At 38.1% G+C, this 72,089-nt stretch overlaps 2 protein-coding genes and 1 pseudogene across 3 annotated transcripts; 2 read left to right on the top strand and 1 right to left on the bottom strand.

Annotated features, from left to right (window-relative positions):
- Positions 1-6,113: 6,113 nt before the first annotated feature.
- On the top strand, positions 6,114-8,859 carry LOC142628859 (uncharacterized). Its single transcript, XM_075802895.1, has 5 exons — positions 6,114-7,065; positions 7,294-7,723; positions 7,814-8,005; positions 8,159-8,381; positions 8,821-8,859. The coding sequence occupies exons 1-5, from the start codon at positions 6,114-6,116 to the stop codon at positions 8,857-8,859; spliced, it is 1,836 nt and encodes a 611-aa protein (XP_075659010.1).
- A 17,709-nt stretch (positions 8,860-26,568) lies between these two features.
- LOC142627359 (ENHANCER OF AG-4 protein 2) lies at positions 26,569-45,730 on the bottom strand. Of its 2 annotated transcripts, XR_012842815.1 has the most exons (13): positions 45,230-45,730; positions 44,873-44,949; positions 39,401-41,452; positions 38,787-39,309; positions 36,794-36,902; positions 36,575-36,687; positions 36,309-36,496; positions 34,694-35,408; positions 34,095-34,602; positions 28,866-28,961; positions 28,195-28,406; positions 27,572-27,663; positions 26,569-26,919 (listed from the first exon to the last, which is right to left on the bottom strand). XR_012842815.1 is itself a non-coding variant. In XM_075801204.1 (12 exons), the coding sequence occupies exons 1-11, from the start codon at positions 45,344-45,346 to the stop codon at positions 27,593-27,595; spliced, it is 4,569 nt and encodes a 1,522-aa protein (XP_075657319.1). In that variant the 5' UTR covers positions 45,347-45,724; the 3' UTR covers positions 26,569-26,919; positions 27,572-27,592. The 2 variants fall into 2 exon arrangements, 1 of the variants encoding a protein (XP_075657319.1); XM_075801204.1 differs by lacking the exon at positions 28,195-28,406 and having other exon boundaries at positions 45,230-45,724.
- Positions 45,731-52,325: 6,595 nt separating this feature from the next.
- LOC142628857 (zinc finger BED domain-containing protein RICESLEEPER 1-like) lies at positions 52,326-57,641 on the top strand (annotated as a pseudogene).
- The last annotated feature ends 14,448 nt before the right edge of the window (positions 57,642-72,089 follow it).

Raw genomic sequence — 72,089 nt, 5'->3', positions numbered from 1 at the left:
CAAAACCTCTCCATCATCTCATCCCATGTCTTGATGGACCCAAGCCTCAGAGTGGTGTACCATGTATATGCTCTATCCACCAGGGACTTAGCAAACTCTCTTAGACACAACTCCTTGTCTCCTGTGTAGGGGCCCATGGTATGAATGAACCTACTCACGTGCTCCATAGCACTTCCGTTTCTTTCATCAAAAGGATGGAACTTAGGGGTTCATATCCCTTGGGAAAAGGCTTTCCAAGGAGTTCTAGCGGGAATGGGAGATCCCGAGAAAATTGCTTGGGGATCCTCGAAAGCTTTTCCCTTTCTTATTCCAAAAGGGCATTGACATCTGCTAGCGTGAGATACTAGGGGTTAGCTCCCAATCCTACTACTAACCCTTCCTTTGGTTGGGCTCTCTCTTGGTTGACAACAAGGGGGCACTATCCCTGATTTCTTGGGTCCTTCCTTCTTTGAGGAGGCGGATATCCTATTGCAAATCTTTCAGCAATTCTGCCATTCTCACGGGGTTTAGCTCATGCCCCGCACGCCTCTGTCCTGAGACGACCTCCTGCTCCACCAGAGGTACTTCGTTCCTCTGTCTGGAAGCTACTTCATTTTCTCCTACGAGCTCAGATGCCGCAGGTGGCACATTGGTACCTTTATTGTTCCTTAGTCTTGGAGCCATGCTCTGCGAAGGGGCTACTTCTTCCCTCTCCTTTACCCAATTCCCAATGGAGCCACCAAATTGTGTGGGTGCTTTTTTTCTAGGACACAGGTCCAAGTATGAACAAGGATCCTGGGTCCAATGCTTATTATTTTAAGGGACTGGGCTTGGTTCACAATAGCTAAATTGGACTGATTTCGAACTAGGTGGTGCATAGAGCACGAATCCTACAACACATTGTGAGGGTCCTTTCTTGGACAGTACCCAAGCCCAAGTAGAAACAAGGATCTTGGGCCCTTTACTTGTTGTTTGGTGGACTGGGTTTGGTTCACCACAGCTAAATGGGAGCTGATTACGAACCAAGTTGTGTGCAAGTCATATAAATCTCCTCAAGGAAAAAAATACGATTCCTCCTAAGCAATAAAATACAATTATAAGTGTTTTAGTGTCATAAAATGACCTTTTACTCTTACGAAATAAGTAAAATAAGTATTCATAATATTTACAATGAGAAGGCTTATCTTTGAGGCTTATCTTTTATCTTTGAGGCTTATCTTTTATAATATTTAAAATAAGTATTCATAAGTATTTTAGGCTTATCTTTTATTGTGTGAACATTTAAAAGAATTCCTTCACTTGGTACCCCGAGCGTAATATCGTGGTACCCCGGATGTGATGTTGTGGTTCCCAAGAGTACTAGGCCTGTAAGAACCCAGAATGCTAATTCTTTGAACTATACGATCTTTCTCTATGCTTATTATGCAATAGAGTTTTGTCATTTCCCTTTACCTCTATAGGTCCTGCATAAGAACACATTATACAATACACATATCTTCAAATAATTGTTAGTTTCTTAGATTAGGATATACATTTTAATACATATACATATATGTAAATGAATTTCATGAGAATGATTCAGCCATGAGGATCCTAGCCCCAATTCTCATAGACTTAGTGATTTTGCACAAGACTTGTGGGATTTGGAACTCAATCCAAGTGGCTTTGCTTGCTTGGACATTGCCTTCCAAGATAGTTAGGTGAGGAGGATTTTTGTGGGAGACAGTGATATCTGATGTGTGCATGTTTTTGGCATATATTTCTTTGGAGGCTAAGTGATATTTTGAATGATCTCAAGGATATGGGACAAATTCCTCCACCTTGGCTCTCTTATTTTGTTTCTTTCTTTCTCTTCCTTGTTGGGCTATTAAAGCTCTAAGAATATATCTTTTGAACCTCTAAACTATCTCTCTGAATCCACATTTTCCTCCCCCCCTGTCTGCTATGCCTTAGTGTTCATTCTATAATGGACATGACCTGGTACCCTGGGCGAGGACGTCCCTAGTCTGCTGGGTAAAACCATGTCCTCTGGAACCTGAAAAGGTGCATTGGGTAGAGATTTAGCTTATTTCGGCAATTATAACTCAAAATGGGCATTTGGCTTAAGATATAAATGAAAGATTCCTTCTTGGAAAGTCAAATGAATGGGTGGGCTGCTCAATGTACTTGATGACAGTTTTAGTTGAAAATGACAATTGAGACGAAATTGTGGGGAGGTGTCATGCACATGGGGGAATTGAGTTTTCCATTGGTTCATGCATTCCAAGCAAATATATGAACCAAGGAAAAGTTTCGGGATCCTCCTTTCACCAAAAATCACTCCCCTACTAACCAAACCACTTCTCCCTTACTATTCACTCGGGATCCCACGGGCTTGGACCATGGGTTACAAAGAAAATGCCTATTTTGCTGGATTTTTAATAGCTTTTGTTGGAAATATGAACATACATCTTGGCTTTCCCATGTGTTAGCCAAGGTTCTCTTCTCAAGGCTTCAAAAGGACACATTAAGGTCCTAGGGCCTTGATGTTGATTCTTTTTGTTGCATGTCCTCTGGCTTGAGTGAGATGCCTCTTCTTTCTGCATATCCTCTGGTTTGACCAGGATCCTTCTTCTTGCTGCATATCCTCTGGCCCAACCAAGATCCTTCCTCTAGCCTGACCAAGATCCTCTTCTTTTTTCTTTATTATTATTATTATTATTATTATTATTATTATTATTATTATTATTATTCCTTTCTTTTTCCTTCTTTTTGGGACTTTGGGCCTTCATGGTCCTTCTTAGCTTCATGAATTGGGCCTTCTTTTGTTAAGGCTCATGGTCTTTCCTTACTTCTCATGGAATGTGCTTTCTTGTGAAATTTTGGTCCTCAACACACATACATGCTAACATACGAGAAATATATGCATTGAACAACAAGAAAACAGCAATGTTAGGAACTGAGTTGGGGTAGGAAATTTAGGGTAGGTCACTTCAAGGGGACTTGGGCCTCCATAGGAGAAGCGTAAAGAAGAAGAGGAAAATAGAGGAGAAGAGCAGAGAGAGAGAAAGTGTGTTTAGTCATAGTATTATTCATTAATGGCTAATACAATTCAATAATTCCTCTTATACCATCCAGACCCTAACTACCCTCACTAACCCCCTGGTTATTATCTAACTAACTAACTGTTTCCCACTAACAGGGCAGTAACTAATAATACAGTAATTTTTATATCACAATATTAGTCTACAGCCCACATACAAGTACCATATACAGATTCCTAACATTACGCTCCCCATTAAAAAAAGCACCTTGCCCACAAGGTGAGGAAAAATATGTTGAAGACTATACAAAGACCCTAGGTTGCATCTTCAGGAGGATAGCCAAACCACTACACCAGAACCTCAATAATCACACGAGATCTCAAAGTTCTAGTCCTTGATTGCAAAATAGCTATAGGCTCAATAGTGACCTGCCCTTCCTCATCCACAGGTGGCAAGGTTGGTATAGGAGCGACCTGTTGACCAAGCTTCAACTTTAAGCAAGAGACATGGAAGACAAGATGGACCTTAGACGCAGGAGGTAAATCCAACTTGTAAGACACAGTTCCAACCTTTTGCAGCATCTGAAAAGGCCCAAAATATCTTGGCGAAAGCTTCCACTTCCCTTTATAAGCCAAAGTCCTCTGCCTATAAGGTTGTAGTCTTAAGTATACCCACTCACCAATAGCAAATGATCTATCCAACCTATGCTTATCAGACTAAGATTTCATCTTTGCTTGAGCAACAACAAGATGACTTCTAAACATGCCTATTATTGCCTCCTTTTGACTCAAAAGAGAATCCAAGGCATCCACTCAAGTAGTTCCAGGAACATAAGACTGCAGTAGGAGGGTAGCCATACAAAGCTTCAAAAGGTGTCAACTTCAGGCTAGTAAGAAAATTAGAATTGAACCAAAACTCAGCCAAACAAAGCCACTCTGCCCATTTGTTTGGCTTATCACTAGTGAGGCTCTCAGGTATTGTTCCAAGCTTCTATTAACAACCTCAGTTTTGGCCATCAAACTGAGGATGATAAGCAGTGGACATGGCCAACTTGGTTCCTTGCAATCTAAAGAGCTCAGACCAGAACAAGGAAGTGAATACAACATCTCTATCACTCACAATAGAAGCAGGCATGCCATGGAGTTTTAAAATGTAATGTATATACAAGGAAGCAACTTTAGCAGCGATATAAGGGTGAGAGAGAGGAATAAAATGAAAATACTTTGTTAGTCTACCCACCACAACTAAAATCACCTCAAAGCCTTGAGACTTAGGAAGACCTTCAATAAAATCCAAGCTCACATCAATCCAAGGAGTAGTGGGAATTTGCAAGGGATGAAGTAAAACAGCTGGGACAGAAGTTTCAGACTTGATTCGTTGGCACACATCACATTCCTTAACAAATTTCTTAATGTCAGCTTTCATGCCATGCCAAAAGAACTCCCTTTTTTGCTCTATGGTATGAACCAGAATGGCCAGCAATAAGGTTGCTGTGAACTAAATGGAGTACTTGTGACTTTAAGGGATAGTGAGGACCCAAAAAGAACCTACCCTTGTAAAAAACCAAGTCATTCTGCCAAGTAAAACCTTTGGTAGAAGTACCAGCTTGAATTGATTGAATGAGGTGTTGCATAAATTGGTCTTGAGTGTAACTGTCCTTAAGAATTGTCAATTAAGTAGGATTAGGAACCGAGAGGAGAAATAAGCAACTAGTCTTTTGTGACACTTGTGGCTGAGACAACTAAAGGTGTTGAGACAACTTAATGTGATAAGACATTGCAGGTAAGAGGTCAGATCTCCTAGATAAAGCATCAGCTACTTTATTTTCAACACCCTTCTTGTATTCCACTACAAAAGCATACCCCAATAGCTTGGCAAGCCATTTCTACTGAGTAGGTGTAGCAATCCTCTGTTCTAATAAAAACTTAAGGCTCTAGTGATCAGTCCTCACAATGAAAGGCCTACCAAGCAAGTAAGGCCTCCATTTCTTAACAGTAGTAGCCAAAGCTAGAAGTCCAGTTTCACAGGTAGACAAGTTAAGATGTTTACCTCTCAAGACTTGGCTGTGGAAAGCCATGGGTTGTCTTGCATTAGGATAGCTCCTAACCCAAATCCAGAGGCATCACATTCTATGATGAACTCTGAAGCACGGGTGCGGCGTTTGGGCCACCGCACCCGCGTCGGACGCGGCGACGCCGCTGCCTGCGCGTTCGGGCCGCGTCCGGTAATAAAAAATTAATTTTTTCGGCGCAATTCGCGCCGATATGGCGCCGATTCAGGCCAACGCACGCGAAATCGGGCCAACGCGCGCCGATTCGGCCTGAATCGGTCCGTATCGGGAGAAACACCGAAACCGGCCGATACGGCCGAAATTCAAAAAAAAAAAAAAAAAAAAAGAAACAGGTGCGCAACGCACCGTTTTACTTAGCCGGAAAAAAAAAAAAAAAAAAAAAAAAAACGCTGCGTTTTAGGAAAAAAAACTTTGAAACCCTTATATGCTTAGCTTCACAGATCACTCGTCCCACAGCCAAAAACACTCTTCATTTTTTTTCAGTCTGGTTCTGTCTCAGCCGCCCTAGCCCCTGCCTCTTCAAGCTAGTGCTCTCAAGTCTCTCCCACTCTCTGCCTTCACTCTTCAGCTAGCTCTCTCCCATTCTCTGCCTTCACTCGTCAGCACATCTCATTTTTCAGCACTCCACTTCGTCTCCCTTGCTCTCTGTCTCCCCTCACTGTCAGGTATCATAGCTGATAGCTCTCACTCTCACACTCTTAGTTTATTGTTAATAGATGATTTTTTAGTTAGTTAATAGCTAAATTTGCAATTATTAGTTATTATGATTTGTGATTGTGTTGTGGACTGTGATGAGCTGATTTTTTTCTATTTTTTATTTTAATTTTTGTGAGTCTTGTGACGTTTAATTTTTTATTTAGTTAACACTTAATAGTTATTATTACTCAGATTTGTGATTGTGTTGTGAATCTGTGATGATCTGATTTTTTTTTTTTTTTTTTGTGAGTCTTGTGACAGTGGGGCTTGATTTTTTATTTAATTAATAGTTTTTATATATTTGGAAATTATTTGTAGGTTAGATTGAATCTGTTGAATTTGTAATGGATGAAGCTACTAGCACAAAAAGTTCACCTTCATCTAATGAAGGAGTGCCAAATGATGAAGCTCCTCTTTGGCAGTATGTGACTAAAATAGAAAAACCATCTGGTTCTACTGTTAAATCAGGTGGAAACACACACTTTAAGTGCAACTATTGTGGTAATATTTATTTGGGATCCTATTCTAGGGTTAAGGCTCATTTATTAAGAATTGTTAATAAATGTATTAAAGTATGCCCTAGTGTGACACCGAGCCATAGGTTGGAAATGCAACAAATGCATGATCAGGTTGAGAATGATAAGTTAGAAAGAGAACGGAGAAAACAAATTCCCTTACCCCCACCTCTCCTAAGCCGTGGGCCTATTGGGAGTATTCCCCCACTTCGGACACAAGAAGATAGTGATAGTACAAATCCCTTTGATGGTAATAAGAGGAGGAAGGTTGTGAATCCTACGGTGGAGAAATTATTCCAAAATAATGCTAGACATGAATTGGATAGTCAAATCGCTAGGATGTTTTACACCAGTGGGATTTCATTTAACTTTGCAAGGAACCCATATTATCGTAGTTCCTATTCATATGCCGCTACTCATAGCATTCCAGGTTATGTTCCTCCTGGATACAATGCCTTGAGAAAAACACTTTTGCAAAGAGAAAAAGCTCATGTTGATAGACTTTTGAAACCAATTAAGGACGTTTGGGTTGAAAATGGTGTAAGTATAGTTTCTGATGGATGGTCAGATCCACAAAGGAGGCCTCTTATTAATATTATGGCTGTATCAGATGGGGGTCCAGTATTTATTAAGGCAATTGATGGGTCAGGTGAGTTCAAAGAAAAACATTATATTGCTGGGGTGTTGAGGGATGCTATAAAAGAGATTGGACATGAGAAAGTTGTCCAAGTAATCACTGATAATGCTAATGTGATGAAGTTTGCTGGAGCTCTTATTGAGGGTGAGTATCCTAAAATATTTTGGACACCCTGTGTTGTCCACACTCTCAATCTAGCTTTGAAAAATATTTGTGCAGCAAAAAACACTGAAAAGAATGAAGTTACATATGAGGAATGTAGTTGGATTACACGTATTGCTGATGATGCATCCTTCATACGTGTTTTTATCATGAACTATTCAATGAGGTTGGCAATGTTTAATGAATTTTGTCCATTAAAATTGCTCCAAGTTGCTGATACTAGATTTGCTTCGGTTGTTATAATGCTAAAAAGGTTGAAGTTGATAAAAAGATGCCTTCAAGCCATGGCTACTAGTGAGCAATGGGCTTCTTATAGGGAGGATGATGTTGGAAAAGCTCAAAAGGTGAAAGAGATGATTCTATGTGATCTTTGGTGGGATAAGATTGATTATATCCTTGAATTCACAGCACCTATTTATGATATGATACGAGTAGCTGACACAGATAAGCCTTGTCTTCATCTTGTATATGAGATGTGGGATTCAATGATAGAGAAGGTAAAGGTAGCAATATATCGGCATGAAGGCTTGGAAGATGATGAGTATAGCTCATTTTGGAGTGTGGTGTATGATATACTTATTGATCATTGGACTAAAAATTGTACTCCACTACACTGCTTCGCTCATTCCTTAAATCCTAGGTAAGTACATTTATTTTCTATTTTCTTTAGTTCCTCCTTCTAGTAAAACACATGTTTCATTTATATTTGTTTTTTAATCTTTAACTCTAGGTATTACTCCACTGAATGGCTTTTGGAGAATTCAAAACGCATCCCTCCACATCGAGATCATGAAATTTCTATGGAAAGGAGCAAGTGTTTGGATCGATTCTTTGAAGATGTGAATGAATTAAATGTGGTGAAGTCTGCGTTTGCTGCATTTTCAGGAGGGAGGTTTCCTTCACCAGCTGTCTTGACACATAGGTGGGTCTTACAACCTTTGGTTTGGTGGCAATACCATGGCTCCGCATTTCCAATTCTTCAAACCCTTGCCCTTAAACTTCTTGGACAACCTTGTTCATCCTCATGTGCTGAGAGGAATTGGAGCACATACAAATTTATTCATTCCTTAAAAAGAAACAAAATGGCTCCTGCACGTGCTGAGGATTTGGTATACGTGCATTCTAATCTTCGACTCTTGTCAAGGCGCAATGCAGAGTACATAAATAGAGATACAAAGATGTGGGATATTGCAGGAGACTCTTGGAATGAGAGTGATATACATGGAGGAGCTGGAATTCTTGAGAATGCAGCTGTTACACTTGATGAGCCAGAGTTGGAGGCCATGGTTATTGGGAATGTTAGCACTAGTGTTACTACTAGTGAAAGTGAAGTTCGAAGTGAAGCTATTGATCTTGATGATGATGAAGTTGGTGTTTGATTGTCTTGTTGATTGTCTTGTTGATGTATCTTTTATTTTGTTTTAGTTTCAAACTTGTGAGTTGTATTTTAATTTTCGAACATCATGGAATGTTTATATAATGGAGTTGTATTCTAGTTATTATTTACTATTGTTCTTAAATTTGGTATGTGTTTATATAATGTGAAAAAAATATGTTTAGCAATATATTAAGAATATAAATAAAAATATTTTTAATAATTTTTTAATCACCGCACCCCGCCGCACCCGCACCCGCACCCTACTTTTTCAGAAATTGCCGAGTCCCGCACCCGCTCCCGCACCCGAATCCCGAAACACACCAATGCTTCATAGATGATGAAGGGCTTTGAAAAATTAGGAAGAGCCAAAACTGGGGGTTGAGCTACTGCATCCATAAGTTTATTGAAAGCAACTACCTCAACACAACCAAATACACATTTGGACTTCTTAGCATATAACTAATGGGATAACAGAACCTCCAAAACAGTTCTTAAGTGAGAAAGATGATCAGATAGACAAGAACTAAAGACCAAAATATCATCAAAAATGACCAAGACAAACTTTCTCAAATAAGGCTTAAAGATTGCATTCATAAGAGCTTGAAATGTATAAGGGGCATTGGTCAAACCAAAGAGCATCACAAGGAACTCATAGTGACCTTCATGTGTCCTAAATGCAGTTTTAGGAACATCCACAGAGTTCATACGAATTTGGTGGTAACCTGACCTTAAATCCAACTTAGAAAAGATGGTAGATCTAGCAAGTTCATCCAGCAACTCATCCACCACAGGAATTGGAAACTTATCTTTAATGGTGGCCTTATTTAAGGCCTTATAGTCAATGCACATCCTCCAACTACCATCAGCCTTTCTAACTAGTAAGACAAGTGAAGAAAAAGGACTCTGACTAGGCTGAATGGATCCAAGTTCAAGTAATTCATGGACAATTTTTTCAATTTCAGATTTCTAAAAATAAGGATACTTGTAAGGCTTTTCATAAACTGGTGGAGTGCCCTCTTTAAGTGTAATTTTGTTACAAACTCATGGGTAGAACTCACCCTTGAAAACCGGTTTGCAAAGGGAGGGTGCCCAAGAGCTTATAAATACATGGTTAAGTTTACACTTAACCAATGTGGGACACTAGGATCATAACATACGACCACGCTCTGCAGCTGACAGCCACGATGGCTCACTCTAGCGACACTGACCCGTTTGTAGCCCTTTCTCTTTTTGGTGGCTCCACTCAACTATCAATAATTTTAATCCAGGCTCTAGGTCGCCCCTTCTGGGATCCGACCACAAAGCTGCAACTCATTTGATCCCATACTCAATGAGCTACACCCAATTAATCGGGGTTATGGTTGGCTCTAATACCAAATGTTACAAACCTATGGATAGAACTCACCTTTGAAAACTGGCTTGCAAGGGGAGGGTGCCAAAAAGCTTATAAACACATGGTTAAGCTTACACTTAACCAATGTGAGACACTAGGATCATAACAAATTTGATACTCATGCCCACAAATTGGGGGTAAACCACTAGGTAGTTCAAACACTTTAGAGAACTATGCCAGCAAGTCAAACAATGTAGCAGGTAACAAGGGTTGTTCTGTAGAGTTGTTGTTGGCAGCTTCAATTTGAAGGACTAGTCCCTTCTTTGCTGAACCATGAAAGAGACTGTCAGCATCTAGAAAAGTGGACCCTGTGAGGTGTAGACCCTGTAGCAAGACCCTTTTACCCAGATAAAAGAAGTTCATGGTTAATAAATTGAAGTCCTAAATAATCTCTCCAAGAGTAACCAACCATTGAGTTCCAAGAACTACTGCACACCCTCCTAAATGTAAGACATTTAAGTCCACTACAAATTTTTATCCTTGCACAGAAATAGTAACTCCATAACACACACCCAAAGTCTTGATCATACTAACATTAACTACCTTCACCTCTAAAATCTGAGAAGTATCCAATTGTAATTGTAAGGCAGGCAATTCTGCAGCATCTAAGAAGTTGTGTGTACTCCCAGAATCTATGAGAAACACTACTTATTGATTCTTAATCCTCCCTTTAACCCTCATGGTCTGAGATGAAGGATTTCCTACTAAGGCAGACAAAGTGATTTCAGCAGGAGAAACCACAGCCTCATGTCCTTCACAACATCTGAATGTCCCATCACCACCCCATCATCCTCCAATTCAACCAATTGCAAACCAAACTTGGGATCAGTTTTGTGATTAGCTTCCAAATCCCAACCATCAAGCAAGAACAACTTTGCTCCCTTGCACTTATGCCCCATTTGCCATTTTTCATCATAATTATAACATAAACCTTGCTTCCTTCTTTCCTTCATTTGGGTACTATTTAACCTCTGTAATGGAAGTCTAACCCTTGAATCACCCTTTCCTTCAAATTTAGGTAAACCCAAAATTGAAGGTTTACCACTATCAATCACAGTCCTACAACTCAATAGGTACTCTTCCTAGATTTTAGCTAAACCAAAAGCTTCATTAAGAAATTTAGGTATTAAAGTTCTTACTGGCAACCTAATCTCATCCCTAAGCTCACTCAAAAAACAACTCAGTTTATAAGACTCAGACAATCCAACAATTCTATTTGACAAAATCTCAAAGTTACCTTTATAAGCAACCACAGTAGAAGTTTGTTTAAGTCTAGTGAGTGCCTCCATTGGGTCATCATATGTTGTGACACCAAAATGAATTTGAAGGGCTTTAACAAAGATTTCCCAGCTAGCAAATCCCCTAGCTTGTTCAACACCCTAGAACCAAATCAAAGCTTCCCCATCAAGATGGTATGAAGCCATGACTACCTTCTAATGTTCTGGAGTACTATGATAAGAGAAGAATTGGTTTGTTCTATACACCTAGCAAGTTGGATCTTCTCCATGGAAACGAGGAAACTCCAATTTCATATTCTTGATGGAATGAACAGCTAAAGAATCAAGATTGTTGGCATTGCTAGTGAGAGCTTGTGATCCAGAATATGGGAATTGTTGTCTTTTCTCATTGTTCTCAGCCATCCTCTACATGAACACACATTAATGGCTTGTAGTTTTTTATGAATCTCTTGTAATGCATGCTCATGGGTCTCTGAAATCTTGGTCAAAGTTGCGATTTTTTTCAAAGTTTTGTGAACTTATGCGTGTTTCAGTCATGGTGGTGATTTGGGATCAAACTGCTCTGATACTAATGTTAGGAACTGAGTTGGGGTAGGAAATTTCGGGTAGGTCACTTCAGGGGGACCTAGGCCTCCATAGCAGAAATGTAGAGAAGAAGAGGAAAATAGAGGAGAAGAGCAGAGAGAGAGAAAGTGTGTTTAGTCACAGTATTATTCATCAATGGCTAATACAATTCAGTAATTCCTCTTATACCATTCAGACCCTAACTACCCTCACTAACCCCCTAATTATTATCTAACTAACTAACTGTTTCCCACTAACAGGGCAGTAACTAACAATACAGTAATTGTTATATCACAATATTAGTCTACAGCCCACATACAAGTACCATATACAAATGCCTAACAAGAAAAGGAACAAAATGATAAAGAAATGCACAAAATAAAACTACAAGGATTCTTGAAATAATGTAAGATACTTTGTTACTTTCTTGATTATATGATACACTACGCTCACTAGGATGTGTTACAAGGTCCATATAAGTTCAAAAATCACAGACTTAGATGGCTTTTCTGGCCTTTAAGACTTGCAAAGTTTGAATCCCTTTGAATCCAAGTATGTTCTCTAGTGGCTGCTTGAGGATACCGGATGGTATTTCCCTCTCTTTTCTCTCTTTTTTAAATTCTCACAGAGATTTTTCTCAAAAATTTCACTCTAATGGACTGTTGCTGAATGTCTTTCGCTGGTGGCTGCTTCCCCTTTTATAGTGCCATTCTAGGGTTTTCGAGGTACCACTGATTCCCACCATTTGCTCCCTAGGTACTAGAACCAATGTTGTGCCAGCAACGTTGGTGGCTGGTCCCTTCCTCATTCCTCATTATTTTCTTCTTTTGGGGTTTCTTCCTCAAAAGCCTCTTGCTAACATTTCGTTCTGGGGTATCCTACAGGGCTGACCTTTGGTCTTTCTTCTTTCAAGGCTTCTACATCCCACCTTTTCAGATTCAACTTTTGGCTGCCTTTCCTTTTGTCATTTTTCCTAAGTGAGCTGATTCCTTCCTGCCAGGTTAAAAGTTTCCCAGCCACCTTTCTTCATGGTTCTTCTTTTTGGGTTCCCTGAGGTACCAGTTCTTTGTACATGAGTTGTTGGTTCCCAAGCCTTCTGATTCCTTTTCTGCATCATTGGGTGGTTGATAAGGAGACATCTGCTCTTGTTCTTTATGCTTCTTGGCATACCCCCCTGACCTATCTTAATCCAAACCTGGTCTTGCTACTCGTCCCGAGGATCCTAGGCTCCTGGGAGTTCCCAGGTATCCTAGCCCGGTTATTCTCCCGGGCTCCCCGGTGATTTTTCTAACATTTAATGACTAGGTTGGGCTTTTTTCCTTCCTTTATTTCATGGGGGTCAAAAGTTGCCCATTCATGGACTCGAGCCTTTCTTGATGGACCCTTAATGGGTTTGGACCTCTACCCCTTTTTATATTGGGAGCCCAAATGCTTTATTATTTTCTCAGGCTTCAATCATTTGCGTTGTTTTAGGTCTTGGTACATCATTGTTATTTTTTGGACCTCAACAGCAGTTGAAAACGAGATATTGGCATTAGCTTTCATAGGTTTAACGGGATTGGGCTTTGAGGTTTGGATTCGAAAAGGGTGTGGTCTCAATCGATGCTTCCCTAGCGTGTTTGGAATCGTTGCCAAATTTCCACGGCGAAATCCGACAAAATTTCGCCTTATTTTCGTGGCGAAAATTTGCTTCAGGTGCATCATAGCACTCAAAACACTATTCTCACCAAGCTTCGTCGTGAGAATATGGCAATGGGGATGCCCCATTTTCACAACGAAAATCCGATAGAGTTTCGCGTTTGGTGCACTATGGCACACCAGCAGGGTTTCATGCCTGTGTATATGGCACATGTCAACATGCTCATGCTAGGACGAGCTGAAGCCCCTCAAAGCATTAAGCACATTGATACATGTCGAATATATGGGGAAACCGATGTCACTTGGTGCCATAGATCGGGACAGTCACACTGCAGTGACTGTGCACATAGTATGACAAGAATATTCACCTGCAGCAAATGCCTTGAGCATATACTCATGCCACAAGATCAAGAGCACTCATGGCTAGAGAGGGTCACTCAGTAGCCCATCTTCTTCTTCCTTTTCTTCCTCCTTCGTTTCATCCCTTTGTTGGCTACTCCTTTAGTTCTCTTTTTTCCCCTTGATGAGAATCAACAAGCATTCAAGGATCCATTGCATGTTCCAGTTGGGCCTATTACAAGAGCAAGATCCAAGAAGATCAAAGAAGCACTTAATGGGCTGATTCAAGAGATTTGGGCTAATTTTAAGGCAGGACATTCCAAGCCTGGCCCAAAGGAAGATGAAAGCGTAATAAATTTAATTCAAGCTATTTAGGGCTGATCTGGCTTAATTGTGAGTGATTTATGGTGTGAATTAATGGCTGATTGACTTTCCAGCTCTATATCAGTAATGGAGATTTTTTCCCTATTTTGGATCTGCTAATTTCAGATCAAATCAACTTTTATTTAGGGTTTTATTATTTAGTACGTTTTTTTTTAATTTATTTCCTTGTTTTTAGGAGCATTTAATACTTTTAAGTCAAATTAGATTCCTGACAGGGTTAGGTATCAATTAGAAGTTATTTTAGAATATATTTTCTTGTTTGCCAAGTCTTATGGAGCCCTTAAATAGACTCTTAAGTCTGTAAACGTTTTTCATAATATTATTGAATAAAAATCAAAAAATGTGAGGCTTTGCTCTTCTTTTGGTTCTTCAAGAACTATGAACTTATCAGGGATTCTTCCTTGTGGCGTTCAAACTTTATACCTTTGGTTCGTAATTCTTTATAATCATTGGGTCAAGGTCAACTTATACCTTTGGTTTGCATTTCGATTATAAACGTTGGGTCAGGGTTTCTATTAAAAATCTGAATTTTAGCTTTCTTGGGCAAATATTCCAATATTTTTGTTGGGTCTCAAAACGTGTTGATTGAGGTTCGCATCATTTGGTATTAAATATTCCAATATTTTTGTTGGGTCTTAAAGCGTGTCGATTGAGGTTCGCATCACCCCTTGTTGTATGTGTGTTTTTGAATTGTTCTCTTATAATTTATTTTATTTTCTTTTTCTATGTTGCTTTTTTTTAGAGATAATTTTAACATATAGCATTCACTCCTAATGTTGCTCTTTATCATTAGACTACGACACTAATATTATTTTGGTGTAGGCAGGGGATGAAACTCAAATCTCTTATTCGACAACAAGAAATTTTACTAATTGAACTATCTAAAACCCACTTGTATTGCCTTTTTCAGATTTGAATGGGACTTAAAAGTTAGACACTTTATTTCTTTGAAGTCTTTGAGCCCCACACGTGAAATAAATTACCAGAGAATAAAAGTATACCCGCATTTTTTTTTTGTCCACTTGTGCTTTTTTTTTTCAATTTTATTTTGATTTTTATTATCTAGGTGTGTGTGTGTGTGTATATATATAATTAATGTTTTAGTGCCCTGAATTTTTTTTTTTAAAAAGGCAAATTAGAACTTACCCGCTTCTAGTTTGACCGAAATTTAAGTTGCCAACCTATGGTTTGATATTTGACATTTTATCCACCTGATGTTAGCTCAGTTAGAATTTTGTAACCTATCTCTATTAAAATAGGGTTAAATATGTAATTTCGAGCCACTTTTTTGTCTCTCCTCTAAAAAACATAAAAATACAACATCAAATAAGATCAAAAAGAATCCAGCGAAACACTTGCATCATGGGATTTCAAACCATAGGCAAGCAACTTAAATTTCAGTCAAACCTCAGATTGGTAAAGTATCAAATTTCAAACCACAAGTAAGCAACTTAAATTTTAGTCAAGCTGCAGGTGGGTAAATTGTAATTTGCTCCAAAAAAAATGTACGCCATTTGTTAACTTCTATTATTGTTAGGAAAAATATGGATTTTTAATTTTAAGATTTTTGATAAATTTTATATATTTTGAAATATATATATATATATATATATATATATATATATATATATATATAATGGTTACCCTAAAATAGTATGCCAAAATAGATTGGTATTTTGGTAATTTTAGATTTTTTGACTATTTAAAATTATTTTTAAAAAAGTTAGTTTTGGTTATTTAAAGGTTTTATTTTGGTCAATTCAATGGTTTTAAGGGTATTTTTGGTCATCTAAAGGTTTTGTGGGTGTCTTGGTGATTTTGGGGTACATTTAGAGGTTTTGAATTATTTTGGTCATTTATAGGTTTTGGAATATTTTGGTCATTTTGGGATATTTTTTTAAGTTTTAGGAGTAATTTTGTCAGTTTCGATCTTCCAAAGATATTTAGTTGTTTAGGGGCAATTCAGAAATTTTTAGGTGTTTAATTTATATTTTCAATCAATTTTTTATTATAATAATTTAATTGTTCAACATTACTTGAGAGTGTGTTGTGTGTAATATAACTTGCCTCTACCCTTCCTTATCAGTTACCATGACTTTTGAGTGAAGTTGTGGTGTGTCTTTGTATTAGAACCCCTTTCCCTCTCCTTTTGTACGAGTGTGTGTTTGTTTCTCAAAAAAAAAAAAAAGGTAATTGTCCCTCATTGTTTAAGAAAGTGTGTTGTGTGTAATATAACTTGTCTCACCCTCTCTTAAAAGTTACCATAGCTTTTGAATGGAGTTGTGATGTGTCTTCATGTTAAAACTCATTTCCCTCTCCTCTGTGTGTGTGTGTGTGTGTGTGTGTGTGTGTGTGTGTGTTTTTCTCAACAAAAAAAAAAGGGCAATTGTTCTACATTGCTTAAGAGTGTGTTGTATGTAATATAACTTATCTCACCCTCCCTTAAAAGTTACCGTGTCTTTTGAGTGGAGTTATGATGTACATTTATGTTAGAACTTCTTTCCCTCTCCCTTGTATGTGTGGGTGTGTGTGTGTGTGTGTGTTTCTCAAAAAAAAAAAAAAAGCTAATTGTCCAACTTTATTTAAGAGAGTATGTTGTATGTAGTATAATTTGCACCACCTTCCCTTAAAAAAATTACCATGGCTTTGAATCAAGTTGTGGTGTACCTTTATATTAGAGCCATTTTTCCTCTCCCGTGTGTGTGTTTGTGTGTTTGTGTGTTTGTTTCTCAAAAAAAATAATAATAAAATAAAAATAAAAAGAATGAATAATTGTCCAACATTACTTAAGAGAGTATGTTATGTGTAATATAATTTGTCCCACCTTCTTTTAAAAGTTACTATGGCGTTTGAGTAAAATTGTGGTATATCTTTGTGTTAAAACATCTTTCCCTCTCCCTTGTATGTGTGTGTATTTGTTTCTAAAAAAAAAAAGGTAATTGTCTCACTTTACTTAAAAGAGTGTGTTGTGTGTAGTAAAACTTGTCTCACCTTCCTGTAAAATTACCATAACTTTTTAGTGGAGTTATGTGTCTTTGTGTTAGAACAATTTTCACTCTCCCTTGTATGTGTGTTTGTTTCTATATATATATAGAAATGTTACAATTTTTTTTATTATGATGGGAATGTAATTAATGAACTAAACACCATAATCTATTACAAAAATTTATTGCAATGTATGTAACATTAAGCAAACCAACCGACCCAACCACATGGAAAATCATTAAGACTACACGCCGAACTGTAAAAAAGCAAGTATATATCCAGTCGCCATTTGTCACTACAACCACGTCGTCTCAGCATGTGTAAGAGGAAATTCCAAAATGAAATGATCATAAACCTTCTCCAAATCCAACTTACACAACAAAACTTCATTTCGCTACTAGGCACTCATTTGCTATTAACACCGAGTCCAGAATCTGACGCCCATAAACAAATACAACAGAAGCATTCTGAGATGTAGATGGCACTTTCTCTAGAACCATTTTCAATCGGCTGGACAAAACTTTGGCAACGAGTTTGTGTAATAAAGCTCTAATGGGACAGAAATCCTTGACCTCAAGAGCCCTTGATTTTTTTGGAATTAAAGCAACAAAAGTAACATTGAAACTCCTCTCAAATAGTATATGGAAATGATGGAAAACTTGAAACACATCTATCTTCCTTTTATCTACCTCCAATTTTTATAAAATGCCATTGAGAAACTATCAAGACCCAAGGATAATTCTACACTACTTCTATATCATTTCAATTCAATTATAATATTATACCCTTGAAGTTTGGAGTGATTTTAATTTTTTTCCTTTTAAGTTCCAAATTTAGGATCCATAAAATTACGTAATTTTGAGTGAGTTGAGATGAAACTTAACAATGCAAGGACAAGTCTAAAACCTAAATGATATGTAACATTAAGTGTACAAATCTAATTTAAACTTTAAGGGGTGATATCAAAATTACCCACCTTTAAGTTTGTACATTGCAATTTAGTCTTCTTTTTTAAGTAAAACTGGTACCACTTGAAGACATTGCTGCTAGGCGAGGTGGGGGAAAAAAAAAAGGATGCAAATTCAAGATTTACTGTTCTTCGGAATTATAGAGAGGATTAAAAAGTAAAACTAGAATCTAGAATCGGCACTTTCTAATAAAATGCAACCTTGTAACTAAGTACATATTACACTTTCGACGGTAAAATATCTCAATTACAGTAAAAAAAAAAAAAAAAATTGCTCAAAAAAAAATACATACATACATATATATATATATATAACAAATGATCGACCCCCAATTTTAAAAATAACTAAAACCTAACCCCATATCGAATATTTTGCTATTAATTGACGGAATTTAGTTTTGAAAAAACAATTTACCCCATCAATTTGTTTTAAAGATGAATAAATTGATCTTTCAATGCTAAATTCCATCCGACATAACACCAAAAGATATGGTAGAGAAGACATTAAAACAAAGTTATAATCCTGCATCTTCAATGCAATGGTTCAGGGATTAAGTGTGACAGTTTAGGGTAGAGGGGTGATTTGCCCCCATAAATAACCCCAATCATTTTGCTTCCTCTCACACAAACGCTTTTTATTTTCCCTCCTCTATTCCTCCGTTCCTAGTCTCCCTTTCCCCTAACAAGAATTAGAAATCTTGGAAAGAAGACAAAGAAAACTAATAACACAAAACACCAATATCCCTTTAAAAGAAGACTATATTGTAAAGAAATGAATAATGAGTAATGAACAACCAATTGCTCGGTGTAACAGTCTGTGTGACTATGCAGCATGTACGAGTATCATACTCCACTCATCAGGAGAAAATGCTTGGAAGTTTTTCACATAGAAGCAAATTACATACAATAAAATCAAAAGCTATTGGACCAAAAAAAAAAAAAAAGCATCAGCAGTTCTGAAGCATAAGATAACTATAGTTACAACGGTACAATTACCCTTATGAAAACTGTACTCGATTAACAAATATATGAGCATTATCCTGCCAAGAACCTCAAATATTTACCTCTTTAACATTTTGCAGTAGTAATTTCTGCCATGAAGTATGTGTATTTACCTCAACATTATGCGTGACCAAATTGGAAATCGCCAAAATGATGAGCGTTTCATTTTTTAGTGGTTTTCCATAACCTGTAATAATAGGATGTGTATTTACAATGTTATTCTGAACTGAATTCTACTTCAGCAAGAGACAAAAGACAAGCAAATAACACAGTATCCATCAAATTATACACTTCAAGTGAACCACATTTCAGGGTTCAGGCAGTGCACATAAAATACTGTTGGTGATATATAGACAAAACTTCCCCACTTCCATGACCTATCTAAAAATAAAAACTTTCAAGTGGAACATTCTGCTATACTAACACCAGGATAACTTTACATGCTTTTTTACTCTTACAAGGAACAAGAACATTCAAAGAGAGAACTTTCTGGAACACCAACTGTCCCACACAGCTTAAATAAGACAAGAAAATAGTGTAAGGAATTTGGAAGTTGTAGGTAAACAGGATGCCAGTTTCATATTAAAATCGAAGATAAAGGTCAGATATGAAAGACAGGTAATATCAAAGATGCACAAATATCATTGTTGTATCTAAGTAGCCTCAAAATCATTATCAGTGGAGAGGAGGGAGGAAGAATTGAAACTGATCAACTATACAAACCAAGGAGGAGACATCAACAACTGTCAAACTCAAATTTATAATACCAGTAAATTGAAGAAAGGACACAAGTCTAACCTTCTATTTAACTCTTGAGTTACTACTTTTAAGGTCCCTTCAAGATCCTCATCCAAATCAGAACTGCAGCCAAGAACTATCAGGCCAACAATATAATACAAGTAAACAGAACCAAAGAGAGCCTTAAGCTTCTATTTAAATAGAATTACTACTTTCCAATCACCCCCTTCAAGATCCTCATTCAATTTATAACCATGCTGTAAATATAAAAAGCAAAACACAAGGAAAAGCAAAGGAATGACTTCAAACTTCTCTTTACTTCTTAAACCACAACTCCTATCCATCTCAAGATCCTCATCCAGATTATATTTGCAGTTGTAAATGCAGAAGTACTTAGAACATGTTTTGGTAAATATATAGAGACATTCAAAACAATTTCAACCAAGAAGCTATCCAACATATCACATAAATCGAGGACCATAACCAAGCCAAACATATATTAGTTGTTTGGGCTTGTCTTGGACATGAGTGAGACAAGTCAAAGTAGGCTCAAACTCAAGCCAAGTTTCACTTACCCGGTTCGATCTTGACAAGCATGTTTGGCAAAACCTCAAGTGTAGCTCAGCTTTCTATCCCAACACCAAAAGTCGACAATAGGAATTATGGATACATTTGCCATACCAACACTAATTATGGAAAAACTCATATTCAAGCTAGAGAATTAGAAAGACTCCTCTAGGTTGACTTACTATAACCAGTTAGAGAAATTTCTTATAACTTACATATTGAGGGAATTAAAGAAGGTGCTAGTAAATTGATAATTAATCCCAATCTCAAATGAGAGGGCTCCCAAATGAGCAAATTCAGTAATGCATAACTAAACACAAGGAAAAAAAACAAAAATAAAATAAAAGGTAATGAAAGACAAGGAAGAATTTATTACATGCTGCTCAATTAGAGAAAAATATTGGGTACCAAATTAGACAAGTAAATGGAAGAGGTGGCGAACATAATCTGGTTATGAAAAGCTTATAATCATCTTCTTCATTTGCACAACCGTGTGCCCCAAAATATGGTGGTGACCTTCATAGTGTTTATCTTTCTTTGCATGCTGCTAATTAAGGAATTTTAAAATTAATACTAGTGCGACAAGCTTAAGCTGATATAAATGGTTGATTACACTCTCCCTCACGTTTGTGCCCAAACTCTCCCTTAATAATTGAAGCCCAACATGTGGGAGAGGAGATAAGGTTCAAACTCAAAACCACATGCTCTAATACCATGATAAACTAGTCTCAAAGCCTAAACTATTAAGAAAAACTGAATTCAATCATTTAACCATTATTCCAACAAGGGAAATTGACCCAAGGAAAGTTGATAACTAAATCCAACAAATTATAGCAAGAGAACATTTTAAGAGAAACTCAAGTAAGCAAAAATTGATGACAGATCCGATGTGGGTTAGGATTTGATTTTTGTTGGATTTTAGGAAGATTTTAGAGGGATTAATGGTGCCCAAAATCTGCTGAGCAAGAGAGGGAAATAAATGGCTGAAACACTAAGAAATTGATAAGAGATGATAAATAATGGATTGCTGAGGTTTCTTTATACCACCCTTTGCCAGACTCTTTTCTTAGGAATAAGGGAAAATATAAGACATTTTGTGGATTCTTTCAAACCCATATCAAGCCTAAGCTCGGATTGTATGTTCATTAGTTTTTACAAAAAAGTAATTTATTTGAGAAGTGCATTTACAAAACAAGGCCTAAAAGATAAGGATTGAGCTAGGCTAGTTTCTAGATAAACAAGCTTTTAATTGAGCCAAGCCCAAGAGCGCATTTGAGGGCATAAAAGAGCCAAAATGGTGACTAGTTTAGCTTATTAGCTAAAATGCTTAGAATTTTTTTACAATTGCCGAAGGTTGTAGGTCCATCTCCTCAAAATCTCTCAAATCCTAATAAATTTAATTTACTTTACTAGTTTTATCAAAGGATACAACAGCAATTATCGAATTACATAACATGTCTAGATAACATCATATACTAAAATCTTCTGCTATACAATATATGTTTTTCTGTGGCATTACAAAATACTCCCCAACCAAAGGTTATGACAAAAATCAACCACTTGGTGTTACATGATACACACAAAAATCAAACATCAAAAGGCACCAAAATAAGTAAAAGTTGCAAATCTAATGGCAATACAATCCAAAAGTATATAATACTCAATCTTATCAATAAAAAATAAAGAGAGAGAGAGAGAGAGATTACGGACAAAATAACCATGAGCAGCAAAATATTATTAGTTTCCTCCTCATGACCAAGTCTGTAACAAACCTGGAGCTTCACTAGAAAGCACACGCTTACTGCACTTTAACTGCAATTCAACTGTGCTTTACTAAACGGCACTTCCCTTGGCACTAAGAGTTATAAGAGCACCAAGTTCCACTACTAACAATACTTTGCGAGGGCTAAACTTCCAAAATGTGTGACTACTTGATGCAGCCCATATCACCAACCAAAGAGAGAAAATTTAAACCCAAGGGCAAGTTTCTCTGGGATCTTTCATAAATCTAGGTTAAATCCTTTTGCTTACTTCTAATTTTCTTAAGCTCTTACCCTTGACGTGAACCCAAAAAAAAAAAGTTCCAGCAATTATCTTGCAAAATCTTTACATTATGGGCCCTAAAATTTGATGTGATAAGTAATTTGGTGGTTAAATTGGGGAATTTTAATTTTTGAGGTGTCTCAACAATCAAAGGAAAAGATTTATGGATTTGGGATCAACTGATTGCAAAAAAAAGGTGATGAATCTTGCAAGTTGTGTCCAGAAAAGTAAATATCAAAGTGAACAGGAAAAAAAAAAAAAAAGATCGAAAAAAATTACACAAGGGCATGCAAGCCTACAATAACCACAGTACTCAAGGTCATTTCATCAACTCTATTTTCTTCTGTTTACTATGACATATAGATTAGATTCACTCTTTTTACTCTAAACTTGTCCCAACAATAAGATTGACTCCATAACCTGCCCTCGCAGGCAGGATGGTACCTCCCCATATTAATATATAATATTTCCGTTCATTTCAAAAAAGAAAGGAATTGACTACTAAACTATGCAAAAAGCACATACAAAGGCCCATAAACTAAACAAGACTCACATATATAGTAAAATAAGATCTGTGACACAACCATAATTAAGTTTACTTGTGCAACATCAACTACTCTTGTTTTTCCCTTTTTTTTTTCTTTTCTTTCTTTTCTTTTCTTTTTTGGATAAATTAACCCAACAGCAACAATAACAAAACAGAAAGCAACATAGTCCCTACCCAGGTAAATGGTACACCTAAAAGGTCCTACTTATTTAACAAAGTCTATATTTAATTTTTCTTCATGAAAAAAATAATATTTAATTTTGTAACTGCAAGAATACACTACAAAATTTCAAAATGCAATTAAACAGCCCGTACAAGAATAACAATAAAAATTCATGAACAAAATTATCAGAATCAAATCGTTTTCAATTTTTTTGTCATAATTTTTAGTAAAACATGCTAAGATTTGATGTTCTATGCTTTATGATGCTGATAACTTAGTTCATGAATGTTTTACAGTTATCCTTGCATGGGCTGTTTAATTGCATCACGAAAATTTTAGTGTTTTTGGACAACCAACCAGACAATAGACCATTGGTTTACTATTGAAATTTTTTTTTATGACAAGGAACCGCCTCAAGGTATGGGCCAATGGGACCACCCTTGAGGGTTAACCACAAATGCCTATACACCCCCATTGAGTGTGCATCAGGTAAATCACAAAATGCCTCAACCTATGAGTCAAACCAGAGACTTCTGGGTTTACAGTTAGCCCAGGCACTCTCCCATACTTCTGGTTTTCAACTGAAATTGCCCCAATGGTCTGATATTGACTCCAACCAACCTTAGGTGCAAACTCCTAGAGGTTTTCTTTCACTCAGTGCATACTCCAAGCAAGCCTAGGTACTGACTCTAAGCTTCTCTATCTTTATTTTCCCTGTTCTTTAATTTTGTAGTTCCAGCGTTCTAGTTTGTACTATGTCATCGACTGAACAGAAAACTCTAGATCCCAGGTTTAGGGAACATATTTGCTTCAGTGAAGAACCAAGAGAGAAAAAAAATTTATTTCCAATATCAGACTATCAATGAAATATCAAAGAAAACAAAGTTTCATTGGGAAGAAAGTGAATAAAGACAAAGACCAAACTCAAAAATAGCAAAATATGGGGAAAAAAAAAATTTATTGGTACACATGCACATGATAGGTCTTGAAACCACAACCTCACCCTCCACCTTGCTCTTAGAAGGAAAGATGTGCCATTTGAGCTACTGAGCAAATGATACAAGCATTTCACAACAAACATGAGCAAAACAACACCTTCTAAGTATCAAAAGATCAGAGATGTCTAAAAGAACTTCAAGAATAAAATGCTTGAAGAGCAACTAGAGCCAAGTCATACCTACCACTCAACTTTGCCAACAGATTCCTAACCCACTTTAAAAGGGAGGGGGGAATGGGTCGACAATTCAGCAGAAGGAAAGAATTTTTGAATGGTAAAGGTCTCTCTTATGCAACCCACTGTCACCACCCTCAACACAACCCACTGTCACAAACGTTAACCTAGTAAGACTCACTCTTAATATTGCACCATTACATGATTTTAAATTCAATTACTATTTGACAATACCACTGATTACAAATTATCTTCATAATTCACACAAACATTTTTTTTATAAGCGCACGCACAATTTTGGAACCATATTTTGACAATCCTGCCATTTGATTAGTCATTGTAATTAACATGCACGCTTGATTTCACATTAATCATATCTAATCCTACCATTTGATTACAGAGTCTATGTAATTAACATACCTGCTTAAATTCACATCAATCATTTCTGATCCCACCATTTGAAAACATGCAGTCTATATAACATGCACGCTTGATTTCGCATTTTATTACACAGGTTTCTATATCTCCTGTGCCTAACCAAAGAAAGTCCTGTGCAACTTATTCCGAAATAAACATCCACCCTAACCATGACTTCAAAATAAAAGAATATAAAAAGTTAAGCTGGAATGGTCTGGCAGACCAACAGTTGTTCAGCTTCCTAACAAGCATTTCACAACATGAGCAACAACACCTTCTAAGATTTTCAAGAATAGAACGCTTGAAGAGCAACTAGAGTCAACACAGACCTGCAGATCTCTCGCTCAAATTTACCAACAGACGTTACACTTTAAAAGGGAGGGGGGGAAAGGCTCTTAACCTTGTGGTTGCAGGTTCAAGCCCCACGGTGGGCATTCTTAACCTTACTTGGGACTAAGGCTTTATTGTCGTTGTTGAAAGGGTCTTTTATGTAACCCACAACACACAACCCACTGTCACAAAAGTTAACTGGTAAAACTCTTGCTTAATTTTTCTTTTTCTTTTTTTATCAGTACAACTCTTTCTTAGTATAACACCATAAAAAAATTTAATACGATTACTCTTTTGAAGATACCATCATTCAATTACAAATTGTCTTCGTAATTCACACACAAACACATATCTATGCGTGTGTGTACATTAATATAAGTCACACTCTCTAATATTAAACTGAAAATTTTTGGAATAATATTTTGACAATCCCGCAATTTGATTTCACATCAATCTAAAGTCATTTCTAAAAATAAAAAATAAAAAAAACCCATCATTTTTTGTGTAATATAGAAAAAAAAATTATCTACAACAATATGAAATAGTTTTAAAAAATTCTACCCAAAAAAAAAAAAACTGGGGCCAACAGGTTACTTAAAAAAAATTTTGGGGTCAACAGGTTACTTAAAAAAAAAAAAAATCTTTAATCCTCTTTATGTTCAATTGGAATAAAGAGTAGAGGGAGACATTGTAAATCCAGTGAATTTTTCAAAATATGTTTTATAAAAACTTTATTAAAAAAAAAAAGCATTGAAGAGTTTAGTCACATCAAGCATAACTTCAACCCCACCCATATAGTATAGATATGCATTGGGTAATGTTACATCTAGGATGCTTTTTTTTTTTAATAATTAATAAATTTTATTAATGGAGAAGATCACTTCATGTTGACGACAAAGCAAATACAAAAAATATACACACACACACACACACATATACAGAAATATGAAGAGTCTTGGAACTCAAGAATATAACTTCAATCAGTAAAATCCCACACTAGAGACCAAACAAAGTGTGAATTAGCACAAATGAAGCTAATCCAGAGAATTCTCAATGTTCTCAAAAGTGACTTTAATACATTCCTTCCACACTATACACATTAAACATAACAAAACAAGGTTCCAAATGTCTGTGAGTGTTTCCAAAACCAATTCCTCCATCCAAACAATAAAGTTTCAACATCTAGATTGACACTTTGCAATATTTCATTAAATACCCTTCAATTAGATAAACATTTTGCTGAGTTCACAGTTGGAGTAAATGTTTTCCATATGTTTATTATGCATATGACAAAGTTTATTCATTTTGATGTTCATCTACCATCCGATACAAAACTCATTTCTTAGTAGATTTCTAAATAAAAACATAGCTTTGAACATCTCTTAAATGAGGTAGTCTCTTACTGTTCAATCATATTGAAATTTAGCAAGAATGATGAACGTGTGAAGTTCATATCTTTGAAAAAAGCATTACACCAAGTGTAACTTGAACCTATCCCCATATCTAGAAATTTGAAGAAAATGATAAGACGAATACAGATAAGAAGAAAACACTTATCAAATTCTGGGACATGTTACATCAGTATGTAACACAACCGATGAACAGATCACAAAACAATATATAAGCAAACAATGCCTAAATATTCAATAATTTGAATTGGCCAGGTCTCAAATTCATTGTTGGAATTGATTGCTATGTACAAGATACTCAAGTAATTACAAGAGTCAAGAAACAGATGCACTAACCAAGTCAGAAACATGGGCCTACACTTGGAAGCAAATGTTCCCAGGGATACATTTGTCAGGAAAAATTACAATATACACAGTCCTGCCAAGAGCCTCCACTAGTTCTTAACACTTCCTTCAAGTGGTAGTCGGATTTTGGCCTGAAACTGAATCTCACTCTGAGGCATTATGTAATAATCCTTTGCCACATGTTGTGCCACCCACAGTAGAGAAGACAAAATGATCACCTGTGAGAGAGAGAGAGAGAGAGAGTACCTGTTCAATTAGTGCCTACAAGAGCAACACTTCAGGATAAAATAAAAAAAAAGGTTTATTCAAGCCATCCAAGAATTTACGCTCCGTTTGTTTCAATGGAAAACCTGGTGTAAAAATAGTTTTTTTGTTTTTCAGTGTTTGGTAGCATAAAAAAAGATGAGTCAAAGGAAAACTATCTTTGGTTAATATAAAAAGTATGGCTTATTTTTAGAGATTGTTTTCCATTAAATTTTTTTGGAAAACAACTCTATCTCACAGCAAGCTAAATAAGGGAAGTTAGGAGGTTTTTTAACTCATTTAAAGTTGCTACCAAACATTAGAAAATGAAATAGTTTCATAGAAAATGCTTTTAAGAAAATAACTCATTTTCTAGAAAACATCATTGTTGAAACAAACAGAGCGTTACTAGGTAATCAGTCCTAAATGTTTGACTAACTATTAAAACACAAAATTATGAAAATAGTTCACAATATTAAACTCAAGTAAATCTAGATATATATATTTAAACGCAGCAAGATCTCAATTTACTAGCAGACTTCATACTTGTAACCCTTCCACTTCATTTGGAGAACAAAAAGCCATTTTGGCTGAATTGCAAGAAGTAACAAAGTACTGAAAACTTACTGAAGTTCTGAGTTTAGACTATCAAGCTGGCCGCCAACAATTAAGGGCAGAAATGTCTGGTCTACATGGGAACATCTGGGAGACGCCATGACCTGGGGATAAGTGAAGTCAAAAAATCAACATCACTCTCTGCCACAACAGAAGCACAAACACAAGCAAGGATGATTTTATGCTCATCAATGCAAGAGTTGCAACTCAAGCAAGAAAGTAAATAATTTTAATTTATTCAATAATACTTCAAGTTTTCCCAGAATGTAAACCTTAATTTATATTTTAATATGGCAATGTAAATCTTAATTTATTCAACAAAACAAATAAAAAGAGTGAAGAGTGAACTCAAACTTGACAGCCTTCCCTTATCTTCCTCTTCTTCTCTCTCATCCTATCTTCTCTTCAGCCTAACAATATTCTCACCATGACACGTGGATTAAATTTCACTTTTGTTTTCCACCCCCTTTTTTGTGTGGATGGTAGGGGGGGCGGGGGAAAGGCGACTGTTCTATATTTCTTACAAAAAATTACAAGCAGATCAGAAGATCTGATAATTTATAATTTACGATAGCAGAAAATTTGGATTTTAGATTGGTGTTTTGTGTAAAAGCAATGGAGAATCAGTAGATCACCTCCTTATCCATAGTCCTGTTGCTATGGACTTGTGGTCCATGGTGTTCACCTTGTTTAGTACTCATTGGATAATGCCAAAGATGATGGTTGAACTTTAAGCTTGTTGGCAAGGAAGTTTGGGAGACATCAGAATGGTGTTATATGGATGGCCGTTCCTCATTGCTTGATGTGGTGCATTTGGCGGAAATAGATAACCGGAACTTTGAGGATTCTGAAAGGACAATTCCTGACCTTAAAACTTTTTTTTTTAATGACTTAATTGGATTGGTTGTCTGCAGTAGGCAGTCATTCTAATTTTTCGGTTTTTTCTTTGATGGATGCTTGTAATTCATGTATTTGATTGTTTTTGTCCCTATTGTATACTTCCTGCATACTTGGGTGAATCTTTTCTTGATATTTTAATAAAAAAATATTCATTACTTATCAAAAAAAAAAAAATCAGATACAAGCAGATCAACATGTTTGGACCAGAATCAAGACATGTCTAAGATAACACTCAATGCTTGACACATACAACTGTCCGGCGTTCATTTAAGGCATATCAAAACATATACTCTATGTATAGGACACAGGACAAACCAATGCATAGGCATATATCCATGCTCTCTAGACAGTTCCAAAAATTAATTCCAGGCAAAAACATTCCAGATTTTGAGAAAGGGGAGGTCACCTGCTATTGGAGCTCCAGCAGGTAGATTATTAGGGGCAGGATGCTGAAAACCGATATTATTTGCTGGTGGCCTCTCAAGAGGTGGATGAAAATAACCTGTCATAAAGACAAGATTTGAAACCATAGTAGAAAGCGTCAGTGTTGCAAACTATGCAGATCCTCACCAAAAATAGAACTTAGCTAAAAAGCAGGACCTAGAAAATGAAAATATCCCCGTAAGAAGCAGAATACGTCAGAGAAAAGTTGCCTAAATTTCCTTTCTGTTATGTGGACAAACAAGTTCTAATAGAAAAACACATTTACACATTAAGTATATGCTCATATACAAAATGCAAACAAGTCATATATATGTGTGTGTGTGTATATATATATATATGGGTTAAGTTCAAGTTACACTCAGTGTAATTCTAAATAATGTTACACCACCCAATAACTTATTATATTCATATGTTGAAAATATCTCACCGTTGAATTACATGTTTATATGTTCTTAACATTCATGTCAATTTTCATATCAATTGGATGCTATTTACCATTCGATCCATAAACTCATCTTTTATGCATTATTTTAGACTACAAAAAATTTAAACAGTTAATTGATGACATGGCTATTAATCTTTGATCACCTTGAAATTTTGCAAGCATGGAGAATATATGAAGATAAGTAATCTAACGGTGAATTTATCAAAATTCACATTCAATTAAAAAGTATTAGGTGGTGTAACAATCATACCAAAATCTAATTATTGCTAAGACTTGAATATATAAAGATTGAGTAAACTGCATATTTGGTCCCAACCTTTAAGCCTATGTGTCAATTTAATCCCTAACATTTTCAATGTGTCAATTTGGTCCCCGACCTTTGGGTATTGTATCAAACCAGTCCATACTATTAAATGAAGGATGAAAAATGTTGATGTTGTTAACTGCCAATTAAAATATTATTTTTTATGCCACATTGACTTCCACATAAGCTGCCACCTAGTTTTAATTAAAGTGTCTCTTTGATATCTCTCTTGGCCCAACCTTCATGACCAGAACTCTCTAAGCTCCTTCAATGCAGCTTGCCTCCACCACCAGCAGTGGTGGTCTTTGAACCCAAATCTCTCTCTTATTTCTCTCTCTCTCTCTCTCTCTCTCTCTCTCTCTCTCTCTCTCTCTCTCTCTCTCTCTCTCTCTCTCAATTTGGTTCGAACCGCCATGGCTGAACCTGGATGTTCTGTGACAGCCATTGCAATTATCTCCGCTCACCACCACCATCACGGCAGTGGTTTCCAAATCCAAACCCAAACCTTCTTTCACAACTTCCTGCTCTCTCACTCTAACTCGCTCTCTCTCACCAGTCTACCAAGATCGAAGCTCTAAGCCTCTAAATGTCTTCGATTTGGTACCTAAGGAGAAGCTAAAGTGGATGAAGCGGGTCTGTTTCAAGTGGATGAAGCCCTTTGCATTTGTGGGTATTGTTCATTTGTGCAAGCTGTCTAGGTAGGAATGACTTGATTTGGAATTTAAATTGTTTTTCAAAATGGGTTTATGGGTTTGAATGTTTCAAATCCTTAGTTGATTTGTAAATGGGTATGGATGTGAGTGTGTGTTCTATGTGATTTGAAATTGTTTGTTTGGGAGTAAACGTCTGGGAATTTTTGTATTGGCATAGCTTTGCATGTGATTTTACTATGATTTGGCTGTAAATTGCCCCAAGTACGGTGTGGGTGTGTGTTCTGAAACTTGATTGTATTTGATATTGTTTTAGTTAGTGTTTTTTTGTTTTCTCTAAGTAGAATAGCCTGGTACTCAGCACAAAAAAGAAAAAAAAGAAGTTGAACAGTCGAGTATTGAGCTTATATGGGATTTTCGCTGGAATGAATCTATGTTTTTTTTTTTCTCCTAATTTAAGGAGGTAGAAGAAGCAGTTCTTAAGAGTGTATTTTTTTCTGGGAAATACAAATGTTTTAAGGTTTGAGAGGGGAAGACCTGCATGTTCAGATTTAAGATAGCTCACATGGTGGTTCAAACCAGATTTAGAGAGTTGGGTGAGGCTGAGAAAGAAATAAGAGAGATTTATGTTCAAAGACCATTGCCGATAGTAGCAATGGCAAGCAACGTTGAAGGGGCTTACAGAGTTTCGGTCATGCATGCTGAGCCAATAAAGAGAGACAACACAGAGAGAGTAAAAGTGAATTACAAAATGTTGATTTTATCAATTACCATGTGGCAGTTTGTGTGGAAGTCCAGGTGGCATAAAAAATAATATTTTAATTTGGCCGTTAGCCATGTTAGCATTTTCCATCCATCACTTAACCAAAGGAACTATTTTGACACAATGCCAAAAGGTTAGGAACCAAATTAACATATAACCTAAAGATTAGGGACCAAATATGTAGTTTACCCTAAAAGATTTGAATATATTTCCATAGGTTCAGTGTTCTATTCCAAATCCAATTATTGATAAGTATATATTTCGCAGGTGACAAGTCCCAACTGGTAACTGAGCTCAAGCTCAAGTGGCACTTCCTCCTCCCCAAATAATGGAATGGAGGATGAGATCATGAGTTAAGAGGAAGTTCCTTTGGGGGTCTTCGAAGGGGGGTTTCAAATATCCTTTGGTGGCCTGGGATAAGGTGTGTCTTCCCGTCGAGATGGGTGGATTGGGGTTAAGAAAGGTGGTGTCGTTTAATCAGGCTTTATTAGGGAAGTGGTTGTGGAGATATGGCCACGAAGATACCCACCTGTGGCGCCGTGTTGTTTCTTCTAAATATGGCGAGGGGCAAGGGGGCTGGAGGACTAGGGCTTGCAGGAGGTCCCATGGGTGCGGCCTTTGGAGAAGCATTAACGAAGGTTGGGAGAACTTTTCTAAGCATCTTTCATTTGTAGTGGGGGAAGGCACTCGTCTCCGTTTTTGGCATGACAGGTGGATTGGTGACGCTACTCTAAAAGTTCTCTATCCTGAGCTTTATGAGTGTTCAGCGGTCAAGGATGCCTGTATCTCAAAGGTTTTGTGGATTCCAGAAGGGGGTATTGTTAGAGTGTGGAATATAACGTTTTATAGAGCTTTTGAGGATTGGGAGTTGGCGGCTTCGTATTCTCTTCTCCGGCTTATCCAAGCTCGTATTCCTCAGGGTAGTAGGAGAGACATCCTTTATTGGAGGCTTAAAGGGGATGGTATGTTTGATGCTCGGTCTTATTACCTCGCGATCCAGGGTGCTTCGGATTCTTGGCTTCCTTGGAAGGGGGTTTGGAAACCTAAGATCCCTAAGCGGGTGGCGTTCTTTCTATGGTCTGCTGCTCATGGCCGGATTCTCACCTTGGATAACCTCATGCTTAAGGGTAGGCCTTTGGTTAATAGGTGTTGTTTGTGTTGCAAGGATGGGGAGTCGGTTAACCACCTTCTCTTGCATTGTCCTGTTACCCACTCCCTATGGACTTGGATGCTTCAGGCCTTTGGGATTCCTTGGGTTATGCCAGGATCAGTGGCGGATTTGATCTCTTGCTGGCATCAGTGGCATGGAAAGGATAAGTCGGACATATGGAACTTGATTTAATGTGGATTGTGTGGTTGGAGCGGAATCGCCGTTCCTTTGAGGACAAAGAGAAGACCTTGATTAAGCTAAATCTTTTATGTCAGCGTAGTCTATTAGAGTGGTCTCGGTGTTGGGGGTTTACTAATTGTTCTTCTCTCTCAGTGTTTATGTCCTCTCTTAGCTTTGTTCCCTAGTAGCTTTTCTCTTGATGTTCATCATCATGAACTTCTTGTATGACTTACTTTCTTTCATTTATATAAGCTTTCTGATTACTTATCAAAAAAAAATCATGAGTTAAGACCCAGTAGGTTCGTGCATATGTACATATCAATAATAGAAATAGGCACAAATGGGACACGTATTCCAAGCCTTTAAATCCTAAAAACTCGATTAAAAGATTAAGTTCACAATTTTCTAACAACTCAAGCTTTTGGAACAACATGTAATGGCATGGAGGATGAGATCATGAGTTCAAGACCCAATAGGTTCATGCATGTGTACATGTCAATAATAGAAAAAGGCACAAATAAGACGCGTATTCCAAGCCTTTAAATCCAACAAACTCAATTAAATGATAAAGTTTACAATTTCCTAACTCAAGCTTTTGGAACAACATGTAATTTATCATTGAATCAAAGCAAGAGGTCCTAGGTTTCAAACCTTGTCTCCACCTTACCCCCTATTTAAAAATAAATAAATAAATTCTTAAGTGTTAGGCTCCACTTAATAAGGGAAGTTTTAGAACCACATGTGAAGGAGGAGTGCTAGATACAATGATTAAATTCACTATATTCTAGTTGCCTAAACTTATGGGGCAATCGGTAATTTATAACCCTCCAACCTTTAAGCCTTTTTTGTTATAAGCAATAGATTTTACTAACAAGAAAAGCTTAGTACAAAGGATGTCTTCTCAAGCTTTCTTAAAACATTACAACAGAGAAAAATTAGGCTTTAAAAGAAAGAGCGCCAATGAAATCTACAATTGAATGCTCATTACTATTTCCAAAAGTAAAAGACCACTCAAACAACACTCTCAAAAAAAAAATTTTGAGCTCCATAACCTTTTATGTATATCGATGATAGTTACAACAATTGGGGAGGGGAGATTCAAACCCTGGTTCTCCTTATAAAGGGAAGCAAGCACTGCCACTGAGCAATAAGGCTCTTGGCAACTCCATAACTGAAAGCTCCACATTATTGAAAGTGCGATTATTCATCGCCTTGTAAGCATAAGGTGGAGGTTGTCATAGGTTCAAGACCCAACAAGTGTATGTGTAACACTTTTACCAAAAAAAAAATACAAAACTGTTACCGACGTCAATTACAATGAAATTAACACAATTAATATGCTTCCAAACTTGTAGTGAGGTCAAGACAAAAGAAGCCCATGGTAGAAGTTTAACACTTATGGTATGTTTGGAATGAAGGGGGAGAAAGGTGGACTGAATATTCAGGCCACCTCCCCCTCCATTAAAACATAAAGTTAGTGACAGACTTCAAACAGCCACAGTTTTTATGACCGAATAATATTTAATGGCGCATCCAAAATATCATTTTTAGGACCAATTTTTCAAAAAATTAAAATACATGGCAAATGGAATATCAATGTCACATATTCACACCAGGTTAAAAGCGTTCATGCGAATATAATGCACACAAAAATAAGATCAAATAAACCCACAAAGATTAGCAAAAAATAATTGTGTACCTTCCTGGCCATAGGTAGGTCCTGAACATGAGGGAGCTCTTTCTCCGTTTGGTGTTCTCCCTCCATTCATCCACCCACCACGCTGATTTGTTTTAAAGTCACTTGATGGCATCCTCCATTGTTCATCAGCAACGAATCGCCTCTGGCCATCCAGAGGAGATGGTAAAGAGTATGGACGTTGGTATGGATGCTGAGGATGTTGCTGAACTGCCGGCTTTGTATAAGAGAAATGACTGGATGTGTTCTGAGGTGGGGCAGGGTGTAGGGGTCTTTGTGTAAAAGAGGTATTACCTTGTTGAAATGGTTGGTTAGGTTGAGAAATTTGGGGGTTTAAATAAATATCATTGTGTCCATATTCTAATTGCCTTGAAGAATTAAATCCAGATGGTTCTTGAGAACTGGATAATCCTGTTGAAATAAAGCTAGATGATTGTTGCGGAAACATTTCACTTTTCAGAGCATTATCAACATGAACGGCATGACCAGCCATTTGGACAATTTGGTTGCCCTGTGTCCAGGAAAAGAATTCTGTTACAATAGATATACCAATACAACAAAGAAAAAATTTATAATAAAAAAACAACAATCAGAAGTCTTACACTAGCTGTGGTGCAATATTCATGAGGTATGGTTGGTTGATATGCCAACTGTGGTGAAGACTGTACGGTTAATTGAGGTGGTAAAAATGGTTGGGAGAGTAATGAAGACTGAGTTGGTAAAGATGCTGGAGGGACCAATGATGGTGGGGGGCCAGAATGTGGCAAAGAAGGAGGGGGTAGCTGTGACATGGGAGGTAGTGGCTGTGATGGGAGAGGCAGTGGCTGTGACGGCGGAGGTGGTGGCTGTAATGGAAGAGGCGGCGGTGGTGGTGGCGGTGACGGAGATGATGGGGGTGGTGGTGGAGGTGGTGAAGGAGGCAAAGGAGGTGGAGGAGGAGGAGAATCGAGAGGCAACGGAGGAGAACCCTCTGGTAGTGGGAGTAACTCAGAGGAATTGTTTGGAGCAGGTTCTATGGTCCCATCTGAACTCTGATGTTGTGAATCCATTTCAAAAGAACCATTCGTGAACAAGGGTCTTTCATCCTTCAAGTGTCCTGAAACATCTTCCATTTCAAGCTCACCATCCACATCCTCTAGAATGCAATGGCGCCTGTCATTAGGAAGAACAGCACATGTTTCTGACTCTCCCAAAGCGGGGGTGGTTTCCTCTGCTGATGCATCACCGGCTTCCTTAAATGAACTGCTTGGAAAATCTTCTTCCTCATCTTCAAATACATGAGAAGATAAAAAACCGGGCAGCTGAAAGGTAGCATTACTGATACAACAGCCAAGAAAAAAAAAAGTTATTAAAAAGTCATTGCAAATCCAGCATATAAGCATATGTGAGCAGGTTTCCTAATTTGCCCCAAGTAAAAATGTAACGAATTTAATGTGGACATGGTTTAAAAATGATAATCCATTCAAGATAGAAAAGGCACATGAATGGCAGGTATAAAGACAAACTGCAAATTATACTCAAAAGGTCCCCAATGAATAACCAAATATAAATTCAAATGTGATTAGATCCAAGTCCTACAAACAATGATTAACAATACCATGCCAACAAATCTTCCATGTATTTATCTGCATCTTACTTGTATGAAACTGGAATCACTGGCTCACATTCACATCTATATGTTTCACCACCAAGATTTCCACAATGCTGACATGGAACATTATTAATCCAATAATAACTCACAACACACCTCAAATTACAAAATAAGGCAAGAAGCAGAACAGAAACCAAGTAAAGAATAAGGCAAGAAGCAAAACAGAAAACTGAAAACAGACCATATATCAATTAATTAGGATCTGATATTGATTTCCTAAAATCAATAGAACAAAGAGATAAAATTTCTAGTAATTAAATTTGACAAACCCAACCAGTGTTTATGTAGATAATAGTATCACTTAAAAATATAAATAAACTACTCATTGTTTCAGGGACAACCATAGCCATAGTCTAATTTTTCTTTATTTGCTAAGCTAGAAAGTGATATAAGTATCAGAACTGTTCTCCATGACCATGGCTATACTATATAGTCTAGCAGTACAAACAAACCAATCATGTCCAAATAAGTTAAATCACTCTTGAAGGGACTAGTAATCAAATGAATGACAACTAACAAGAAAAGTGAGAACTAAGAAAATGAGGAGAAAGAAATATATTGCAGACCTCCCATACTCATCAACAAGCATGCCTTCCATTTCTCTCAATGGATCATCTACAGCTCGCTCTGCTCGTGATGGTCGTCTAAGTGAAAGACCAGCGGTCGTATCATCATTTGAAACCCCAATGTCATCCATGTAAGGCCGAAGAATGGAATCGGGTATGATTTTCCTCTCAAGCCACAACCGTAAAACCTGGTAAAGAAACATAGTTTTATTTAACTCGGACAAAAAAATAAAGGCTCTCCTACACTCCTATTAAGGTAAATTCACCTTAAGACACTGACGACGATTTTCACGAGCAGCAGCTCCAGGTGGAGCAGCAGCACCAAGAAGACGTGGCAATGCTGCTTGAACTGTGGGAATGTATGAAGCTCCAGCAATACCTGAATATTATGTAATATTCCTATTAGAAGATCTCATTTTGAAAAAATAATTCAGCACTGATTGAAGAGAGCAAGAGAGAGAGAGAGAGGTCCCAAAAATCTATACCCTTCTGACTATGCGAGCATTGGGTGATGGAATCAACAAGAAAGAACAAGTCCACTTTACGATGAAAACTAGGTTCAGTTTCCAACTTTCGGATGAGAAGTTCCACAACCTGCATACAAACATAAGATTCATATTCATCCAAATGCATGGTTTCTCTTCAAATTTACACCATGACCTCCCTTTCTTTCATAAGACATAATGACCGACATAGTCCCAACAAAGAGAAATTTATGTCAGGACTCCTGAATCTTGTCCCAAGTAAAAGTTGTGCAAAATATTCTGACCATTGATTGGTTATTATCTTGTGACTTCAATATAGACTGATTGGATGTAAAGTGTGTGTGTATATATATATATATATATATATAAATACTTTAAAGCAAATCTTTAAGAAGAAACAATTGAATGTAACCCTAGAATTTGTCAATAGGGTATACCTACTACCTAGTCTAGATGACACCTTCAACAGAACTCTTATCAATCTCCTCACTGTACATGCTCCACAGTTCTGTTAAATACCCCTAAACCTTCTGTCACTGTTCTTGGTACCGTTCACTTAGAAAGTTTGGTTTGAAAGGGGAAAATTGATAGCGCAACCAAAGTCTGGTTAGAGAAACAATATCCTCTTCGGAAGCCAAAGGTTAAGGTTAAGGCCAAGCCCAAGAAGTGTCCGCCGTAGTTCTAATTTGGGAAACACAAAGGAATATTTGTTTTAATTTAGTAGGTTTTTTTTTTTTTTTTTATAGTTGATTGGAAGAACTAGGAGGTGCCAATTTTCACAGGTCACTTGTTTGTATTTTATTTTAGGTCTTAATAGTTAATTAAGTTTATTAGTATTTTTATTTAATGTCATAAAGTCAAGGTTGTTGTCTAGGAAAAAGTATTCAAGCAGGATGGGATAGACTTCTAAGTCATGTAATTTGATGTATGTGATGGTAATCATGTACAGATTTGACATGACAACTACTGTGAGAATCATCCTTTGAAGGTGTTGTTCCCAGAGTTGTATGCATGCTCATTAGCTAGTGATGCAGCAATTCACTCACTGTAGGGTGAGTTTGGCTACAAATTTTTTCTTTTTGTCTCTGCTTTGTTTCAAATAATCTGACTTTTAGCTTTTTTGAAATAAGCTAGCTTTTAGCTTTTGTCTCACATTATGCAAATAAGCTACTGGAAATAAGCTATTCCCAAAAGGACACTAGGTCGGCCAGATAGATGTAGAGGTGAAAAGCTGGAATGTTAGAAAATTTCAAAGAGACTTTGATTAGAGGAATTAGAGTCAGTGAATTCATTAATAAATCTTCTTTAATCGAATATTCCTAAAAGAGAGGATTGGACTTCCATGAAAATTGAAAAAAAATAAAAAAATCTAGGATGAAATGAACAATTAGGAAACTACCAAATCCAACATGCTTATAAATTAGATAAACTAGCTAACTATAACGTCACCTTCAGAACTCTAAATTACCAAATAAAAGTTGCAAAAAAAAAAACTCTTATCAAATTGAGAGTTGCACACATAACCAGAGCCAAACATTTTCCTCATCTACACATCAAAAGTTAAAACAACCAGAAACAAGATATGAAACTAGAAGAATTAAAAGCCCAGTTGAGGTGTATTAGATACAAACATTATTTGATCCCAAAAAGTCATATTTTAAAATCCAATATTAGTTTTGCCACAGAAATCATGAGGAAAAACTATAACAAGTGACCCATAAACCAGAGGACTTCTGAAAATATGGCACTATAAAATTCAACTAAAACTTGCATAGGAAAAATACCGCATTAGAGACAAAACATATTAACAACACTTGCTACTTGGACCACATATCTCATCAAGAAGAAAAGTGGAAGCGATAATTTTACCTAAAAAAGTGCAATGAGTTGGCAAGTTCAAGACTAAAGATATTTGTGACTCATCCACTATCAGATCTATAAACACCTTTTATGTGAGCCAATTGAAATAATGCAAGCATAGTTAATAACCGACCTCATTGGCAATGCCATACTTCGCACAATCAATAGCAAGACGAGTTGCACGTCCAATACTTTCTTTAGTCCTTGACAAAGTCTCTATCATTCCCTCAAAAGCATCACGAGCAACTGCTGCTTCAGTACCACCACTCAGCGAGCCACCAGCAGTCCTGTGCCCTGAACTAACTCTTCTCTCCTCAACTTCTTCAATATCAACTTGATTTCGCAATGCAGACTGGTGAACATGAGTTGATGGAGAAGCCAAACTTGAGCAAGGATTAAATCCTTGTATATCTGCTTGCATCACGTTGCTGGCACCACCAGTTAAAAGAGACTGCACTCCAGATGGACTCGGGCTATTTCCCTGTACATCAGTGGTACACAGGAAAGAACTGAAAATTCCATGAGAGAAACTTTGAGAGTGAGCTTGTCTTCTTTTTGCCTGTGCTACTGCAATAAGATGCTTCATGGACATAACAGATTCTGAAGTCTTAGAATCAATCAATGAACTATTTTTATTTTCCCTACCAGCTTCGTCTCTGTAATGAGGCACAAACACAACCATATAAATTAGGAAGATCAGAAAATAAATAAACAAGATAGAAAAAATGGAGTCAGAAGTTAGCACACCTTTCATTGGGCAAAGAATTATACTCTACTGAATTTTCAGTCAAAATAGTCAATTCATCAATCCTTGATATTGATTTAGGAGTGGCTTTAGATCTTTCTCCAGAAGACGAAGGCCTGTTTCTCTGAATTGTTGCTTGATTCTGAGAAGAGTTCATACTATTAGAAACAACACCCAAACCCTTAGCAGACACAGCCTGGCCCTTCTTCTGAGTACCAGTAACAGAAACTTTAGCCCCAAGTTTGGACACTTTATGCTGTTCTGCCACTGATTTGGGGGCAGGACCTGATGGAGGAGACTTTCCAGGAGACACCAACACGTACTTAGCCTCCTTGAATGACAACTGATCCTTGGACAACAATTGCTCCTTGAATGACAATTGCTCAGATTCAAATTTCCCTGGACTGTGGGAAACTTGCACAGCCATTGCCTTTTGAGGCCTCTTCTCATCAGTTTGAACTTCACTTGGTGACAAAGACTCATTATGGGATTGGGAGGGAGATTCCTTTAAACAACAATCCCCAAATCTAGTAGACACTCCTTGCTGAGCGTTATTTGAACCATCATTATTTGCATCAGTTCTCTTGGTAGCATCTGAACCATATGAAGGTGCTTTGACATTTCCGGCAGATCCACCATGGACTGGAGTTTTGGATTCATCATCATCGTCATCAAAAAGGCACACAGCTCTCCGTTTTTTATGCAACTGGCTTCCTGAAACCCTCACATTACTAGAACATAACACATCATTCTTCATTATAAGAGGTATTATTTCTGTTTTATCATTGGTAGTAAGAGTATCTGAGTCAGACATAGCCTCCAGTGCTCGGTGTCGACGCTTTGTTACAGGTAGCACAGCCTCATTCCCAGAAGCATTGGATCCAACAATACCAGTTTGGGTTCTTAGAGCCAAAGTGCTTTCTGCTTTAACACTCATAGTTGATCTTTTAAACTCTGTCCTTTTTAACACCTTCTTGTCAACATTAGGACTAGGAGAAACACTCTTAATTCTTTTTGCATGTGATCCATGTGTGGCATCATCCCCTATCTCTACACGCTTCAATTTTTTGGCAGTAAGTATATCATTTGCACCATCATTAGCCTTTCCATGTCTATCTTGGGTCCTCTTTTCCTTGCCAGAAAGTTTTCCTTTGATCTGTTTATCAGAAACAACACCAGAGTCCAGCATATTATCCGCAACAATGACATGTTTTTCAGCTTTTAGCAGATCTTTTGATTTTTTCCCAGCATTGATATCAGAATCTGCTTTAAGAGGGCTCAGAGAAAATTCACGCACGCTGCTAGAGGCAATCTTGCCCTTAATTCCATCTTTCAATTGCTCAACAGATTCAAGGCGATCAACAGAATAACCATCACTTCCATCCTTTAATGATATTACAGCAGAGGTACCAATTTTGTGTACTTCAACAGCACCTTCACGTCTTTTCTTTGACACAGTACCCATCTTCTTCAACTTGTTACTAGTTGTTAATACTTTCTGTTCCTTACCATGTTGCTTAGTGCAAACAGCATCTTCTACAAATTCATCATCACTTGCTTCTTCCTTTGGAAAGGAAGAATTATCTGGACTGGATGTCATTAATACATGTTCCTTACGGTTTCCACCACCGCTTTTACTATTGTTTTTCTCAGGGGACATACCTGGAGACAAACTATCATCTGCACTACAGGATATAGAAGGCTTTACATCTTTAATGTCAGTTCCACCTCGTCTCTGTGAGCAACGCCCCAACTTAGAGCCAGAATCACTTAAAGACTCATTCAAAGCTTCTCCACTGTATGTCGCCTTACCCGTCTCAACCTTTGAGTCAACCTCTACCTCATTAACAGATAGAGCCTCACACCCAACATCAGATTTATCTGCATCATCTCTGAAACCACTTGATTTCTTATTTTGTAGCTCATCAAACGCCACACAAATTTCGTTCACAGCTTGAGAAAAGAACCTGACTGTTTTACCCTGACATCGGGCGGACAATTTACTCTTTACCTCATTAGTGAATGCCTGAATATCCGCAGGGGCAACAAAACCTCTGTGAATGGAGGAGAAGTAACCAAAGGTAAAAGTAAGAAGCTAAATTCCTGAGGTTGTCAACTTAATCAATGAGACCATAAGAAACACAATGCAAACAGAAATGGATGGGAGAACCATCCCATAAGAGAGATAACACAGAATTTCAACCTGTTTTCACACAACCAAGTATATCATAGATTTCTTACTAAACACCTAAAATGGACAAAGTTTTCAGTTAAAATTATAACCACGTACACAAACCAAAGAGAAAGAAAACTTGATGTGTGGATCTCAGATAGGATAATGTCAATAAACAGTAATCACATGTTGGTGTACAGATAACACAAATGGGTTCCTACACAGGGCTGGTCGTCTCAGCCAGCAGCAGACACATATGATAGCGAGGCTCTACACACAAATATTGCTTACCCAAACACTAAATGTATTAGAACAGTACAATATATCAAGAAATGAGAATATTCTGGGGTGTGGTACGCAACCAATTGTGCTACCCCTCGGGGTTGCCATTAAAAAAAAAACAATGTTTCAAGGATTAAGAATATATATTACACTAAAGCAGCCTCACTAAAATCAAACAAACACACCCAGCTACTATATGGTGAACAAAAACAACTTAATCAAATATTTCTTAAATATATCATAAATTAAGTAATACAATATATGGTGAAGAAAACTGAAATTATTACAGTGAAAAAAAAACCATCAATAAGGATGCATACCAATAATATGTAAACAATGAACAAATGATACTTTGATGCTGTGAATTTTGCTGCTTCTAATGCGTATGGAATTATTGGTTTTATATTTAAATTGGTTTGATGAGTTAGACGAAGAGTACGTCATGGCCTATTAAGAGTACATCATGGCCTGTTAAGGCTTTTAAACAAGCGCTTTGCTCATTTGCGCCTAGTAATGAATGAGATAAGTTTACCAATAGCTAATACGCATATGTGTATTGACAAATCAAGTTTACCTATCAAAAAAAAAAAGTGTATTTACAAGTCATATAGAGTTCAAAATGTGACACCAACTAAAGGCCTCACTTTGTGTCCATTTGGGAACAACTTATCTAGCTTTTTGCTGAAAATACTATAGATAAAAGATAAAAACTAAAATAAGTAGGGGACTCACGTGGGACCCGTAAATAGTAGGGGGCAAAAAAGTAATAAGTTGGCCTATAATCAAGATCCAAACACTCACTTATATAATAGTATATATCATAAACCTCCACTCAATTCAAATGCAAGCATTATTTACCTATTTTCTACTACTTTCATTTCATTCTAAGCCACTGAATGGGGCAGCTTTAACCAAAATTCACACGGTAATTAGCACAGGTCAATAATAAAAACAATTTTTTTATAGGTAAAGGTTTAATGCAAGAACAATAAAAACAATTATTTGAAAATCAAATAGATTGATAAAGAGGTAATGTATGTATGAGTGTGTATAGGTGTCGCGATATACAAAAACTTAAAAATCAAAACAAAACAAAAACCAACTATTACATACAAACCTACACAATTTATAAAGTCAACCCACATTATCATAATAAGTTTAGCACGTCAAAGTATCTCCCAAGTAACCTCCAAATATTTCCTTCAATTATAAAATCCTCAAAGATGATAATCAAATTAAAATTTGATCTCCCCTAATGGAAATGCCCACACAAATTAATCTTACAAAATTTCCATACTAAAACCTAGTTTCTTAAGCTTTTCCAGGGGTGCTCTAGCTTTTAAAAATGAGAAGCAAACTTCATCTCAGCCAAGGGTTTTTGTATGCTCTTCACCAATTTTGTGAGGTAATTAATGCTTTTTAGGGATTTTGAGAAGCAAATTAAGAGCTACTTCTCAAAGTAGTTCAGCTTTAAATATTTTTGAAAAGCTGCAGCCCTTATTTACTAGCCCTTAATGGCATGGTAGTTCTCCTGGCCAGAAGTGTGACACCCAACCCTACCTATGAATTGGCAATGCAGTGCATGCTGCATATGTCCTTTCCATACATTGTGATGTATGGGCTTCTTTTCTAACGTCACTTTTCAGCAGCAAGTTTATTGAAAGGATCTTGTTCAATCCAGATTTGGGAACAAAGAATGTATGGGCTTCTTATCTAATGTCACTTTTCAGCAGCAAGTTTATTGAAAAGATCTTGTTCAATCCACATTTGGGAACAAAGCCCAACCTAGAGCCTTGAGCAAACTCTTAGTACACTACTTTTGCAAGAACAGCATTGCTCAACATAAAATTTATGGATTTAGGGATAGGTTGAAGTTAATTTACTATGATTTCAACAATGAACTGTATAAGAACTATAAATTCTTAACAACACCCATAAAACTGCCCCACAATTCTGAAACAACCAAGTTATTTCTACATAAAACTTCACATCATGATTTATAATTAGATTCCAGATATTGTCCCCATCAATACTTTTTTCTCTCCACTATGAAAACCAAGTGAACCAGAGCTATAGGATATGGGAGATGTGAATGCTTGATAAGGGACCAGCAATACCTCAATGTAAATATATGAGGTCAAATGTGTAGCACACATAATACCAATTTGGAAAAATTCAATCTAACATTACTTTTGGTCAACAAGTACATGATACCCCAAATTGTGTGTATTTGATTGATTGGATATTGTTGGAGTGTATTGTGCAGGTGTGTGCTAAGTCCCACATAAGGTATTTACTAGATGAATATTGGGTTTATAAGTGATTACAAGAATAATAAGGCAGATGTCGCTAGTGCTCTTCCTAGGGTCATTACAAAGTATCTCCAATAATTATAAGTCCCTCAATCAGAAGACTTATCAGGCCAAAAGTTAAGTGATAAACATATGCATGCTAAAGTCTATACTACAATCACCAAGGCAAACTATAGCTCGCCAACCAACAGATAATGAGAGATCTATATCAGAACTTAAGTTATGTTTGATTGGTTGTCAGCTTTGCAAAACCAATCATTCTCTTCTTTTCTTGATTTACGTAATTATTTAACTTGATTTGTTGACCCCTGTACACTTCTTGTGTACTAGGGAATCCCTTTTTTGATATCAATAAATCTTATTACTTATCAAGAAAAAAAAAATAGCTCGCCACTGACAATGACAACCTGAGTACAGCAAATGCCTTTTTTATAAGTAATATGTTAGATTAAAAGATGAGCAACACTCTCTCCTTAGTTCTTGCACATAGAGAGAGAGCACCAATCCAAAATTATCAACCCCGTCAGTCTCCTTAGAATTACCAATAGTCAACATGTTTTTTAATATTTAGCCTTTGATAGTGTTTTCAAGTTCACGACAACAAATATTTAGCCTTTCCAAGATAATATTTCAAGAAGAAACATACATTAAAAAAAAAAAAAAAAAAAGTTAATGAAATTACATCACAATGTATAAGAAATACTTACATTTCTTTTGTACCAAAGAATTCGACGAAGTATTTCTTGGGATCAGGCTGATGCTTAAATTCTTCAGGTTTGCTAATCTGTAAACACATAATCAAAAAAAGCTACTGACAAAGGGATGGGTCTATAAAATACTATAAGAGCCTCAAAAACCTAAATTATTTTAAAATTACCAATAAGTGGAGGTTTTTTTTTTTTGGGAGGTAAAGAAAAAGGAACAACTACCATGGTCAGATACAACAACCCAGTTCCCCAAAAACAATGAAACACATATACTAATTAATAAAAATTAAAAAAATTAAAAAAAAAAAAACCCTAGCAGTAGCAATAGCAATAGTAGTAAAGAGAGAAGAGGTAAACCTTGGCAGGCCAAGCGGGGAAGCCCTTGACCTTAGCAAGGACAAGATCGCCCACACTTAACTGGCTCTTCTTGTCCTTCGCCTTGTTGTTCGCTCCGCGTCTACGCGCTGGAGCCATTCAACGAACCCTAAATTCTCACGATCCGGCCAAAAACCCTATCAAGTCGCCCTTGCCGGAAGTCCCGCCGGCGATAAGTGGCACCGGCGCCGGAAGTGCTAGGGCATCGGAGGAATAATGGCAGAAGAGAGAGCAAGAGATGGGGAATTTTTTTTTTGTTGAAAATGGTGTTTGGGCTTGAGGTTGTGGATGTAGCAACTATGGGGATGTAGTCGTAATTTTTAGATTTTCCTCTGGTTTTTTTGAGACTTTCCTTTTTTTTTTTGGGTTGATTATACGAGGGTCTCTCTCTCGGAGCAAGAAAATAAACCAAGGCAAAGGGTGTTTCTGTCGGCGACTCGGCGTTTTTGTGAAGCATGCCGCATGCTTTTAACCAAATCTATCATTTTTGTATTTCCCTATTTTGGTTTTGGGGCGGGTTTCGTCCCTTTGTTTGGCCCATTTCATTTCACTCTACTTTTTCTCGCTACCTCATCACAAGGTTTGGCTCCGAATTAAAAATTTTAAATAAAACTTTTATATTACAATTTATAATATTATTTAATAAATATAAAACTACTTATGAATAATTTCTTCAACCTTCATGTCATAAGTCTAAGTTAAAGTAATATAACTTTAGACCAATTTGGGTCAAACGTTTAACTTATAATAATATTCAATTATATTTAGGATCGTTTTTGATGATATGCTAAAATCGTCAGTAAGTTGTAGGCTTCAAAGTGCTCCAACAGGTACCTGTGGAATTAGAACAGATGGACCAAACAGAAGGCACCGGTGCGGTACCGGCCAAGAACCCTCCAAAGGCCAAATCTACAAATGAGAAATCTCTAAGAACTCTATAGTAAGAGAGCTAAGGAGTTTCTGCGTACTTGAAGAAATGGGAGGTCTAGTGTTTATATAATGGTGAATAGTGAATCAAGATCCTCCAAAAGTGGGGATCTTTTCTTATGGAGAGTATTTTGTATTAAGATTTCCGTGATTATAGGTTGTCTTTCCATACGAGAAAGACACCTAATAAGGCTTTGATACGTGATGTGCAAGGCATTTCCATATACTAGCATGCGTGAGGACCACGCGTAGCCACGCTGGAACCGTCGGCCTACCCAACTCGTCGGTCTTATGGCCCGTCGTCACTTCCTTTCTTCCCGTCAGCACGAGATATAGCCGTCGGCCTCGTTATCTTCTGTTTCGCTAGTGACGTCAACTTATTAAGGATCCTACGACACCTTGAAGCCGACGACCTTATGGAATCTGTCTGCTCTTCTTAGCCTTTTTGCCTATAAATATTTTTTATGTTGAAAATGTCCCCATCAGTTTTAAAAAGTTGTACTTAATCAAAAAGGGACAAAATTTTTTGTAATTTGTAACCACTTCACTAAATAGACATTCAGCGCTATACATCCATGTACATTTTCCCTTTATTTCTAAGTAAGTTTATGAATTTGGGTTTGGCTTACCTCCGGTACTTTTTTAACTGTACATGTCCTTTTATTTTATATATACAATGGCAAGTGGTAATGGGTTTTAATCTCCATCTTTTATTTTGTTAGTGGGTGATGTAGTAGTCTCTCATTAAAATAAAAGGAGATTCATTTTTTAAAAAATACTAGAGGTAAGCCAAACCCTATAAATTTTATTTAGGGCATGTGCATTAATTTGCTTTATTTTTCTTCTTTTTTTCTTTCTTGTATGACAAATTTGTTAGGTATGCGTATTATCTTATTGTCTTCAATTAGTTTACATCTTTTATATGTTCTATAGTTCCTTGTCTTGTCTTTGTTTCTTTAATAATTTGATAGCTGAAAGAGTGTGAATTTGAACCATGAATATTTTTGTTGGATACACCATGAAGTGCTAACTAATTGAGCTATAAGGCTCTTCGCCCCTATATCTTGTCTTCAATTCAACTTATTTTACAAGTTTTATTATATAATCCTGTGCAATGGATCATTATCATCTCTCTTTTTTTTCTTTTTATGGGAACATATCTCCATCTAATGCAATTTAATAAGTTAATATTAGTTTAAGTATATAAAATTTGTTCCTATATGAAATAAATAATATTTGGGCTAAAAATCAAGCAACCCCCCTTTTAGTTGGACCTCTATTTGAAACGATTAATTTGTAAGAAGTGGATCTTTGGGCTGACAATTAAGCAATAAAAAGAGACTCAAATAAAGAAAGAAACTTTGGAATCAAAATGGATTAAGCACAAATAATATCCCAATGTTGTTTATTAGCTCCCCTCGGAATAGCTGAGGAAAGCTAGTAGGTGGCGTTTGTGTTAGAAAAACATATTTTGTATTGCATACAAAACATACGAGAGGAAAATTAACGGATATACTTCATTCGCAATTGATAATATGTATTATGTAAATTTCAGAATTTAAGAATAAGATAGCATACCTTGGTGTAGTGAAATTCAAAACCAAAGATTATAAGTACTTAGGAACACTTTTAATCTTCACTCAAATTCTACTTCTGTCGAAGAAGTATGGTCTCTCAATTAGTTTACATGTATGTATTCAAAGGAGAATAAGAGAGTGGCTTTCACTTACGTACACACTATTTCATCTCATACAAAATTCTGTATGTTTCTCTCATTATAACTATAATTGATTATCTAATTGGGCTAGCCTTTTAGGTCATTCCAATTGGACTTTAGTATGAGGCTTGGAGTGGGACCAAAATGGAACAAGTAAGACTCTAGCTCCAATAGGCTTTAGACATCTGTCAACTCTTGACAAGTCCAAAGTTACGATTAATTATATTTAATATCACTATATAAACATAATTGCACTCTAGGCTTTATTAACAAATTATATCCAAACATACTAATATATGTATATTTGCAACATATCAACACATCTATCCTGATATATCAACATTAAATGTGACTGTCCAACATACTGAGATTTTGATCGTGACTTTAAATCTCACTCCTGATATATCAAAATAACCTACACTTCATAATCAGGCTCATTATTCTCTCAGGATTGAGAGTTGATGTAAATAAAAGTCGTAAGATTTATTATTCAATTGATAGTCGTTAGTAGAATAATAAATCTCACAGTGGTCCAGTTTAATATGTCTTAACTTTTAAAACGTATCAACATATCAATTAGAAGTCTTCACTTTCATAATCAAGACAAATCATCTTAGTTGATATGTTATAGTCTTTGCAAATGAAATACCCAATTTCATCACAAATTATAAACTAAAATTCTAAGTTTACAAAGAACTTATGATTTATATATTCTCTAACTAAATTACATAAATCACATACTATGCATCTCATAATCAATATGATAATGTCCAAATATTCATATTACCGTTATTTTAGATAATAACAAAACAACTTTATTAATCATAACACAATATCATACATAATATTATTCATAGCATTATACAATAGGATTTAAGGGCACATATCCTAATAGTTTGGTACGAGGGAATCCATATTACCCCCGACATCCAGTTTTTTGGAATATGATGTATTGCAATCTAGATGCCTTGGATATAACTATTCTCATATTTGGTTTATTCATAGAAATCTTAAAGGAGTTATTTATTTTTTCCATACTATCCTTAAATTTATAAACCCAATATCATTTTTTTTAATCTTCCTCTAAATAAATAATAACAAACAAAATATAAACTAATAGGCTCTGTCTAAGGTTGTTCATTTGTCCGATGACAGATTAATAGTAATAAAAATGTCAGACCTAGAGGTCCATGAGCAAGTTGGGACCGAAGAAGCTAAGGGAGGCAATCTGAGGAATGGTGTCCCCTCTGCTAAGTGAAGCAAAGGTTAGATGGTATGTCCTGTTGACCAGAATGATCTTCTAGGAGGTCCTATTGATGATGATATGTTTCATGGGGGCACAAAACACAGGAACAGTTATGACATATCTAAGAGAAAGCTGCTATCACCGCATTGAATGCTCTGTATCCAAACCTTTGGCCTCATTAATGAGGAAGTGATATCTGAACAATGATTTTCAGCCTTACAGCTATTACTTAAAGATTTCAAGAAGGTGTTGATGGGACAAGTATCAACACTAGCAGTCTAGACCTACACGTGGAGGGAGGGAATGAGAAGAACAAGAAAGTATAAAATAGAAGAAGGTCCCTTGAGAATGGGGATCGGGAAAAAAAGGGGAGAGAAGAAAAATATTGTAGATTGAGAAACAATATTTGTAATTTATCATTAGGGGAGGGAAATATATAAAGAAGAACTAGCCTCCTCGGATTAAGTCCGAGAACAATTTACTTCATACAGACTTGTTTCTATTGTGATCTTGGCCCATTATAATTGACTTACAAGCTCATTAGGATCGAGAATTCGAACCCACTCTCTACAAATTCATTGTATTGGGCTTGTTGGGCCTATTGCCTTTCCTATTTTGGACTTAGGTACAATTTGTGTCCTTACAAAGATAAATTCATTAAAACTATAGTCTAACATTTCAAAATAACATGTATAATGCAAAAATAACTATTTAAATTATCATTCTTTATGAAAATCACAACATCATGTTTTGTTAATAAATATAAATATTTTATTTTATTTTAGCAAATAACCAATCCCAAATAAGAGATATAAATATTGCATTTTATTTTAGCATTTATATTGTTATGGCGGGAAGAGATAAAAATAAAGGAATAGTTATTGATGATTTGTTTTATGTTTTATCTCCATTTTTTTTTTGATAAGTATGTTTTATCTCCATTGGTTAAATGATAAGTGAAAAATGGTAAAATTGTCAATTTATAACAAATGTGTTTTTAAAAAGTTTGGGAATCTAGATACCTACCTGTTTCAAAGGGAATCCACATTCCTAAAAGAAGGGGGTTAAGTGGGAATCCAAATACCCTTAGCATCTGATTCCCTTATGTGATTTGCAACCAAACGTAGGAATTTGTCAACATTCTTAGAAATCCTAAAATATTACCTTGTACTAAATGCCACCTTACAATAGTGTGAATACAAGGCGAAATTCCCCATGTGTTTATAATGTTATCTCTTTCTCAGCTTGACAATTTTCGATCCCACAACATGTGAGATCTTTTCCTATTTATAGTTCCTGTGCTTCCATCTTAGCCTTCCACTTGTAGAGTGGATAATCCTTCAAGTAAGATACCTAATCACATCTCTCCCTTTCCATTCTTTTGAGGTTGAGCTGAGTAGGTAACAAGTTGTTAGGGCACTGTTTAAAAGGGTCATTTAGCCATTAATGTGGAATGCTTGGCTGGTACAGTACATTTAATGCAAAGGAGACAATGGCTTTGTCAAGAAGCTTCTACCAAATCTCATTTGGTCCAAATACTGTTCCTAAGGGTGTCTAGTGACTCGGACCAACCAACCCACCCGAACCGAAGGTCCACGGGCGGCTCCAAATCAGTCAGTGGTCAGATTCGGGTTTACAAATAAAAATAATCGAATAATTCGCTTCGGATTCAGGTTTACAAAAATTTCACTCGAATAACCCGAACCGACCAAATTATTTATATAAATTTACAAAAAAAAAAAGAAAGATGATTTGACATGCCTAGAGCCCCAAACTGCCAGCCCATGTGTTTTGGACTTTTAGTATCAGATTGAGAGAGGGGAAACATGTATGAGACTTTATGAGTGTATAATCCCATCAGACATCAGTAAGCAACAGTTACTTTTTCCACACAAATTCCCAATATACAAATCAATCGTTAATCTCAAATTAAAATTCAAAATCAACGGTGTTGATGAGAGTGGAAGTTGAGCACAATTTGACTGATTATAGTGGCACAATTACCCAATTTCAAATCAACGGTTATAATACAAAATGAAGACCTAATCTAACGGTGAGAATTCCATATCAAAGATAAGATATCTTAACAGTTATAATACAAAATGAAGACCTAATCTAACGGTGAGAATTCCATATCAAAGATTAGATATCTCAACGGTTATAATACAAAATGGAGACATAATCTAACGATGAGAATTTCATATCAAAGATCAGATATCTCACCATCTCTAATAAGTCCCTTCACTTTAGAGTTCAGAATCTTCAGATTGCAAAATCTGTGGGTCTGGGTCATGGCTTTACCTTCACACTTCCTCCCCTCTTCACCCTTCCTCACCTCTTCACTTCTTCACTTTAAAGCTTTTAGCTTCGGTCAATCTCAATCTTTCAGAGTCTTAGTTCTGTATTTTGCTCTCTCAAACTTTCTCAAACCCTCACTTCTATATTTGGTTGGATCTTCAACTCTTTCTAAACCGATTCTCCACATCCAAACCCTAGTCGCCTCCAATGCCGTAGTCCACTCCTCTCTCCGCCTCTAGTGCCCAGCTGCCACCGCTACTGTCTAATTAGTTCGCCCTCCACATTTACTGTCGTTGTTGTCCTCACCCCGCCATTGTTTGTCCCACCCCATAGGTAATTGTTCTCTGTTTCTCATCTTTCTTTTATTGTTAGCCTTGTTGGTTAAATCAAATAAACCCAAAGATATGAAACCCTAACTAAAAAAAACCTTGTGTGGTGGACTTTTTTTGTAATATTGGGCTGGACTGCCTCTTGACGTACTAGGCCCAAAGTGTTCTGGATCAGGAAGTTGGGACTAGTCCAATTACAACCCACCTTGGTCCGACTTATGCACAAACTATGAGGGGGTTTGGATAGTAGTTGTTGCATTTCCACGTTTTGCGTTTCACGTTTTGGTTTTTTTTTTTTTTTTTTTTTGATTCTGCTGCAGAGAAACATGTGCGCAGTGTGCGCACTGTGCGGCACTGTGCGCGTACTGTGCAGTACTGTGCGCGCACTGTACATGTACTTTTTTAGCAATTTTTTATTAAAAGTGGGTCTCGCAATACTATTTACACATTTAAAAATTATTTTGCTACAGTGTTTTCAGTTTTCAGTTTTTAGTTTTCAGCAATAAGTTCTATCCAAACAGACCCTATATCCCGTTTACCAAGATTTTTAATCACATGCCCATGGCAGGCAGAGCTGCTAAAGTAATTACGGCAGACAGATATAATAAAGATAATAAAAGAGATACATTTATTATTTAGACAAAAGTAAATAATGGGCCATTACAAGGAATGCATGTTTTATGAAATAGCAACAAAAATAAATACGGGAGAGATAGTAATAAGTTTATTGAATCAAAGAGAAATATTAGTTTGCCGTGTCAAGTTATGTTACGGGGTCTAAGTCGAGAAGGAAGCCATTTTCTCAATGCGAATAATCTCTCTGAGAAGAAATTAACTGCTTTGAAGGAACAAGCCTAAATGACTTGTGCCTAGAGAAATCCCTTGCCTTTAGCAGAGAGCATGAGTTTGAGAGGGAGAGAGGGAATCAACCTATCTAGTGCATGCCTGCCATTCTATTCTCTCACTTTTGTTTTTCTTGTTCTCTCTAATTCTTTCTTTCTTTTCTTTTCGTTTTCTTTCTCAATGCTTACTTAGTTGTTGTGATTTTCTCTTTGAAGGTTGCTATTACCATCCCCTCTGTGCACGACAATGGTCCTTTTTATAATGCCTGTCGCGGTTGGCTTTTACTATTTTAGCCTTTAACCGTCTTTGTCTGGTGTAGGTGTCCTTGCCCGACCATTACTGATTGGTCAATTGCCCAGCCAGCACCACTTATCTATACTGGCCGCGCAACTCCACATCACTAGATGAAGAGGACTATTTTGTTTGTTTGCTTGCCGTGGCATTCTTACCTGCCACGGCGTGGGTGCTCTCTCTCTCCGTCCCTCATGACATGCATCTAGTGGTTTTAACTCATCCTTACTTCTTTTGGACAGTATGTCATCCCAGCAGGATATTTCCCCCAAAAGAGTCTGAGCAGGAACCTCAAAATAGGCTTTCCCCTCTCCCCACCGCTAGACCATGCCCTCTTACCTCTGACCCATAACCCACCACTTCCTGTATTAGCTGAGTACAGGCTAGTGGTGTCTGGGCCTTGTGCGTGCTTCACTTCCATGCTCGTCCAAAATCTGCCTGCTGCTCATGCATTTGCTGCGGCCTGGAGGCCCTTCTGCATATTCTACTATCCGTCCTTAACTTCTTATGGCGTGAGCTGTTTTTTGTTTTTCCATTCTTTATAGCTTGCTCCCTTAGAGGCTGGGCTTTGCTTGATTGTGGGCTTTCCCTCCCTCAGGCCACTCTTTTGCTTCTTCTTGCGGTCCTATTATCATTTCTTACCGCATCATTCTATTATTCCTGCCGTGATGTTATTTGACCCAAAACTGCTGGGCCTCTTTGAGCCTGCTACTTATTTTTTATTTTTTGAACACCCAGTGAGCTCATTGAGCCTTTTACTACATTACTTGCGGGCTCCTGTGTCCCATTTATTTCTTTTTGGGTATCCTTGGCCTATTTACTTTCCTTGGGCATACTTGACCCTTTTCTACTTTTTCCATGGGTTTTTACTAACTCCTTAAACTTCCCTGGCCCAATTATTCTATCCTTCATCATTGGGGCTTATAGACTCTCTATTGTCCCTTACTTTCTTTACTTGTATTACTTCGGGCCCGCTGTGGCTGCTGTGACCCATTCTCACTTTTCTATATCATATACTGTCCATGAGTTTGCTACTTCTCTCTTTTCGGGCCTTTTTAAGCTCGTTTGCTTCCTCAAGATCCATTTATTTTCTTTATGGACCTATAATCTATTATTCCTGCCGCTTGGGCTTAATGTCTTTTCTATCCATTTGCTAACTCTCTTCTTCCCACGTTGTTAGGCGTCCTCTTCCTACTGGGTTTCTCAAAATGAGCATCAACACCTTGAAACCCTAACTATTTTACTTTTGTCCTTTGTTCTTTTTTTTCTTTTTCTTTTTTTTTAACTTTTGATCCTATTTACCCTTCACAGCGTAGCTGCCACCGATGTGTTGTCCTCACCTTGCCGGTGTTTGTCCACACCCCGTAGGTATGCTGTTCATATACATATATATTTACTTGTTTTGCTGTGATTAACAATGACTGATTGGTGAATGTAATTTTTGAAGAGTGGGATCTTTTTTTTATTTATTATTAATTTCTTTATTTTTAGCTCAAATAGTTAATGGGTTTGAATTTTTTTAGAGATTTATTAACAATGGTGAAAGATTTTTTTTGGGTTAATTGTTGATTTTTTTTAGTTATGTAAGAGGGAAATAAGCTAATTCTAGGCACATTATTCTTGATTTTCCATTTGTGACATGGGTTTTGCTGACACTAAAAATTTAGTAGTTACTATGAAAAGTAGAGTATTAGTTTTGTATTTGTTGTTAGTTCAGTTGAATCATCTGTTATTTTGGTGCTGAAGGGGGTATTGGTCTTGGCTTGGATGAGTTAATTTGGTTCTTGATTTGAGCTTGGTTGGGATGTGTTGTGTAGTCTTAGAGGTTCAATTGCTTGTGTTAATTGTTAAAAGTTAACATCAATGCCTAGATGGTCTTCATAGATATGGAAATTTGGAATTGGTGACCTAGTGTGTAATTTCTTCTTTGGATTTGATTTGGGAAAACGTATGCCTTTCTTTTACCATATATGTGGCCGATAGTATGGAGTGTGATACTTTTTTTTTTTTGGGTTTGTGTGGTTATTATTTATTTATTTATTATTATTATTATTATTATTATTAAAGTTATGAATTATACTTGTTACTCTAGTTCGCTAATACGTATCTTTCATTTTTTTAGTCATGGAAAACCTCCATTAATGAACCCTTTGTCCAAACACCAGCTGTTACACAAGATGATGGTGCTATTCCCACCCAAGTCGAAGCTTCTGCTACTGCTAAGTTGCCCCCAGTTCCACCATGCCAAGTGAGTATGATAGTTCTTGTTAGTGTTACTTATGGTGGTAGGAAAAAGTCAGTTGTTTGAGATCATTTTGAAAAAATAAAGATAGGAGAGGGTGATACTAGTAAAACTAAGGCTATTTATAATTATTGCCAAAAACCGTATAATGTTGATAGTAAGAGTTGTGGTACTAGTAATTTGTTAGCTCATGTGTCAATATGTCCCAAGAACCCTAATAGAGAAGATCTAGTTAAATGGCAAAAAATATTAGCTGTCAAACCCAAAAAGGATGGAGAAGATGGGTTCTAGCTTGTATCAACAACCTTTTCTATTGAGGCTTCTAGAAAGGCATTGGCCGAAATGATTGTAATTGATGAGTTGTCTTTTAGGTTTGTCGAGAAGTATCAGTTTAAGAAATACGTAACTACCTTAAAACCTAAGCTTCGATTAAAGGATATCCCATCTCATCAAACTGTGGGTAGAGATGTGATTGGCATTTATAATAGTGAGAGAGAGAAGCTAAGGAAATCCTTGAAGGGTTGTAGGGTGTGTCTCACTACAGACACATGGACTTCCATTCAAAATTTAAATTATATGTGTCTCACATGTCACTTTATTGATGATGCTTCAAAATTGCATAAGAGAATTTTAAATTTTTGTCAAGTTGAAGACCACAAGGGGGAGACTATAAGTAGAAAGATTAAGATATCTTTGCGTGAGTGGGGTATTGATGGGATATTCAATTTGACAATGGATAATGCTTTTCAAGTTTAAAAACAATTAAATTTTTGCAAAGGGTGACCAAAGATTGGAATGGGACAATTTTAGGAAATGAGTTCATGCATATGAGATGTTGTGCATATATCCTAAATTTGATTGTGGGGGAGGGTTTGAAAAAGATCAATGCATTTGTTGCTAAGGTGCGTGAAGCTGTGAGGTATGTGAAGTCCTCACCCAATAGAAATCAAACTTTTAGGGGCCAAAATGGGCTTTTGCCCTTTTCGCGAAAAAAAATCAACATGTTGCCCCATTTCCCAAACTAATTAGGGAAATGCCCATCTTTTGAAACTCAATTTTCTCAAAATCGAGTTAAGATCTATAGTGACGTTTTTAAGGAGCATATAGTGACATTTTTAAGGACCTATAGCGGCATTTTGTAACTCAAGCTCCATGAAGTTGAGTTACAGGTAAAAAAAAAAAAAAAACTTGCATGTAACTTGATTTCACGGAGGTCGAGTTACAAAACACCGCTATAGGTCCTTAAAACGTCACTATAGGCTTCTTAAAACATCGCTATAAGGCTCTAGATTTTTTTTTTTTAAACTCGATTTTGAGAAAATCGAGTTTCAAAAGAGGGGTATTTCCTTAATTAGTTTGGAAAATGGGGCATGTGCCCATTTTTTGTGTGCGAAATGGGCATTTGGCCATTTTCGCCAACTTTTAGGAGTTTTATGGAGAGGTTAGGTAAAGAGTCAAAAAGTCTTCTTTGTCTAGATGTACCTATAAGGTGGAACTCGACCTATCTCATGTTAGAAACTGCTGAAAATTTTGAGAAAGTGTTCCTTTGAATGGATTTTGAAGATGATGGTTATTTGTCGTACTTTAGGACCAAGGAAGATAGTGGTGGTTTGGGATTTCCTTGTATGAGTGATTTCCAAAATTGTAGGGCATTTGTGACTTTCTTAAGGCTTTTTTATAATGCAACGAAGAAGTTCTCTAGTTCTTTGTACGTTACTTCAAATGCCTTCTATGATGAGATCTTTGTTATTTAAGAGAGTATTTCTAATTTAGTTAAATCCCAAAACACTCTCTTGAAAAACACAGCCACAAACATGCAAACTAAATTTGAGAAGTATTGGGGGAAGGGGAGAAAATTAATCCTCTTTTGTATGTGATTGTCGTTCTTGATCCATGAAAAAAATTGAGGTTTTTGAAGTTTTTTTTTCTTGAAATTTATGGGAATGCAATGGCGGAAGTGATGGTTGATAAGGTGAAAGATCTTTTGTATAAGTTGTATAATTTTTACTCTTCTATTCATTCACCAAATGTGCAAGAACAAAGTGGGAGTGAGAGGACAGAATTGGAAAGTGATGCTAGTGATCCATACGTCATGATTCACTGGCAATATGAACGTTTCTTGCAAGTTAAGCAATCTGTAGGTCGTAGTAATGAGCTTGAAAAGTATTTGGCTGAAAACTGTGATGGTAGAAAGGATGTTAATTTTGAGATATTGGAGTGGTGGAGGGACAATTGTTGCAGGTACCAATTGTTGTCTAAAGTTGCTAAGGATGTGCTGGGCTTTACCAGTTTTCATTGTTGCATCTGAGTCAGCATTTAGCACTGGAGGCCATATTGTTGATCTATTTCAAAGTTTACTATCTCCTCTCATGGTTCAAAACCTTTTATGTTCACAAAATTGGCTTCAAGCCACAGTTCCAATTTCTCATCGCCAGTTAAGGGATGATGTAGAGGCATTGGAGGAGGAGTTACTTGACTTAGGTAATATGTTTAAATTCTGAAACTTATTGTCTATTAATTTTATTGAATGTCTCTTGTATTCAAGCATAATTTAATCTATTGTGTTTGATGATGCCAAGAAAATCAGTAGGCTGGATGCTTCGGACTTGAAAGGACTACTGGTTCTTTCTACGGCCTGAAAAAGAAAGAAAAGCGTATCAAAGGCGACCGGGGCTGCCGGCCAAAAATCCTCCGATGGTAAAGTTAGTTTTCCTCACAAGTAATCGAATTCCAACTTTTTTGAGTAAAAACTCGAACATACATTTGCCTTGTACGAATCGGTCTTTATATAGTGCCTTCGTAGACGGTTATCGAAATAGGAACCTCTCCGGATTCGAGGCTTAAACGTAATCGCCATAACCGTTCGGGAGTTACACTTCTATTTCACAACGGATACATGACCGACCGTTATGCGTGGGATAAGGGATTGTCACATCATATTCGTGAGATTCTCCTAAGTATGATACCCTCGTCCCGAATTTCCTTCGTCGAGTGCACTGCCTGATTCCAAGTGTAAAATCCTAGTCCATGGATCTTTACGTGGACGAGTCCTCTCGTAAGGCCGTGCGCATCCCACGGACGAGGGATGTAGCTTCGCTATCACCTACGGACGTCCTTGTTCGTTACCCTCGTCCCGAGGATAACTTACGGACGGGCTGCCGAGGTGATGACCGTCCATGGACGGTTTGGGTGGTTTGAGTGTTTTCATCCCACATCGGTTGCCCCTCGGGCTCCGGGAGTTATACGATGTATCAACAAACATTTTAAAACGCACCACGTGTCGCACATCCATAGGAGGTTAGTCAGCGCGGTTTACTCCTCCGAGGCATGCGCCACGTGTCACCTTATAATTAGGTCCGTCGTTGCGGTTACCGAGACTTTTACGCTTATAAATAGTGGTTTCTCTCTCATGCCCCTCTCACTTTTTCAAATTTTCCGCTTTGACACTCTCGTCCGTCGCTTCGTCCCCAAGAATATCCTCGGTGTCCTTAGTGTCCCTCGTCTAGAGCCGGGTAATCTTTCTATACTTACTTTAGCTTTCCTTGTTAAGTGTTAGGACGTTTTCAATGGCCTCCCGCTCGTCTAGCGACGGTGTGGTCGTGGCCATAGACGAGTATCACGACGACTCTAGTTATGACACCTCTAGTAACGTCGGTAGTAGTAGTGGTCACACAGGCGAGGAATACACATCCGGTGTTCTGGAATCCCCGTAGAAACTTTTCAAGATAGTATTAGGACGAGGACGGCCTACGGGCCGACACCTCGATGAGCTCCCCGCCGTCCTCCCCTTTAGACGAACGGAAACCGTATATAGTTGTGCTCACAGAGGTTCCTTCCGGGACGGACGAGAGAAGGTTAGATTCCCTTAGGACTTGGTTCCGCATTCACGATGATCTAAACCCTAGGCTAGCCGTCCGAGGTGAGTGGTGTTGCCGGCCTCGTTTTGGAATAGGTGTTTATGAAGCCTATTTGTTAGGGGGCTTAGACTTCCTTTAAATGCCTTTGCTAGGGAATTACTCACTAGGCCGGGCTTGGGAGTGTGTCGGCTTAGCTCAATGCATGGAGACTAATTGTCTCCATGCAAGTCTTATGGATGGAGGCGTTTGACGGGGACCGTCCTATTACCGTGGACGAGTTCTTGCATCGCTATAAACCCTCCAAGATAAATCAATCTCGAGGCTTCCATCGAGTTCACGGCCGGGGGCAATGACTGTGGGCGATTAAGTCTTTGCCCTCGTCGACGAAACTAGAAGACGGAGTTTTTCTTCGTCTCGGTTTCGGCGGGCATCCCGTTGAGATTGGTAGAGACTCATTTGCTCCTTATACGGGAGACATAGGGAACCTTCGTCTAGAAGGTATGTTACGTTCTTCTTTTTTTGTTTCTTTTATATTATACTTTCTGTTTGGACGATGGTCCGACCTTAATTTCTTTTCTTCCACTTTCCAAATCGTTGGACGACCCTCTTTGAGCAAGTTCCATCGTGACCGCGTCCACAGGGCCCGTCTACATCCTGAACGAGACTTTCACTCGTTAGTGACCCTTAAGCGTCTACACAAGTGGGGACTCGGCCCTGAACCGTCCGTCGAAGCTTTAGCACACGAGTTAACTACCCGTAGACGTGAGTGCTCCTCTTAAGATATGCACTTTTCATTTTTGTTTATGATTACTATTTATATTTATTTATTATTATTATTATTTTTTTTTTTTTTAGGAATGGCAACCATGAAGGGAAACAAGGGGAAGGAAGTTGTCGACGAGGTAGCTAGACCTGAGCCTCAGCCTCGCTTCGGAGAAAAAGGAAAAGCTTTGTCCAAGCATGTGGACTTGGCTAGCTTGCCAAGTCGTCGGGGAAGAAAGCTAAGTCCGGCCGTCCGGGGCCCGAAACCGTTAGGCCTGAACTTCCTCCTCAGCCACCCGTCCTGGTCGTTGACGTAGATTTGTCCACGCCCCTCAGCACCACTCCGTCCAAGTCCCCTGCTCCTGACTCGTCCCAGCCTCCTCAAAGGACTTCTACTAATTTACTGGAGAACGAGGATCTGGCTTAGGAACGATTCCAAGAGGTTGTGAAGGGCGAGGACGTAGCTGCGTGCTACGACATGTCCTTGAAAGAGTTCGAGCACTCTGGCGTCCACGATCTCTTCAAGGTAACCATCTTTGCCTCGTCCTGATTTGTCCATATTTTCCCAATATTACTTCTATCATCTGAACTTCCTATTCTTCTATGTAGGCAATGTCCAAGTTCATAGCTGCGTCCAGGCAGGCCACAGAGATGGACAGGACGAGGGTCCTCCTGGAGAAAAGAATAGAAGAGGTCAAAAACGACTGTAGGACGTGGGCAGAGGTGGCGAACAAGGCCAAGGACGAGGCTGAGGAGTTCAAGGCTTTGGTGGGGGAGAGCCGAAGTCCGACCCGCCGGGGAAAGACGAGCGTCTTGAACTTCTCCAAAAGGAGAACGACGAGCCGAATCTACTTTTGAAGAAGGCTAAAGACGAGGCGCTGGAAGAATTCAAAGCGTCCAAAGAGTTCACCGATACGATGGATACAAACTACGCAAAGCGGGGTTTGAGGACTTTAGAATGGATGCTATGGACAACTTTCCTGAAGTTGACTTTAGCACCATTAAACTCAACCTTGCTGCTGCTACAAGTTCCCTCGTCCACACAGGCTCAGACGATGTCAACATCGAGGACGACGCTTCCACCAAACCAGTTCAGGACGACCCCAACGTTGATGCCCCTTCCTCTTGAAGAAGTTGTTATTGTTGTTTAGCTTTCTTCTTTTCTCTTTTTCTCTTTTTTTATTTAAAATGTATTTGAGAATTTGAAATGTTATCCAAGTACAATTTCCTCGTCTAGAGTGTTCTAGACGAGCTTATGAACAATGTCTTTTACTGTTTATTTTATAAGGGTTTTTGGACGGTGGCTGTCTACCCTTTTCAAGTTAAAGAATATCTTCTTTGTTTGTTATCATTTATGTCATTGTCCTTTAAACTATGCTCTAAGTGTTGAATGACCGTCTACAATCTTTTTATGGACGACCCACTTAGGACTGATGATGACTGCATTACTTTAGCCTGTCCTTTAGGCAATTATTATTCGCCTTCTCGAAAGCAGTTTATAATGTTTATATTTTCTCGTCTTGACGAGTGCTCGTCTCTGGAATGTTATATCTTAAGGCTTACTTTTCTTCCTTAGACGAGTGGGCCTTGGCCTTCTTCCTTTTGCTTTATTCTTTTTTTTTTTTTTTGAAGGAAAGCGTTGGACGAGCCGGTCCTCGGCTTCTTTCTCTTGCTTTATCCTTTTTGAAGGAAAGCTTTGGACGAGCAACTGATCCTTGGCTTCTTTCTCTTGCCTTTTTGAAGGAAAGCTTTGGACGAGCAGTCCTTGGCTTCTTTCTCTTGCTTTATCCTTTTTTTTTTAAGGAAAGCTTTGGACGAGAAGGCCTTAGCATTTTTCCCTTTGCTTTGTTCTCATCATTTTTTTTTTAAAAGGAATCTTGGACGAGCATGCCTTAGCATTTTTTCTTTGCTTTATCCTCATTTAAAGGAAATCTTAGACGAGTTTGCCTTCGTCCCGAGATTTTATTTGTCTAAGGCTTTTGCCTCGTCCGTGGATATTATCAAGGAACCGGAATTCAAGTACATAAGAAATCCAAACCATATTATTACATGAACATTGTTCACAAACTTGGCACACGCTTACAAGCTAGTGCCTTATTAAGATATCAAGTACATAGCATCGTCTTTCATAAGCTAGTCTGTAAGTAGTGCAAAAGTTTAAGAACTAGTGCACTTTTATTCATAACACACCATAATAGTAGTAAAAGCACAAGTAAATATAAGCAAACACGCAAATCACAACTGTAATTTTGCCACCGACTTCCTTGTCCCCGCTCATCAGCGATAGTACCTTCAGATGTTCCAAGTTCCAAGGATGCTCTAACATCCGCCGTCTAGGGCTTCCAGGTAGTAGGACCCTTGCCTTTTGCAGTTGATTACCCTGTAGGGTCCTTCCCAATTGGGTCCCAGTTTTCCATGAGCTGGGTTTCTGGTCGCCAAGGAGACCCTTTTGAGGACAAGGTCCCCCACACCGAACCGTCTGGGTTTCACCATGGCGTCATGCTGTCTGGCCATGAGATTTTTGTACCTTGCCGTCCGTTGTTCCGCATCCATTCTTACCTCATCGATAAGATCGAGGTCGAGGCGAAGTTGTTCCCCGTTGTCTTTCTCCTGGTACTCCATCACCCGGTGACTCGCCATGTGGACCTCCGCTGGTATGACAGCTTCACTCCCATAGGCTAGTTTGAACGAGGTCTCTTCTATTGGAGTTCGTGCGGTCGTTCTATAGGCCCAAAGAACACCCGGTAGCTCGTCTGGCCATATCCCTTTTGCCCCCTCAAGCCGAGTCTTGATGATTTTCAGTAGGGATCGGTTTGCTACTTCTGCTTGCCCATTTGCTTATGGATGGGAGGGTGAAGAGTAGTGATTCTTAATTCCAAAATGATTGCAGAAGTCCCTGAAGGGTGCGTAGTCAAATTGACGCCCGTTGTCAGATACTAATACCCTGGGTACTCCGAACCTGCATAAGATGTTCTTCCATACGAAATTTTTCACGTTCTGCTGAGTGATTGCTGCAAGAGGCTCGACTTCTACCCACTTGGTAAAGTAATCTATTCCAACCACCGGGAAATTTCATCTGCCGGATTCCTACGGGAAAGGACCCGGGATATCTAGGCCCCACGTGCAAAGGGTCATAGGGGGCCGTCATTGGGTTCGGTACGTGCGACGAGCCGTCTAGGCACTGTTGCTATAACGCCGGCATTGGTCACATACCTTGACATAGGCTTTAGCGTTTGCTGCGCATTGTTGGCCAATAGTAGCCGGCACGGATGACCTTATGGACAAGGGACCTTGCCCCCGAATGATTTCCACACGATCCTTCATGAACTTCCCTTAGAACATAGTTTGACTCATCGTGAGCCAAGCATCTTAAGTAGGGTTGGGAAAAGCCTCGCTTGTACAACACTTCATTAACGAGGACATACTTGGCCGAAGCGACCTCAACTTTCTCGCCTCGTCCTTGTCCTCTGGAAGCCTCCCATCCTCGAGGTAAATTATTATCGGACTCATCCAATTCTCTCCTCCTCCTATCTGTGTATGTCGGGGATGTCTATACTCGGCATGTACTTGGATGTCGTCGAACTCGTCTATGACCCTCGCCGAGGCGGCTTTCGCCAAGGCGTACGCCTTCGCATTCTCCTCCTTAGGAAGTTGAATAAAACTTATGGCTGAAAATTTTCGGGCAAGGCGTTTCACTTTGTTAAGGTACTTCTTCATTCGATCCTCCTTGACATCACACATCCCATTTACTTGGTTGATGACCAATTGAGAGTCTCCTTTGATTTTTAACGACTTCCACCCCTAAGGGACTTGGCCAATTCCAACCCCTTGAGTAGAGCCTCGTACTCGGCCTCGTTGTTGGTAGTTGGACAACGCGCACGGGCCGCATACTCCAACTTGTCACCCTCGGGGGACTTCGGTACAATTCCAATCCCTCCCGCATACATTGTGGACGATCCGTCTACATTTACCACCCACATTTCATTTCCTTCGTCCTTGTTCGAGTTGTCCCGATGCGGGGGTAAATCGCAATGAAATCTACCAACGCTTGCGCTTTTATTGTGCTCCTCGGGAGGTACCCGACATCGAACTCGGGCCGAGCTCAACGGCCCATTTACCGCGTCCGGCGGCTTCCAACCTCGCTCATCGCCTTTTTTATGGGATGGTCTGTCAGGACGTTGATGACGTGTGCCTGAAAATAATGTCTCAGCTTCCTGGAAGCCGTGACTAATGCGAAGGCTAGTTTCTCTATCATCAGGTATCGTCCTTCTGCCCCTCTCATCGCGTGGCTTGTGTAATAGACCGGCCTCTGGACTCTCCCCTCTTCTCTGACCAACGCTGAGCTTACTGCGTGTGGGGACACTACCAAGTACAAGTACAACTCTTCCCAAGGTACAGACGGACTCAACAATGGGGCCGTCATTAGATACGCCTTCAGGTCTTGGAAGGCCTTTTGACACTCGTCCGTCCATTCAAAAGCCTTCCTAAGGACTTTAAAGAAAGGTAAACATTTGTCAGTAGCTTTCGATACAAACCTGTTGAGGGCGGCGACTCGTCCAGTAAGAGACTGGACTTCCTTGATATTTCTCGGTGGCTCCATGTTCAGTATCGCCTGGATTTTATTCGGATTCGCCTCAATTCCCCTGTGCGACACCATAAACCCCAAGAACTTACCCGACGAAACTCCGAAAGCACATTTGCTCGGATTTAACTTCATGTGGTACCGTCGCAACGTATCAAAAATCTCTTGAAGGTCGTCAAGATGTTTATCCTCGTCCTGGCTCTTCACCAGCATGTCGTCCACATAAACCTCCACATTTCGCCCGATTTGAGGACGGAACATATGGTTAACCAGTCTTTGGTAGGTCGCCCCTGCGTTCTTCAAACCGAAGGGTATAACCTTGTAGCAATACAACCCTTGGCTTGTGACGAATGAGGTCTTCTCCTGATCCGCTTCATTCATCTGAATCTGGTTGTACCCTGAGAAAGCGTCCATGAAGCTAAGTATCCTGTAACCTGCCGTCGAGTCCACTAACTGGTCAATGCGCGGCAATGGGTAGCTATCCTTGGGGCAAGCTTTGTTGAGATCAGTGAAGTCCACGCACATCCGCCACTTGCCATTGGCTTTTCTGACCATGACTACGTTCGCCAACCAGTCTGGGTAATGAACTTCTCGGATAAACTTCGCGGCGACCAACTTCTGCACCTCGTCCTTAACGGCATTATCTCGCTCGGGAGCAAAAACTCTTCTCTTCTGATGCACTGGTTTCGAATAGGGACACACGTTCAGGCTGTGGGTAATGACGTTTGGATCAATGCCAGGCATGTCCTCATGACTCCATGCGAAGACATCGAGGTTTTTCCTCAGAAACCGGACCAAAGCGTGCTTTGCCCTCTCTTCCATGCTCGCCCCAACTTTGGTAGACTTCTCGGGCTGGTCATCGTCCAAAGGGACGTCCTCTAATGCTTCAGTGGGCTCAGCCACGACCCTTTTTCCGTCTATACTCATCGTCTGCATATGCTTGTCCATGGCCAGCATGGCTAAGTAGCATTCTCTGGCAGCCAGCTGGTCTCCTTGTACCTGGCCTACTCCGTGCTCAGTTGGGAATTTAATGGACAGGTGGTAGGTAGAGGTTACCGCTTTCCATCTGTTCAAAGTTGGCCTTCCAATAATTGCATTGTATGACGATGCACAATCAACAACAAGGAAATTCACCTCTTTGGTTATCTGCTGCGGATATGTCCCGACGACCACTGGCAACATGATGGTGCCCACAGGTTGCACCTTCATTCCTCCGAATCCCACCAACGGCGAGTTCACTGGTCGAAGCCGATCTCGTCCTAGCTTCATTTGTTGGAACGCGGGGTAGTAGAGAATGTCCGCGTAGCCGCCATTGTCTATCAATACCCTCCCCGGTCGTGTAGTCGGAGATGAGTAGGGTGATGACTATCGCGTCATCGTGTGGATGGTGAATTCGTCCTGCCTCCTCGTCCGTGAAAGTAACCTTTGTTGGTCTACCTCCCTAGCCCTAGGAGGTCGTCCGACCGTTGGATGTTACGCACCACCCTCGGTGCATGTCTTCCTTGATTTGGACGACCGCGCCGTCGAGCTTCCTCCTATAATTACCCTTATTTCTCCTAGTGGGGGGCGTGATGATTCTTCCACCTTGGCCTTCATTTTCTCATCTCTCTCGGTCTCGTCCAAGGAAGTTCCTCAATTTCCCCGTCTAATGAGATTTTCTATCTCCGTTTGCTTCAAGTCAAAGCACTCGTACGTATCATGCCCGTGGTCCCTATGAAAACGGCGTACTTGCTCCTATTACGCTTGTCGGGGTTTCCCTTCATTTTGTCCGGCCACTTCAAGGACGGATCATCCTTGATCTCGCATAAGAACCTCGCTCACAACGGCATAGTCGGGGCGTGTATCGCTGATTCCTTGCGGAGATGAACCGGCCTTCTTACCATCCTTATCTTTTCTCTCGTCTACCGAACTTTCTTCGGACGAGGTCCCCGGTCTGGTAGCGATGGTGGCCCACCTCCGAGCACTCGCCCTTTTTCTTTTCTTGGCTATGATGGCGTCTTCGGCATTCATAAAATTCCGGGCCGAATGGACAAGCTCGGCCATAGTCGTGGTTCCTGCTCGTAGAGCTTATGAATAAACAAGTCGAATTGACCCCGTTGTGAAAGCGGCCGCCAATAGCTTGTCATCCATCTCGTCCACCGTTAAGGCTTCTCTGTTAAACCGGTGATAAAAGATCGCAAACTCTCATTGTCCCACTTGCTCTACATGGTCGGCGGTGCTAGAGGAGGAACGCTTGTGACGCCGTCCTCCAATGAAGTTGTTGACAAACGGCTTTACTCGATTCTTCAAATGATCCCACCGAGTTTGGGGGAATCTTGGCCGAACCACACTCGCCTCGGTCCGCAGGTGTGGTGGGAAAAGCTCGCACATGATCTCGTACCGGGACCCGCAGGGTGCATGGTTGTCTTGAAAGTTGCAATGTGATCGCGGGGGTCGCGATTTCCATCGTACGAGTCTAGAGAAGGCATTTTGAACTTCGGGGGTGAGAGGGTTGTTGATGGAGGCCGTGAAAGGGGAGTCCGTTTGGTGGACCATATCATCTACCGGGTTTGCTCGCCTCATGTTTTCCCTCATTTCATCCATGGCTTTTCTCATCCCGGGTCCATTTCTTTTTCCAAGTGCGGCACCCTTCTTGAAGCGGTACCCACTTGTTTGATCTTCGGACTCTACATTCTCCCCTCCTCCTTCCCGACTTGGGGCCCTTCCCTCCATGTGTCCTTGACGCCGCTCCCCGAAGTTGATCTCCTTATTCAATTCCTGGTTCTGACGCGTCAGCTCTGCCATAACGGCAGCCATGGATTGTATGTGCTGCATAGAAGGCGGTTGTATTACAGGTGCTGATCTGCGATCACGAAGGGGATTGCTGGAAGCATCCCTACTCTCCTGGTGGCCTGGGCTGGTAGCCCTTGATCTTGTTCGAACCATTCAACCTTTTGTCTGGGATAGAATAACAAGTTTACTTTTTCCACAGACGGCGCCAACTGATGATGCCAAGAAAATCAGTAGGCTGGATGCTTCGGACTTGAAAGGACTACTGGTTCTTTCTACGGCCTGAAAAAGAAAGAAAAGCGTATCAAAGGCGACCGGGGCTGCCGGCCAAAAATCCTCCGATGGTAAAGTTAGTTTTTCCCTCTAAGTAATCTGAATTCCAACTTTTTTTGAGTAAAAAATGAACATACATTTGCCTTGTCTGAATCAGTCTTTATATAGTGCCTTCATAGAGGGTTATCGAAATAGGAACCTCTCCTGGATTCGAGGCTTAAACGTAACTGCCATAACCGTTCAGGAGTTACACTTCTATTTCACAACGGATACATGACCGTTATGCGTGGGATAAGGGATTGTCACATTATATTCGGAGATTCTCCTAAGTATGATACCCTCGTCCTGAATTTCCTTCGTCGAGTGCACCTGCTGATTCCAAGTGTAAAATCCTAGTCCATGGATCTTTACGTGGACGAGTCCTCTCAGGGTAGGCTGTGCGCATCCCACGGACGAGGGATGTAGCTTCGCTATCACCCTCTGGACGTCCTTGTTCGTTACCCTCGTCCTGAGGATAACTTCTGGACGGCTGCCGAGGTGATGACCGTCCATGGACGGTTTGGGTGGTTTGAGTGTTTTCATCCCACATCAGTGTTTATTTCCTATTGTTTTCTAGTTTTAAATCAACAACCAACAACAAGTGCAACAGCAAATACCAGCTCAAGCAAGGGTTCTACTTCAGGAAAACGACCCTTAATTAGCATTGATGATTAATCACTGACTTGACACGATTCTGCCTTTAGCCCCTTACTATTATAGACTTGGTTTCCTTACTAGTTAGTCTTGTATTTGGTACTAATGTATTGTTTGTTGAATATTTTTTTGTCTATTGTAGGAGGATGGTCATTTATTTTGTAAAGAAGACAGCTTTGTGAGAATATTTTGGAAGCTTTTTTTGGATATATTGCTTTTCTAAGGTCTAACAATACTCAACTGTCAATGTTTATAGAAAAGAAATCTTAGTTCATAGATTTTTTTTTTCTATTAGTTATAGACTTATATAGATTTTCTTTTCTATTAGTTATAGACTTATAAACTATAGAGTAGTCATTCAATGCTTTGGAAAAGCTATTTTTTGGAAATACTTATGGTATTTGATTATTGTAACTAATTATATTGCTTGGAACTAGCAAGCTTTCTGCCTGATGGTTTACTGCCCAAAAAACTTGCAGTAACTGCCTCTATGATACTAAGTATATATATCCATTAATTGGAATATTGCAGTATAGTATAATCTGTTGTGATTTATTTGTTGCTGGAAGCCTAGAAATATTATTTGTTGTGGTTGGCAGGTTTAATAGGTGTTGAGCTACTAGCTTACTGTCTAAGTGCTTAATGTGTTGTTTAACATATCATGTATGGTAAAATTAGGGTTTTTGTAGGTTGGGTTGTGCTATCTTTAATCTATTTTGTTGTGTTTATTTTTTATAGTTAATGTGGGAAAGATTATGTATTTGGATTGATATGTACTATACTGCTTATGTGCTTCTATTGTTTCAGGGATCACAAGTGATAAAAAAAATGCTTTTTGGTGTGTTGATCATAGGTGATAAAAAAGAATAGGGTTTTTTTTTTTCCTGCTGTTGTGTTGTGTTGTGTTATTCTGTCCACGGTCCAAGTTTAAATATGTGAAAATTTGTGAGAAACTACAAGATTATATTGGGTTCGATATGTCCTGAAGGCCCAACAGGCCCATTGTAGTTCATAATATAAGCTAAGCTAAGCTTGAGGCCCTATTTTAAATTAAATTAAGTAAAAAGAGGCCCAATTTGAAATATATAGGAAATTCAAAAAATATGAAATCAATAGGGTATTAAACTGCCAAACTGAGTATTTTGGGCCAAAAAGGCCCCAAAAAATGAAATTAGGATAATTTAAACTATGTGAAAAATTCCGGCCCAATTTGAGGCCCAGACTTGACAACTTCGAACCGGTCACCTGATTACCCGAATCGTAAGATCCGACCCGAATATTCGATCGAATACGGGTCCGAAATCCAGCAATTCGATCCAACCAAGTCAAGGTCGGTTTGGGCCCTAAACTGACCCGGCCTGACCCGTGGACAGGCCTAACTGTTCCTTTCGCCATACATTGTCTTAGGCACGGCCTGATGACTCCAGTCTTCTACTTTATCTCCCAAGCTTTTCCCCTTCCTTGGCTCCGTCCTCTAATTTGTACTTTCCTTAGATTACTTGGTGTTGGGCCCGGACCTTCTCTACGAATGCTCCTATGGGCCCTCTTTGGCTCCAATCTAGGTCCAATCTTCCTTTTGCTCACCTTGGCCCATACAAATAACTACGAATCAATTTTATGGTAAGTAATGTCATCAACCAAACTTCTAGCAATAAGTAAAATAAGGAAAGATAAATATACCATACAAGTTTTAGATCAATGTAAAAGTTTATTTGTTTTAAGAACCATAGTTTCTTTAAAAAAGAAAAAGAAAAAGAATCATATCAACAAGTTAAGAGCCTTATAATTCAATGATATAACTTACTCTCCTCTAAATTAAAAATCATGATTCAAATTTCATTTTCCATGGTTGTAAATATCAAATTATTGCTTGAAAAAAATGTTCAATTAATCATCTTAAAGTGAGACAATTAAGACAATTGAATCTTTTAGTCTACTATATACGTATAAAGGCACTAGTTTTTTTTGTAAAATAATTAAGGTTTAGTTCCACTTTCCACTGCTAGGCTATTCCCAGTCTAGTTTCTCCACACACAAAAAAAAGGGTTTAGTTCCACTTTTCACCTTTTTATAAATCAAATTTCATTTTTTTTGGGTGCTTAATACCCAATCAAAATCATAGTTTATTAGATTCTCAAAAAAAAAAAAATCATAGTTTATTTAAGCGTAATTATTTGTCTACAAAAGATAGTTTCAACAAAAAAGATCTTTCGGGGAAAATGATTTGCTTTTTGGTTGTTTGATTGTGACTTGGAAATTTTGTATGATTTGATTACACCAAAATTTTAACCATGTGATCATTAACCAATGCAATCAAATAATTGAATTTAGTTAAAAAGAACCTAAAGTTTAACGCATAAATAACTATACTTAAATTTTGCCCTAACCCCAAATAGCATTTCATGATTGCAAACCAAATCATTGTGTTGGAATTGCTCTCTTGCTGTTATAAGTGATCCAACAATACCTATACATATTGCCTTAAAATTTTGCTTGCTTATTTGGTACAACATATTTTTCATTTTTTTTTCAAAATGAGGTTATTTTAAAAGTTGTACCTTAAATAAATTTGAAATTCAAAACAGCTATACTTTGAAATTTGGGGAAAATGGGCTTTTGCCTATTTCACACAAAAAAATCTAGCATTTTGCCCTCTTTCCCAAATTAATTAGGAAAATACCCCTCTTTTTAAACTCGATTTTCTCAAAATCGAATTTCAATGTAAAACTCGATTTATAGAAAATCGAGTATGGGCGATCAAACTTTAAAAAAAAAAAAAAATTGCATGGAACTTGAGTTTATAGAGCTTGAGTTCAATGCAAAAACGCCGTTGTAGGGCTTTAAAATGCCTCTATAGGGCTCCCTAAATGCAGCTATATGATCAAACTTATAAAAAAAAAAACTTGCATGGAACTCGAGTTCAAGGAGCTCGAGTTCCATGCAAAAACGCCGCTATAGGGCTCCCTAAACGCAGCTATAGGTATGGGGCGATCAAACTTAAAAAAAACTTGCATGGATAAACTTGAGTTCCATTAAAAATGCCACTATAGGGCTCACTGAAAGTTATAGGTATGGAGCGATCAAACTTAAAAAAAAATAAATAAATAAATAAATAAAACCTTGCATGGATGAAATAAAACGCCACTATAGCGACATTTTAAAGCCCTATTGATGAGAATCAACAAGCATTCAAGGATCCATTGCATGTTCCAGTTGGGCCTATTACAAGAGCAAGATCCAAGAAGATCAAAGAAGCACCTAATGGGCTGATTCAAAAGATTTGGGCTGATTCTAACGTAGAGCATTCCAAGCTTGGCGCAAAGGAAGCTGAAAACGTAATAAATTTAATTCAAGCTATTTAGGGCTGATCTTGCTTAATTGCGAGTGATTTATGGCATGAATTAATGGCTGATTGACTTTCCAGCTCTATATCAGTTAAGGCAGATTTTTTTCCTCTTTGGATCTGCTAATTTCAAACCAAATCAACTTTTATTTTGGCTTTTATTATTTAGTACGTTTTTTAGGTATTTTCCTTGTTTTTAGGTGCATTTAATGCTTTTTAGGTCAAATTTGATTCCTGATATGGTAAGGTATCAATTAGGAGTTATTTTATAATATATTTTCTTGTCTGTCAAGTTTTATGGAGCCCTTAAATAGGCTCTGAAGTTTGTAAACGTTTTTAATGATATTATTGAATAAAAATCAGAAAATGTGAGGCTTTGCTCTTCTTTTGGTTCTTCAAGAACTGTGAACTTATCAGGGATTCTTCCTTGTGGCGTTCAAACTTTATACCTTTAGTTCGTGATTCTTTATAATCATTGGGTCAAGGTCAACTTATACCTTAGGTTCGCGTTTCTCTTATAAACATTGGGTCAGGGTTTCTATCAACAATTTGAATTTTAGCTTTCTTGGGCAAGTATTCCAATATTTTTGTTGGGTCTCAAAGCGTGTCGATTGAGGTTCGCATCATTTGGTATCAGAGCATAGGTTCTAAAATCAGTTTTCTATCCCTT

This window comes from Castanea sativa, chromosome 3 (genome assembly GCF_040712315.1).
Source record: "Castanea sativa cultivar Marrone di Chiusa Pesio chromosome 3, ASM4071231v1".
NCBI lineage: Eukaryota > Viridiplantae > Streptophyta > Magnoliopsida > Fagales > Fagaceae > Castanea > Castanea sativa.
Note: the sequence above shows the minus strand (reverse complement) of the source record. Positions and strands in the feature narration are given on the sequence as shown.

Bases quoted from the DNA above. Each gene is read 5' to 3' on its own strand.
- LOC142627359 (XM_075801204.1), bottom strand. From the start codon at position 45,346: ATGGCTCCAGCGCGTAGACGCGGAGCGAACAACAAGGCGAAGGACAAG. The intron at 44,950-45,229 runs GTTTACCTCTTC...ATGTGTTTACAG, and splicing joins TCCCCGCTTGGCCTGCCAAG to ATTAGCAAACCTGAAGAATT. The intron at 35,409-36,308 runs GTCTGCAATATA...CTGTTGTATCAG, and splicing joins CTTGTTGATGAGTATGGGAG to TAATGCTACCTTTCAGCTGC.
- LOC142628859 (XM_075802895.1), top strand. From the start codon at position 6,114: ATGGATGAAGCTACTAGCACAAAAAGTTCACCTTCATCTAATGAAGGA. The intron at 8,006-8,158 runs GTGGGTCTTACA...TTCCTTAAAAAG, and splicing joins CCAGCTGTCTTGACACATAG to AAACAAAATGGCTCCTGCAC. The intron at 8,382-8,820 runs GTTAGCACTAGT...TTGAAAAATTAG, and splicing joins AGGCCATGGTTATTGGGAAT to GAAGAGCCAAAACTGGGGGT.